Consider the following 72,089-nt stretch of genomic DNA (forward strand, 5'->3'; position numbering starts at 1 on the left):
TCCAAGAGCCAATGAAGATGTTGCCGGGCGGGGATCGCTAAACTCGAGGCCCCGGCGTCTCCAGGGTCAGGCAGGCCGCAGTCCCCTTCCGATGTCTCCAGGGCCCGAAGCAGAATCCAGCAGGGATTTCCCCCGTCGCGCCACCGGTTCCAGGCGGCCCCGGGTCCAGGCAAAGGGAAGCGCTCCTCAGGGCTCACGCCACCAGCAAAGTCTAGCCCACCGGGCAGTCGGGCCCCAGCTGTGAGCCACCCCTCCGGGCACCCCCTGCACTTGTCCAGCGGTCTCCGGGCACTGCAACTGCCCCACCAACACCAGGGGTGATCCGCGGCGACCCACCGCAACCCGGGCCCGGGCCAGCCCGGAGTCGCGAAACTCGAGGCCCCGGCTGCTCGGGGTCCGCACAGGCCGCAGCGCCGCAGTGCCGTCTTGGGGTCGCCTCGATGCACTAGGCCGCTCCACAGGGCCCCACAGTGGTTCCTCCAAGCTCCGGTGCCGCTGTCCCCGGCCAGGGAATCGCCCGACCGGCCCGACCACCGGCCGTCGGCCGCCGACCCCGAAAATCGAGGTCCCAGCTCCGCCCGCGGACTCCAGGCCCCACCTCACTGCGGATGATCTCGGTTCACCGGAGCGGCAGAGGGAGCGAGTCGGCACACCGGAGAGATCTGGGTGCCACCAGGAACACTCTCCACACAGGTAGGGCAGTTAGCGGGCTCGGGGGCCAGGATAAATAAACAGATTATGTCTGGGCTGGCGGGAGCTCCTCTAAGCTGCGACCGCCATCTTCGCCCTCCAAGCCACGCCCCCCACACCTTGGTATTTAAAAAAAAATATATAAAAGGTTTTATACTTTAACAATTGTATGCTTGAATCGAGCTCAGAAGATATATTAAATCCGGATGTGTTTGGATTTACTCCTTTTCACGTTTTGAAACTTCGCTGAATTAGACCGCTACTTCCAAATGGCGTACGTGACCAGATACTGTCACCGCGTACACGTCCTGAGACGCGCATGTGAAGTCATGTGACTTGAAAACAACACTTCCAATTGGTTCTTAGTAGTTTCTATTCTGCAATTTACACGGAGAACTCCACCCACTTCTCTCACTATCTTTTCTACTCTCAAAAGAGAACAACGTTCAACATCTTTCGAAAGACTTTCTTTTCACGCGATAATGTGAAATACTGAGATTGTTACAGGATTTTCTATCAGATATGTGTTCCCATTTCTGTTGAAGCACTAACACCGTGGAAAATTCCACCGATAGCAGTGATATTTTTAACGCCGAGCACCGGCGATTTTTATCACTTAGAAGCCTTCCTATTATGAAGGTTTATCTCCTAAGTCTCTGATTCTCAAACTGTGCAACGCGGCTCCCCTGTGTGCTGTAATGAAGTGCTAGGGGCGCCGCCCACACTCTAGTGTGACTAACCATCTATAAATTCCACAGACATCTCTACCCTGTTATCTGCAATTGTGAGCATCAAAAGGAGCTGCGCTACGCCCCTGTGAGAGGCCTCACTCCCACTGCTGCAACGGCTTGGCAGTCCTCCAGATGCACAGGAACAGCCCCTCCGATCCATTGAAGTTCTGTGTCGGTCTCAATACCACTTACAAAATGAAAATAAGCACTGAAGAATATTCAAGTATGTAGTACTCCTCCTGCTACAGCATACGAAATGCATTCTATTACCTATAAAAAAGTCAAACACCCACGCTACAATCATATAGAACACTTCCTATAAAGAAGCCTGTGAATAACTTTAAAACATCAGGTTAACCTTTTTTTACTCTCTCATCATTATTAAAGATAAGTATTTACAATGCTATATTAAACAATGCCATGGTTCTTGCTCTTTAATTTAAAAAATCTTGCAATCTTTCACAAACCCAATACTCATGGCTTCTTTTTCGTGACAAAAATCTTGCAATATTACATACCTAAATAGAATAACAGAAAAAACATAACACTACAAAGGCCGAACACTCTACTAAACGCAGATTTGTAACCTATGGGGCAGATTTATGTTAACTACTTCATACCCAGATATGCACCAGTTAATGTGCACCACAGTATGCTAGTGCTCCGTTACCCATGGTGTGCCACATTTGAAATGTGGCGCACCATGGTACAAAAACACCATACATGCGTAACACATCTGTGCTGAAAAAGTAATACATTACTAGAGTTGCATCGCAAGTGTGATGCAGCTCCAGCAAGGCTCACCAATGCACTATATTCACAATACTGCGTCAATACCTACGCCTGCTTCAAGCACATGCACAGTTTTGAAACAGCATGGGTCTGAAAGTCACTGAGTGAAATATCATGCATTACAGTCAGCCACTTTCAAGACGCATTCCTTCAGAGGAACACTTCTTTATGGTGCAGGGCTTTAGAATGTGACATATCTCCTAGATCCATAACGTTGTAAATATGGTACATTATTTCCACTGTCATTGTATTAAATAAACTCATGAAATTGTGGCGCAAAGAGACGCAACGTCAACATAAAGCTGCCACAATGTGTTTTAAAGTGCCCTTTAAATTACAACCAACACTCTCTTTGAAGAGACCCCTCAGGTTTTTTTAACACCTGTTAAGTCCTTCCATGCTCATGACAGAGCCGCTCCATCACGAGCATTGCCTCAGCTGTCGTCAGGATGGACCAGTTTTGTCATGGGCTTGCCGCTGTGCTTGCACAGCACTAATATTGCGCCTCCATGACACGTTCTATTGACTAAGCAGAGCCATGACAGAACCACTGTATCATGAACAGATCTCAACAGTGGCTCATGAAGGAGTAGCTCTATCATGAGCATAGAAGTACCACTCAGCCCCCCCGGCCCCCTAATGCTGTGGCAGAATTGCCACTGCAGCAAAGAACTTAAACTCCTGGAAAGAACAACATGTAACATTTAATATCATTTCCCACCAATGTTTTCATATATCAGTGTTCCTGAACTCACTCAGTGAAATGTCGCTCATTTCATTAAATTACTTTTAAAGCATGCCTTATAACAATGCACCCAATCCTATGTGGAAGTGCTTATATTAAACATGACATTGCTTTAAGCAGGATAGACAAAGAAATGACACAGTGATGTAAAAGTTTCTTTATTTTTTATACTTACCTAAAAAATAATAAAAAAGTAAAGTAAATTTCTTTTAAAAACGTAGTACCTGTGGAAGAAAAGTAAAAATAAGATTATAATGTACATTTCATAAAATAAAAAAAAGTAGGAGTCAATAAGAGAGAGGCAGAGAAAACTCTCGGATGTTATTAGTTGTACTTACCTTATAAATATAATATCTGTGGAAGACAGTAAAAAAATATGTTATAATACATATTTCTAAATTCAATGTAACAAAATAACTCAAACAACATATTAAATGGTTTATTTTTGCTGTCCTCAGAATACATTGATTTTCACTATAAACAGTGATTTCAATATTAATCATCATATAACAGCGGGGAAAAAAAAACACAATCAAAATGATTGTGTTTAAAAAACCCATCCAAAATCTCCATACATATTATAAATACCTGAAAAAAACATATCTTAAATGTTTTTCTCAAATTCGCAATTTCTTGAGTAAGCACACTACATCTTCCACAGTTACAAACTAATTAAACTATACGACCTATTTTTAAATATATCTCAAAAAAACACCGTGCAAGTATCTCCTATAAAAATCTATCTAAAGTATACATTTTCTTCTCTCATACCTTTCCGCATGGCCAAATTGTATAAGTTAACTCATTACCTTTTAAATACCTCTCCCAAAAACTTGCGTCCATATATGTTCTAAAATAATTATCTAAAGTACTCATTTTCTTCTCTCATATTTTTCCACATGGCCAAATACTATGAGTTAAGTAGTATTTTTCTGAAATTTCTTAATCTTAATCTTATCTATTCTTTTGTGAACCTTTACAGTAAAAATGTGTAACATGCTTTATACCACCAAACATTAACTAAATTTCTACCTGATGTTATCACTATACCAAACACAAATTTCATTTATAGATTTGTAGACCCTCAGTCACATGATATTTGTAAACAAGAAAGTTTCATATCTTTACAGTATTAATCTTCCTACAGCAAGTGATTCTACTGAAATTTGGGTTCCAAAAATAGCAGATAGGAGTTAGTTAAGGCAAAAGGCAAACGTTTCTTAAAAGTCAATTGGGTATCATTGCAAAGCGTCCAGCCACTTCCACACTTCAAATAAGCTGTATAATGTCCTGATGATGTGGAAGGCCCTTCATGAAAAATAATGGCTACAGTTACAAATGTTCGTCTAGAAATAGATACTTGAGTAGCCACAACATTTTTAATTAAAGTTGACAATTTACTCCCATCAGCTCTGCATCGTTGAAACATTAATATTACATATTGTCCATATCTATGGATAAATAAAGTTGATAACATTTCAGACTTACATTGAGAACAGACCATGTTCTGATGCGCATCTTTAACTAGTTTATTAAAAGACACTTCTTTACAGTCTGGTAATGTTAAATATATAAATCTTTCACTGTGTATATCAGTACTACTTGAAAATGAGCAATTATCACAGTTATGTTCCCATTTATAAGAAAGGCCAAAAAGATTATCAATATCTACACCTTCATCTTCCAAAACTGTAAACATATACATAATAAATTCCTGACAATCTTGCTGAATATTCTGTGAAAATTGATTTACTCCTGCACATATGTCTAAAACATTCCTTAGTTCTGAAACACTTCCTACTTCACTTTCACCACTACTACATTTTTCAAATATAGAATTTAAGGAATAGCCAAATGTTTGCTCCTGATTTTCTACAATCTGTTCCCTAACATTTTTTAGAAAAAAAACAACATTAACTACTACATTTGCATAACAGTTGACACCAGACCTGTTTTCAAACTTAAATCCAACAATCTCTTCAATACTAACCGTTTTCTTATGCCTACCAACAACAGCTACATCTTTTTTTCGTCGTTTCTCAACTACTTCAGCACATTTCTCCTCATTTTTCCTTTTCTGACCAACCATACGCCTTTCAATTAAAGGATATTGAGGTAAACTTGGAGCATATTCTCTTCTTAACCTATTATACTCCTTCACACAATTTAAATCTGCACTAATCTTTGTCTCATCATAATCAATTAAATAAAGTCCACATAAAGTTCTAACTCGCGATAAAGCAACATATGCCATACCCTCTTTGAATACAGTGCTTCCAATATTTACCAAAGCACAATCTACACTTAAACCTTGAGATTTGTGAATAGTCACTGCATATGCCAAACAAATTGGAAATTGCTTCCGACGGACATATAAGTCTTTCACAAGCAAAAAACGATTTGAACAGCGACTAATTTGCTGAACTTCCTCAATTCCATCAAATTTTATTCTTAAAAATTCAATCTCATCTCTATTTGTATAATTAACAAAACCAACAACATTACCCATTGCTCCATTTACCAATCCTCTTTCTACATGTAAATTTCTCCTTAAAATTATCGGACAATTTAAACATACATACAGATTTTTCTCTAAACCAGCAGTTTTAGATATACTTTTTTGAAGAGAATCCAATTTTAACTTCAACTTTTCAGACAAAACAATAGTACTACCTTCATGCTCTATTCTATCTTTAGCTTCCAGTTTCCTAATTTGTTGATTTTCTAAATTCAACATTTTCTCATTAAAAACTGAACATTCTTTCACAGTTGGCATCAAGCATATCACTGATTTATCTGCTACCTCTTTACTATATATTTTCTCAGGTACATTATCTTCATTAGGAAACAGCTTGGAAAGTAATCGTGTTCGTAGAGTGTGTTTCGCATCTTCAGTTAGTTTTCCAATCCTGATATCTTGAAGAATATTTCCATATTTTGTATCCTTTGCCTGTTGCATATTTTGAATCAGTTCAGTATATTTGAAATGTGACCATATATTAACATTTCCAATACTACCCAGGCACTTTCTAGTCTCCTCATGCGTAACAGTTTCAAATACAGGTTGTCCTTTCACTGGAGTTAGTTGGAGTAGATCTCCAAAAACTATGACATGTTTACCTCCAAATAACACATCATACTCTGTCTTAAGTATCTGTTGCATTCTTAAATGCACAAAAGCAAGCATTAAATTAGATACCATGCTTACTTCATCAATAATAAGAAGTTTCATTTTTTTAAGCACTCTAGAAACTTCAAAACAAGCTTCTCCAGATAGCTTGTGATATTGTAATTTATTTTCATGTTCAACTGGCAGCATCAGTAAACGATGTAAAGTAATACCTTTAATATTATGTGCTGCCAATCCAGTTGGAGCAGTAACAACACACGACAGTGTTGACTGAGTTCTTTGCTGTAAATATGTAGTAATTCCTTTAATTAGGAAACTTTTACCAGTTCCAGCTTCTCCACTTACATATAATCGAATAGGTTCAAATGACATACATGAGCAATCTTTTCTCTCATGACGAAAGCCATGCTCAATGTGCTCTGTCACTTCATCATATATCTGTCTTTGCTCAATATTAAATTGCTTCTTTAATTCTTCTAAGTTGATTACTTCCTCTTGACCTTGCTGCATTGCTCTTTCCACCTCATCCATGGCAGTGGCTGCTTCATTTTGGATAATTGGTTGTCCCAGTGGATCTTGACTTAATGAAGCCGAACTTTGACTATCTTGTGAACTATCTCTAGCAATCTCCGCTGCAATTGTCACTTCTTGCTCTATTTCATCATTCAACATTTGCAGATAATTACTAAAAACAGTACATTCAATACTACTTTTAGATGCGTTGAATAAATCTTCATAACTATCAAAGTCCCCAAGTAGTTCCTCTTCTCTACGCCATGGTTTAAAGAGTTGCAAAAGAGCAAAATAGTAAAATTCTCTTTTGTCAGCTGTTTCGCAACTCAGTTTCCGATGATTAATCAAGTGTCCTTTTCTTTGCTTCACCAGACATCCTTCTTGTCCAATTACAGCATATACACCTTTATCAATGTTCTCTGTAACATTCCTTTTAAAAGTGTAGTTTTGAAGTATTTCATACAGACAAATGTTTTCTAGAAGAGTACTTCTATTTGGATAGTATGTATCCAACATATTTGTTTTCAGAATGTCTGTACTGTTTGGTTCTTTCTGGGCTAAATATTAAATTTCTTGCACAGGTTTTAGAACACGGTTTCGTGTTTCTGCAAGACCCAAACTCACCCAGAGAATAGTCCTTGATTTAGCATAAAGACTTGCTGATGATAATCGGTCACAACATTCATATGCTCCAATTTCTCGATGAGACAACATCTTCAAACTGTACGTATACAATTTCTTGCTTAGGCTCTTTTCATGAGAAATGTCTTCCCACATCTCCTTAGGTTCCGTCTTTTCAGATTTTGTGATGTAAGACGTTATATATCGAGCCACAGCAATAGAGTTGTCTGCAACATATTGTATGTCCATGTTAGCATTCCACATGGACAAAATGACTGGGTTATAGTCATTTATATATTTGGATTCTTCACCTCTTCTTAAATTGTACGTATTTTTAGGTGACCTTCTTCTGATGTTATGTCGCAAAGATGACATCAAATTGTTGACTCTTCCTTTTGAAAGTACCGGTCGTGCAAATCCAAAACGACATTTGGTGTAGAATTTACTCTTTGATTTGAATTTTCGCCGACAATATTTTCCACAACGATGACTTTGAAAGCGTAACACTTTTCCTCTTAAGTCCTTATCAGTTGTACTATTAGGTATGTCACAAGTGGCATACTGTTCAATAAAAGACAGTACAGTCTCATCCGAGTCTCTTCCAAATTTAGGAGCATCCTTGATCCATAACAGCATATGAATATGAGGAGCACCTCTTGCTTGGTATTCTTTTCTCCAAAAGAAATCCAGTACTTCACCAAGAGGCGGATTTTTCTTGTTTGTAAGAAAAGACATCATAGCTTCAAATCTATGATTAAAATATCTGCAAACATTAACCGGATCTAACGAACACAGTTCTCCAGGTGTCTTGTAGTTTATATTTTCTATGTTTGCATTCGCCTCCTGAAGAAATTCAAGTAAATCTTCCCAAGCATACTCTGCACAGCTTAGAGTTAAAAACCATGTTGGTGCTCCTAAGTTTCTAAGCATGCACTTCAAATCTCCATGACGACGGTACCAATACTCATTAGTACCACGCTGACAAGCCATTAAATTAATTAGGTGTGAATCCAAAACACTATCTTTCTGTTGCACTTTATCCATAAATTCCTTTTCTGAAATATTATGCAGATGAACTCCACTTTTTAAGATATGATTTACTGCATAAGAGAGACCAGATAAGTCACTCTCAAACAGAAGATGAAACAAATATGGAATGCATTGGCGAAACCTCGGATCTTCTGCATATAATCTTGTTGTCCGGTATTCAGATGCAGGAATCTGTATAGGTCGATCATCATATCGTGTACCTTCACCTGTAGGGAATAACTGTGGGAAACAACGACCTTCCAAACTTTCTTCCCACACACTAATAGGATTTCCTTTCGCCTTTTTCATCTGAAATAATTCAATAGCATTCCCTATTGCTTCTTTGGAATGCAGTGGATGAACACTGTAATGTTCATAAATTTCTTCACTTCTGGATAGGTCAACTTTTTCAATTTGTCCAATAGACAAATCACTCTCCTCTTCTTCACTTACATCTTCTTCTTCTACGTATACATCTTTATAGTACTTATTGTTTTGAACTAAATACAACGTTGCCTTTTTGACTTTTCTAACATCCACTAAATCTTGCCAGATTTTCTTACTCTTTGTAGGTACACCATTAACTAGAATAACTAGAGGTTCCTCTTTTACATTTTCAACACCAATTGTTTTCATATTTTTTTTTTTAAATCAAGTGGCAAATATACAACTCTACCCTTTAATCCTCTTTGTAAATCTGAAGGATTTAATTTACCAGTCTTAGGCTCCATACGAACAATAGCCTGAAAAGGATGTACACATTGGATCAGAATAGTCTCATAAGTATTTAAATCCATCAATTCTGATGGAATATTTATCAACTCTAGATTATTATGAACAGCTCTAGCAGGCATTTTATTTTCATTTAATTTATTATAACAATATTTACAAATACGTTGCTCAAAACCCAAATCAAAATAGTTTTCCACCAACAAATAAGTTGCAAAATCTTTCCATTGACCATTACTTTCATCTTCACTTTTTAAATATAAATCAACTAACCTAGTTTGACTTTTGTAATGAATGCGTCGACAACAGACACAAGAAAAATTTGGTTTCTCACCTGCAATTACCTTAAACTTTATTATTTCCTGTTCAAAATTTTCAATATTAACATGTCCAACATTTTCTAACACATTTCCTTCTATAATTATATCAGTTTCTGCATTACCTTCCTCTGGACCAAAATAACTTACCTCAATTTCTGCACAAATCTTCTTAACATCTAATTCACATCCATACAAAAGAGCACTATTTAACTGTTTAAGTTTAAGTGCTGGACTTTTTGCATAATACAACTTTCTCACCAATTTTCTCATTTTAGTATGATGCACTGCGAACATCCTGAAGTGATGAAACACACTCTGGCATATTTTTTTAGAAAGACAAACCAGAGAATGACCTTGCAGACCTATTTTTTCTCGCACTCTTCAATGATCTAATTCTTGCAACATAACATTTTTTTTCTAAGACTTTCTTTAGTGTACTTACGTAAGAAATTGCGAAAGAAATCAATTGAATCCTGTCGTACACTACAAATGCTACTACAATTCCAACTGTAAACAGGAACATTAGCACGTCCCCCTGAAGCTTCCCCAGCCATCACCTCTTCTGCATTTCTAACCACAATTTTCTCTTTCTCAATTACACATCCCTCATTCACCTCGTATCCTCAACCACTGGTGTCAACTGCATGCAACAAATCGTTACTTTGAAAGTAACTCTCTTCATTAAAAAATGGTTCAGACGTTGAAGTATGCATCCACTTCCCAGAAAACACTTTACAAAAATTACTCCTATTTATGTGTCTCTTCCATTTACTTTTAGCTTTTAAAACTCGTATTGCCTTATTTAGCGTATTTATTCTATTAAGTACTAAAATAAATAATTTTCTTTTTGTCTCAAACGCGCGCTCAACAATACCCTCTATATATTGTTTCTTCTTAAGAAAAGCAGATCTTCTTTTAGAAACTTTCTCCTTTTGTAATAAATTCAAAACTACTCTGTTGTAAAACATACGCTTCCTGATTTGGCTAAATTGATTCATCCGAGTTTTACTGTACAGATTTTCCTGTCTCCTGATTCCAGAAACATTTTTATCTTTGGTTCCATGTCTCCTTCTCGATACTGGTATACTTTTTTCCTTGTGCACTTCAATACTAGCATTTTTCCTTCCACATATTGCTCTCAAAAACTTTTTGGTTTGCTTACCAGGAGCACTCTTCTTTTTATCCGTCCTATGTTCTTTTGATACTTCTTCAATTCCTTTCTTCTTCAAATTGTAAGTCCGTTTATAGAGCTTTCTTTTTTCAGTTCTGGTCGGCATCTTAATTTAAGATTTTGATGAAATTCTCAATCTGTAAAACACAAACATAACAAATATTATAGTTGACTACTAGCATATAACGTACAAATTTAAACCACCGATTCATTTTCTGAGTAGAATAAAGAAAATAACAGAAAGTCTCTGAACAGAGTAGGAAATCCTGTAGTGAATGTTGGTTCTTAATTTTATCACACTCCATATCTGTTTTAACATTATAGACAGTTTTTAATTCTAATTTTTAAAGCATACAAACAGTACACCAAAGGCAAGCCCGTCTGCGCCCGTCCGCGCCGGGACCGGGCCGAGGGCCTTACCCCCTGCCCGATTGACTTGTGCTGCAGACCTAGCCTACCCGCAAACAAAGCTGTTAGAACTCAGACCACCGGCTAATGCGCTCTGTCTACGACGTGATCCCGCTAACGGTAGACATGACCTTGGTGCAACTTGCCCACATTGCAGTTATTCTATCCCTCTACATATGGCCACTGAGTACTCCAAACCCTTGACCATTACTAAAGAGCAATCATTTCTAATAGCACTTATCAACGCCCGCTCACTATGTAAACATAGCCAAGAAATAGCCGACCTTATAACGGATAACAAACTTGACATTCTCTTTGTCACCGAAACCTGGACCAATGAGTCATCAGAGCCAGATTTAGTTACCGCGGTGCCCAGCGGTTATAAAGCCTATCGGCAGGATAGAGCCAGGAAAAAAGGAGGTGGTCTAGCGATTATAGCTAGAGACCGCCTTACTGTTACAATTACTCCCATTCCTTCTATCCATTGTGAAGCCCTACAGTTCAGAATAAAGCTCTGCTCACTATCCAGTTTTAAGGGATTATTGATTTATCGCCCCCCTGGGACAAAAACTGGCTTCCTTGCCAATCTCACTACAATGATGGAAACGTTAGCTATAGAACAAACGCTAACGGTCTTAGGAGACTTTAACTTTCATCTAGACCAGGCTGATCAGACAGATACAGCCTTTCTCATAGCGGACATGGCAACCTTGGGGTTGAAACAATTAGTTGCTAAGGCCACGCATGTAGCGGGTCATACTTTAGACGCCATATTTTCCAATCTGGACGACCTCCAAATAACGGAGATCTGCCCAATGCCGTGGACTGATCACTACGCCATTTTCGGTAAAATTACCACTAATTCCCTACAAAACAGGAACTCTGCCACAATAACCCATGCTCCTTTTAAAGACTGGAAGAATATTAATCCTACTGAACTGAAAATACAACTGGACAAAACCAGTCCAGTAATTTCCACCGACCCGAATGTGGCCGCACAACAATTTTACACATGGATTGCTCAGGCCACCGAGAATACAGCCCCCATTAAAACTGTGTCTAAGAATAGGTCAAAACAAACTGCCCCATGGTACTCCATTGAGCTAAGACAACAAAAACAAATTAATAGGAACTTGGAAAGATGCTGGAGAAAAACATATGATACAGCAAGCAAGAAAGTTTATAAAGATGCTCTAGGACTTTATAAAGACATGATCATTAAAGCAAAAAAGATATACTATACCAACCAAATTGAGCAAGCAAAAAACTCCAGTAGACGACTGTATGAAATCACCAAGACATTGGCAGGAAACGCCCCTGACATTATTCCCCCTCCTTCCCAAGCCCTCTGCGAGGACTTGGCAATTTTTTTTTTTACCAAGGTGGACGATATCTTTCAAGCCTTCACAACTAAATCATCTAGGACGAATGGCGCGCTATCAGGTCCACATCAGACTATCGCTTTCTCTAACTTTCAGGAATTGTCAGATGACCTTACAACGAGCATAGTCTCTACAATTAAATCAGGCTCTGCTTTGGACCCTTGCCCTCTGTCAGTGCTACCACCAGTCTGGGATTCGATTATACCAACGCTGACACAAGTTTGCAATGCCATCCTGTCCTCAGGGAACTACCCCAATTTATTAAAGAAAACTTTACTGAAGCCCCTATTAAAAAAAACTGGCCTCGACAAAAAGGAACTTAAAAACTACAGACCTATAGCGAGCCTACCGTTTCTGGCCAAACTGACCGAAAAGGCGATGAATACCCAACTCTCAGACTACATAGAGAAACATCGATTGCTGGATGACTCGCAATATGGTTTTAGGAGATTTCATGGGACAGAGACTGCCCTTATTAAGGCTGCTGACGACGTTAGAGCCATAAGGGATCAAGGTGGGACTGCGATCTTAGTCCTACTTGATCTGTCAGCAGCTTTTGACACGGTCGATCACAACACCTTGATCGATCGTGTCGGAAGGCTAGGCATCGGTCATTCTGCTAAAGACCTGCTTGCCTCTTTTCTTGTCGAGAGAACCCAAGCGGTCTCCCTCGGACCATTTCAGTCTGCTCAATTCACGCTGCCATGTGGTGTCCCCCAAGGCTCATCCCTTAGTCCGACACTATCGTGTCGGACCTTGCAAATGTCATCAGAGCATATGGGATGAGCCTAACATCATACGCGGATGACACGCAGCTGGTCCTGGCCATTAAAGGGGATGGAAGACAGGTAGCCCACAATTTCAAAAACGGAATGACGGAAATAAGTGCATGGATGGCCACAAATTGTTTAAAACTCAACTCGGAGAAGACCGAGGTAGTCATCTTCGGTCCCCTTCTCCCAGAATGGCCATCTTGCTGGTGGCCTCTGGACCTTGGATTACCCCCCATCCCAATTGCAAAGGTCAGGAATTTGGGAGTCATTTTTGACAATGGGCTCAGCTTTATGGACCATGCAAATAAAGTTGCGACAACGGCTCATTTTAAATTAAAAATGATAAGGAAGATCAGACCTTTCCTACCAGAAGCATTAATTAAAACACTGGTTTGTTCCTTGGTCCTGTCCTCATTGGACTATTGCAATGGACTCTTTCTTGACACCCAGGTTAGAGTCATAAACAAGCTTCAGTCCATACAGAATGCGGCGGCACGCCTGCTTTCTGGGACTGCTAAGTTTCACCCCATCGCAGAAACAATAAGGCGATATCACTGGCTCACCATTAAAAATCGAATAAAGTTCAAGTCCTTATGTATAGTCTACAAAACCCTTCACAACCAAGGACCCCATACCCTTAAGGATCAATTAAAACCTTACATTCCCCGTAGACATCTGCGATCATCGGAGCAGTATCAATTGGTTGTTCCACGTTCAAAGACGGTGTCATGGGGAGATCGTCGTTTTCTTGTAGCCGCACCCAAGCTATGGAATGCACTTCCTCATTACATTAAGATGAGTTCCTCTCTCCTCCAGTTTAGGAAACAAGTAAAGACATGGCTGTTCAACCAATGAAATTATCTGCACAACTAGGAAACAAATGAATGGTCTAGCGCCGAGACGCCTTAGGGTATTCGTCGCGCTCAATAAATGTCAAAAATAAAATAAATAAATACACTTTTTTCAAGAACTATGGGTCATCGTAGATGTTTTAATCTTTTTTACTACAATCTCTTTTACACTTCATGAGAACATGTCTTATCACTCTCCTAAAGCACATCAACGACGAATAGGACAAGAAAACTGTCTTCAAGAATGCTTTACTATCAATTTTTATTTTATTTATTTAAATCTTCATAATTTTGTAGAACTTCCACCATTATATCATCAGGGACTTCTTCAAGTCCAAAGTCCTCATCTCCTTCTACCATCTCTAAGTAAGCGGAGTCTAAAGACATGTCCATAAAATAATTTGTTTCATCTATTTCCTCTTCAAAGACTGCGTCTAAAATTTCCTCCATCACTTCGTTAATGATTTCAAAATGAATTTGTTTCTCTTCTGAGGAATTCTCCATAACTAGACTCAGTTTATTCTTCTGTATCCTTTTAAAAAAATATAGAGACTAAATTATATCTTTTTTCATAAATGTATAACTTAAAAGTACCTTTACTAATTTTTAAACTACATATATTTTTATAATTTCTAACTTATTAACTCTATATATTTTAAGATACCACATTCCTCTTGTTTTGAAAAGAAATTGGCAATATAACCCTAAACATTAACACTGATCTTTTTTTTCCATTAAATAATTACTGTTGTTAAAAGGCATTTTACTGTAAAATTTCTTTTTAGATTTTCTAGATATCACAAATATTGATAATCTGTAGAATTAATTTTTAGAGACCCATTTTTTCAGTTCACCAGTACAAAGAGCAATGTAAACTATATGCACTCTGAAGAGAAGGCTCACACTATACAAACCATAGCATTCACTTAACAGATTACTACTTCCCACAGAGACAGTTCCTTTTATGTTTCAACAGCATACTCACCATGTAAAAGTCATAGCATATACAAAATGTCATACTAAGCATGAAGAACAACCTCATAATAAACCTCTGCATGAATATGTAAAACAATGCCTATACATAGTATAATCACAGATATGCAGGAAAGATACCCATCACACCTAGAACCATATCATAATACCTCTTTGTAAATAAAGGAGAAAAACTGTCAAACATAATGCAACAAGATTTCAAAAATCATGAGCACTTCACAAGATTTAAGTAATGGAAACATGAAAGAATTATACTCCAATGATCCGTAAATCTGAACTCCATCAAAAAGAACACATGCACCAAGCCCATTAAAAGATAATTTCAACTGTCAGTGGAGAATATCTCAAAATACATATCTAGTATAAGCAGATACAACCCATGTGAATAATTCAAGATAAAATCATATTCCAAAATGAAATTTTACAAACATTTAAAAAAATCTTCTTCATTATTTTCATGTGCACCCAAAAAAATTGCCTATGCAAAAATACCAACTCACCTGAAAAAAAGAATATAATTCCTCAAATTCTGTAATTCAGAAGGCAGGTTGTTGCTTTTCAGCACCAAACACTGTAAAAAAGAAAATAATAAAATTTAATTAACTTACTACAGACTTATTTCTTACACAACATAGAGCCATTATAGCAAAGAACAAGCATAACAGATAAATTCCCCAAGATTCTCTATCATTACAATAAGATACAAAATGTCTCATTTATGAAACCATTGCGCCACAGATATATCACTTTTTTCCATGTTAAAACTCATGCACCAGCGACACAAGGCCTTCATAACTAAAAGCCCATGTGACGGAGAACAAGTGCATAGACAGAAAATACAGGGCCAACCATGGGCATATGCAAGCAGTACACCTGCACAGGACCACCAAACCCCAGGAGCCACCATATTAATATATATCCTTAATATAATAATCCTCTAAGGATGCATACATATTTGCGTAGCGGACCATGGCAGGAATTTGGCGTGCTCTGCCTCTGTTCCACTTCCAAACACCTTGATCCACCCCCCCTCTTCAGTGGGCTGCACGCTCCGCCCCGCCCAAACCCCCTGTTACAGAGCCCCCTACCTACGCTCCCTGCCCAGGGCTGCCATGACCCTATACCCGCCCCTGGAAAATGTATAAGACACAGCAACAGTAAAAATCAAAGAATAGGCAGCATGCAGAAAAACTGAACAGTAGATAAAGAAACGATGTTTAAGATAACCCCATTGAAAAACATGTAGTAATTTTTTTAATCTGCCATGCATCTAGCCCTCCACGACCGCTTTGGAAGCTCCTGCTCTAAACCTTTACATTTCATTTTTAAAACAAATGCACGTTTTTTTTCAAAGCTGCATATTAAACGCCTAAACATGTATTTAGTCGTCCACATGCAGGCATTTTCAATTACATGACTTATTTAAGTGGAATCCCTGTAATGTTGCATATCTTTCCAAAAATACACCAGTGCCTATTATTATAACGATTTTTTTTCATTCTTCATCAGTGATATTATTTTTTACATATAATGAAAATCACTATGACTTTTTAAACGACAAAGCTTACGCGGTAAAAATCACTCTGCATTTGCTTCCCTTTAAGAATGTAGTTTATCTACCCCACGCATGTGAACCTTGATATTTCCATCTGGCAGCAAATTCCGGCCTTGAATCACAAAACATGAACAACAGCCTTATTGTCACAAAAAGAAGTTCGCGTAGTATCTGTTTGCGAACATATCTTTCACTTAGCTAATATTCACAGACAACACCATTCCTTATAAAAGAGTGGCCTTCCTTTACAATGTACTGAGCTGACTCCCTTAATTTTAAACGCATCCTCCACTTCAAGACAGGCTATTTTTTTTATAACTACTAAGCAATGGTTTAGTGACCGGACTGCCAAAAATTATATCAAGTCATTCTGCTACTCTTCACTCCATGCTCTGCGAGCTATTTCTGTGGACTTCCTGTTGAACTGCCAGTGCTGCAACGTTTGTGTTCCCATCTCGTTTATTTCAAAATGGATGTCCCTCCTGTCTTCGCAAACAAGCCGGAACACTTAGAACTATTTCGCCAGAAGATGCTTGACTACTACGGCATCTTAGCACTCTCGACTCTGAATACTTCATATCGATTATCATTTCGATATTCCTATTTCACCTGTGTGCAGCCTGTATTTCATTGCCTGAGCTGTGATTTCATGTGGGCCCTGGACTTATGTCTCTGCAACTTGGTAACTCCTGAAGTGAATTACAATCATCTCATGAATCCGTTAATTGATCATGAACAGTTTTGTTGCAACAGAGGGATTATGGCCTTTGCAGCGATACAAGGAGTTCTGGGTCATTGGGATATATTCGCAGCGGCGCAAGATTTCCTGACAGACAGCTACATTGAAAACCCACCAAGCTGTCCTCTGATGGTACTAGAGGCTCCGGTAATAACAGATCATGAATGCTGCTTTCCTCTTTTCAATTGGATGGCTGACATGTTTTCGGATCATAACAGTGACTTCTTGTTAGAAGCAGTTGCTGCCTACTTTGCCTATACAATCCTGGGTTGACTGTTATGCAAGCCATTGACGTCCACATTTCGTTTTGCCTCCCTACCTTTTTCACGTTTTCTTGGATATTTTCTTAACATGAACAGACCTATTGGCTTTACTGACAGTGGACATTATGATTTCCTACTGGTTAAATTTTGATCTTTTATGTGGACTAAATTTTTTTTCTTCACCTACTCGATTTTGAACTTTATTTTTTATTAAAGTCTAATCTCAACAATTGTATTGTATATCTTATCTTATGTTATTTCAAACGTACTCGAACCAAAACTCGCTAATATATGCTATATGTGCCCTAATTAATGTGTAAATATAGAATGAGTTTTTTATAACTGTAAACGCAATTTCGCATTTGAACTGCTTAATTCCGCCTCAGACACCTCTGATCATTTAATTTTCCATAAACTAAAATATTTTGATTACATACATGCACCTCTCGCCATTTTGTCGGTTTTGGCGCGTTTTTTTTCCCTTACACAATAGCATAACAGAAACATGATAGTGCTTCGCATGCAGAGAGCTGATTGATAAAGACATAATGTCTAACCACTAGCATTTTCATGTATCGTTCCTAAACTGAAAGGCCAGAGACCTTCTTCTATTTATTAAAATATAATGAGCCTTATTTATGAAGGCCTTGCGCCGCCGGTGTGTCACTTTTTCCCATGTTAAAAGTGACGCACCGGCGGAGCAAGGCCTTCATAAATCTGCCCCAATATACTTCCTCATAAGAGTGTATATTTAATTTTGCTAAACCATATTCATTTTTCATCAACTATACCGTTTGTATTTTATGTACTAGTGACTATACCGATTACTTTGTTTTTTGCAATGTCTCTACTCGTATTAGATAAGAAACTTGCCTTGAAAACAGTGCATTTCTGAATAAACATTTCAAATATACACGTTCTCTCTTTTAACCCATAATCTCAACTAAAATGATTGTATACTGAAACAGTATTCATGTGTTCCACGTAACTTCAGCTGTACTAACTTAATATTTTCTTTTGTCGACCTGACTTACTCATACTAGAACCCGCAGGCCTATAACAGCCCGTGAACCCTTTCTTAGTAGGTCGCGCACCATGCAGACAGTTGTACCTCTGTAAAAAAATAATTTATTACTCTTACCAAGCACCGCCGCAGTTCCACTTCACTCAGTGTTAATCACTGCTCCCACGCTTCTACAGACCAGACGCTATGTCGTATTTCACTCCTTATCACGCTTTAATCTCCACAATAACAAACACTTCTCCGCCAGCCACCAGAGAACAGAGTGCAGATGCAGAGGCACTAAGTAGTGAAATACAACATACCCTCTGCTCTATGGAAACAACCGAGCGGTAATTGTGAAAGAAAACATTCACTAGCGCTTCAAAAAAGCATTTCAATTATATAAATAGTTTTTTGAAAACGTTCCAACTACTTTGATGAGACTATCTGTGTGTGCCTCCACAGCAAAGTTCCTCAGCCCGGACTGAAGGCAGACACAGACAGACACACACACAATAAGATAACGCAGGGAAACGGAGACGGAAAACAGAAGAGAGATGAAGATGCAGTCAAACAGCAGGAGTGAGAGAGATATTTTTATACTCCGTTTGGTACCTCAATTTACGAACACATTTGCTGCACAAATCTGTGTACAACCTCATGGTCAGAACTTTTCATTTTATTTTACTCGACCACCTCCCCCTCTCACCCCACCAGTGCAAGCCGCGGCCACAAACTACAATGTAATTTTGTCGTCTGTCAGAAAGTTTAAGAATTCATTAAGCATTACCACTTTTTCAAGACGGTATCACATGTAATGTACCAACTTTTAATTTTATTTTACTGGACCACCTGCCCTTCTCACCGTACGCCCACCATCGCAGGCCGCGGCCACAAACCACACTATAATTTTGTCGTCTTTCACAAACTTTAAGAATTCATTAAACATTACCACTTTTTCAACACGGTATCACATGTAATATACCAACTTTTCATTTTATTTCACTCAACCACCTGCCCCTCTCACCCTACACCCACCAATGCAGGCCGCGTCCAGAAACCGCACTCTAATTTTGTCGTGTGACAGAAAGTTTACGAATTCATTAACCATTAACATTTTTTCACGACGGTATCACATGTAATTTACCATTTCTCTCTCTATCTGCATTATCTGTCTCTCTGCTAATATCATTTTTTCACTTCATAAACAACTTCTCTCATTATATATAAAGGCTTCAAAATCACACAAATAATTACTCTTTATATTAAACATATTTTATACTTCATATTTCACATTTAAATTAAAAATAGTTTTAGAAATACAACACATTATGACAGCCAAAAATGAGTTTAGTGTCAAACTATGAGGAAAATCAATCATTGTTTGTGAGTAAACCATATTTTACGGTACATGACAAAACAAACAGTTACAGACTTACCTTTACCAATGCTTTGTACGATGTACAACAGTGACAGTCACAAAATAGATATTCGTTTGACGGAAGTCTCAATTATGCTGCTATCACTGCAACCAAAATTCAATGGCACAGATATCCAGTCAATACAGACTCAAATATGTCTCTTCAGCCAATCATATTTCCTCCCGCAAAATTTTGTATTCAAATTTACATTTCAATTGGTTGTCCCTCACAATATTTTCAATGTCACATAAAAGTCACCCATCACCCACTGCCATCTCTGACTGTTTCCATGGTAACACCTCATTCTGCACCTGGCTGAAGGCACAGGTCAAAAGTTCATATCTCAACGTTCTACAGCAAACTAACAACACTGTTTTCCCTCCAGAAACACCTGCCTATCCACAGCTCTGTTACATGTCATTTTTTTCACACCCAATACTACTTTTTCTTTTACATAACATTAACATGCAACGTAGTCTTCAATCTTCACGTATTAGAATCAACCAATCATTTTTCGTTTTTCAACCACACCAAGCTTCATCCATTTTTTTATCCTGACTTTCAGCTTCTAACTGCCATTCCACTTCCAGAACCCATCGGAGTACGAGTGCATCTGCCTTGAAAATGAAGGTTTGGCTTTTAGGACACAGCTATATTCACTGGAGTGGAAAATATGCAGCAAGCAGACGAATTTCCAACCTTGATTTACCAAATGTGCAGATAACGTGGATTGGGCAAAGAGGATTAAGATGTCACCAATTAATACCATTGGTGAAAACTTTTATGCATCTCCCAGAACCAGACCTTATAATTGTGCACTGTGGTGGGAACGATCTAGGCACATTGACTGGGGTAGGTCTGGAAATGCTTCTAAAAGACACCTTTCGTCAATTGATGACACTTTTTCCTCGAACTGCCTTGGTATATTCCAATATATGCCAAAGACAGAAATGGAATTGGTCCAATCAACATTGTGCACAAATTGAGAAAGCAAGGAGACATGTTAATAAATCTGTTTCTGCTTTCCTCAGAGATTATAGCATGGGTTCTATTTACCACAACAACTTGCGTTACCACATGCAAGACATCTATAGGACAGATGGTGTTTATTTCACGGATGAGGGAAACAGAATCTTCCTCTGCAACATCAGACTCTGCATCGGTGCTTACTTATAAATGCAGAAAAAACTCAATTAACACAAGGGCTCTTTTCAGAGCCACCTTATATCAAAGCACTCAAACTTCTGATTTATCTCAATTTTCACACTCTTGTAAATAGGTGTGCGCGCCCGAGTGCGCGCACCCCGCAACTTTAAAAAAAAAATATATATATATTTTCGCGTTTAAGGGCCTTACTGCACACCCTGAGAGAACCTATGCAGCAAAACAATCTCTACCTTCTCCCCTTTCCATGTTCCAACGCTTTGAAATGACAATATATTTACTCGCAGTGACAAAATGGCGGTCAACACTTCCTGATTTCCTTCGAATCGAACGTTAACAGACGTCACGCAGCAAAAAAAAATTCCGCTCGCGCGCAGCCGCTTGAGTGCGCGCACCCGTGCGCGCTTATAGATATATAATTGACTTTAACTTTAATTTTCTCAGCAACTACTGAACAGATTTACACCATTCCAAAAAAAAGCGTAATCTGCGAGCCGGACTCTACAGTTTTGCCAAATTTCTTATAAATCCATTCAGCCGTTCGACCTGTAGCCGTGTCTAAACGTCCTATGGAAAATAACATGGAGAAAACACGTTTTGGGACCCCCCTTTTATCTCAGCCCCCACTTCACCAATCCCCCCCAAACTTTCAGGGAAGGAGCGCAGCGGACCAAGCCATCTTCTTTGAGAAATTCACAAAGATTCATCCACCAGGGCCAAAGTTAATCCAAATAGAATGTTGAGGATTTCCTATGGAAACTAGGTCCTAACTATAACTACCTACTGGCGACCGCCAGTAGGTAATATACATATATATATATATATATATAGTCGCCAGTAGGTAGTTATAGTTAGGACCTATTTTCCTTAGGAAATCCGCAACATTCTATTCGCAATAACTTTGGCACCGGTTGCCGAATCTTCGCGAAATGTTCAGAACTTATGGCCATCTCCGGTCTGCTCCTATCTTAAAAATTTGGGGGTGATTTGTCAAGCGGGGGCCGAGACAAAAGGGGGGTCCCAAAACGCTTTTTCCCCATTGGAAATTTTAGACACGGCTACAGCCCGAACTGCTGAACGGAATTACACCAAATTTGGCAAAAAGGTACTGCTTGGCTCAGAAAGCGTCTTTTTAAAAAATGGTGTAAATCCAGGAATAAAGATAGTGATATCTGTTTCCATGGTGGATCCGCAGACCCTCCAGATCACAAGCTTTATGGTAATTGGCTGTCAACACTCCAAACCAGGAAGTGTTGGCAGCCATCTTGTGCCTCGGTAGAATTGAGGTACAAGAAATCAGTAAAACAAATGCGCAAAACACAAAAAGGGGGCAGGGTAGAAACACCCTGACCTCCAGGCCTGCTTAGGGGGTCCCACAAGGACCCCCAGGGGCCCTGAATAATGATGCAGAGAAAATAAAAAAACGAAGCACAGGCTCCTGCGCTTCGTTGCTATTTAGCCTCTGGGGGACAAGTCCCGGGGGCAATATTGTTAGGTAATGGGGACCCAGAGGGGCCCCCCAGCCCTGGGTACGCCACCCCTGGGCTTTAATATGATATGTGCGGGGGCTCACAGCCCCCCAAGCCCCGGGGACCGCCACCACGGGGCTTGAAACATAGATGGTTGGGGGGCTCAAAGGCCCCCCAAGCCCTGGGGCCCGCCAATCTAGGGGCTTAATTAGACTATTTGTGGGGGGCTCACAGGCTCAAAGGCCCCCCAAGCCCTGCCATAGCAAACTGCTTTGGTTTTTGGAAGAGAGAGCTGGAAACCTGCTCTCTCTTCCAAAAACCAAAGACGATTGCTTTTCCACACGGGGAGCTGCATTTAGCAGCTCCCCATGTGGAAAAGCAATGCCAGCTCCAGAGGAACGCGGGGAGCCGGTGGGACCGTGGGGGGATTGGGGACCCCACACGGTCCCCAACGGAGAGGGCCAGCCCCGGGGGATGGGGTCCCCGGGGCTACAAGTGGCCAAGGAGGGGGGCCACGCTGCCCCCTCCCCAAATAAAAAATATATATATATATATATATATATATATATATATATATAAAAACAAAGGACAATGGCCGGCCCCGGGGGTTGGGGTCCCCGCGGCTATAAGTGGCCTGAGGAGGGGGGCAATGCAGCCCCCCTCCAAAAGAATAAAGAAAATGATAATAAAAAATGAGGGGGCAGGCCCTTGGGGATGGGCTCCCCAGGGCCAATAAATTAGAAAAAGAAGGGGAGGCTACACAGCCCCCCTTCTTAAAAAAACAAAACAAAAAAAAGATTGGCATCGCGCTGGAGGCCATGCCCCCTCCTTGCAGCACTCTGCAAACGCACCCCCTGGCATGTTTGCAGATGGAGAACAAATTCCCCTTGAATACTGGAGGTCCTTGGGGGCCAACTCGCCCACCAGGAACCTCCAGTATGCGTCAGAGGCGTGGCCTCTGAACATCTCTCTGCAGCGCAGCTCCCTGGCTCATACTGGAGGGTACTTAATGGGCTAGTTGGCCCTCAGGGACACTCAGTATTGAAGAGGAATTAATTCCCCAACTTACAACTCCCCGGGGGCACGTTTGCACAATGGTGAAGGAAGGGGGCGGGCCTGAGGTGACATGTCTGCAAACATGCCCTGTGGCGCATTTTAAGTTGGAGAATTAATTTCTCCTCAATCCTGAGGGTCCCTGGGGCCAATTAGCCCACCAGGTACCTCCAGTATTCGCCAGAGAGATGTGTTGCAGAGAGGTGTTCTGAGACCAGGCCCCTTTTTACACCTCTCTGCAACGCAGCTCTGTGGCGCTTACTGGTGGCCTAGTTGGACCCCAGGAACCCTCATGATTGAAGGGGACTTAATCTCCCAAATTAAAACGGCCACAGGGTACGTTTACATAGTGGTGAAGGGAGGGGGCCTGAGATGACGTGTGCAAACACGCCCTGTGCCGCATTTTAAGTTGTGGAAATAATTCCCCTTCAATGCAGAGGGCCCCTGGGGGCCAACTAGCCCACCAGGTGCTTCCAGTAAGCGCCACTGCGCTGCGTTTCAGAGAGGTGGCCCAGGCCGTGCCCCTTTTTACTCCTCTCTGTAACGCAGCTCTGTGGCGCTAACTGGAGATACCTGGTGGGTTACTTGTACCCAAGGGACACTCAGGATTCAAGGGGACTTTATCACCCAAATTAACACGGCCACAGGGTGTGTTTGCACACATGTCCCCTCAGGCCCCCTAATCCCTTCACCAGTGTTCAAACGCGCCCTGTGGAGCATTTTAAGAGGTAGTTTTAATCCCCCTGCCCTATTATGTACTAGGAGCTTACAGAGCAGGCCATGGTAATCACAGGGGTACCCCGATGCATAGTGTTCCCTAGTGTATGTAGGTGTTTTAACTGTATTCTAATTGTCTTTTAGCATCAAACTGGCTTTAGGACTGGTTAGTCAGAGTCATTTACCACCAGTACCCATCTGAAAAAGTTACGGGTACAGGATGATTTTGCAACAAGGCCTCTTTCGCTCTTCTGTTTTTCTTTCTGCACGTCTTCCTTCTTCCTGCACTTTTCTTTGTTTTTGAGGACTTCTGTTGCTTCTTTCGGCATTTCTTTTGCTTCTTTCTGTGTTTTTTGTCTTCTTTCTTCACATGTCGTACCTCTGTAGGCATTGGTAGAAACTAGCCTTTACAAAACCTTAAAAATTCACTGAAAAAACCATAGGTTTCAGAGATATTATAGTTAGTAATTAGCATATAAAAAACCTTAGAAATTCACTGAAAAAACGACATTTCACTCGTACACAACCATGGAAATTCCTCTGTTATAGTTAGTTCTGCTAACTATAACTCGCGCACCCGCAATGCACTGCTGATGATGTCACATACATCATTCATCTCATCCACATCTCAATGGAGGGCTGAGAAAAATTGTCCATAATTAGCTGCAGCGGAGGTAACCCACTAGAGGGCGTTAATTGGCAAAATGAGACCTCAAATCCCAGCGAATGAACTGCCACCAAAGGAGGAGCACTGAAGCCCCCTATTACGGAAACACACAGGGGAGATGCGGCAGCCACAAATCACCTCCGCTGACACGGCCTCTGAGGAGATGCAATCAGCGGCATCGAAATGCGTCAGGCCATGGACTTCAAAGGGATGTTAAGCTGCCTGCTTGGTTTAAAAAGAGTTGTTACTCACCTGCAGTGCTGTGCGGCCTCAAGCTTCTGGGCGTTTTTGGATATACATATATATATATATATATATCAAAGAAATCCCGACCGCCGATGACTGCGGTCAAAGCCGGGCACGGACCTCCTTCTCCTCGTCAACTCCTCTCAGATTTATTGCAGAATAACAGAGCAAGTGCTCTCCCTGACGCGTTTCGCTCCGCGAACGGAGCTTGGTCACATGACGCGATAGGAGCAAATGGATACAATATATACAAAATAAAAGCCAATGCGCCTAAAGAAACAGGTCGCAAAGGTACACAACAATGTAGACCTAATATATACACAAAGGAAATGTTACTGCAGTAAGATACCACAACAGGGAAGAACAAAAAGTTGCAGCATAGTGCTCTAAGTAAACGGTAAACTTAGAATATAAGTTTATCACAATTACATATTATTGGCAAATTAATCATTTCAGTCAGACAAGTAGTATTTTTTCATACTAAGTGTGACTTAACACAAGGGGAGAGCATAATGCTCCACCATCATAACAATAGTAATGCTCAGTTGCAGAAAATATATAATATTAGATACCATAATATCATACTTGTGTAAATGCAAGTGCATTTAAAAAATGAGTACATGATTGCCAATAAATTGCGCATTCCATAGTCCCATATCTCCAATAATTAATTCAATATGACGGTCAAAGGTTGTGATCAATGTAAGTGCTGGCTTAAGTGCAACATAAAATAATGTTGACATAAAATTAAAAGATTAGTGTATTCTAATTAAAAAAAACAACAATCAACGGCAAAGAAGCCCAAAAAGAGAACCCAAATCAGAATCAGTTCATCACGAACATCTAATCTCATATATAATTTCATCATTGATATGTAGAACCTAGCTTATCAGTAATATTTATAAATAGAATCAGAAAAATTGAAGCTAGAACAAGAACATTCAAACACATCAGAAATATTCAGATATTTACAGAAAGTGATGCAATTCATCGAACGCATTCAACCCATTAGGGGATCTAGTATCAAGTAACATGATGAAGTAGGCCTCTTTTTGTCTAAGTGACCTTTCACGATCCCCATCTCTACCAGGGTTTGGTACAGAGCATAGCAAAGTAAATTTCAGATCTTTAAGTTTTTTATCGTGAACCGCTTTGAAGTGGCGTGCCACAGGGTAGTTCATGTCTGAATTCACTATGGCTCTTATATGTTGAAGGATGCGCTGATTGGCAGGTATATGTATATATATATATATATATATATATATATATATATATATATATATATATATATATGATCAAGAGCACGAGTTGCTCGAAACGCGTCGCCTGAGAGGTGAATAAAATCTCCCTTACTGCAGCCTGGGGTCCGTGTCTTCTTTTATGCAAGGATTGAAGATTTGGTGTTTATATATATATATATATATATATATATACTTACTACTGGCAGTTGCCAGTAGGTAGTTATAGTTAGGACCTAGTTTCCATGGGAAATCCACAACATTCTAATTGGAATAACTTTGGCGCTGGTGGACGAATCTTCGCAAATTTCTCCAAGAAAATGGCCTGCTCGGTTCCGCTCCTTCCCTCAAAGTTTGGGGGTGATTCGTCAAGTGGGTTCCGTGAAAAAGGGGGGTCCCAAAACGTGTTTTTCCCATGCAATTTTCCATAAGGACCTTTAGCCAGGGCTACAGCCCAAACGGCTGACCGGAATTACACCACATTTGGCAGAGAGGTAGAGTTCAGTTTGCAGATTGTGCCTTTTGTTAAATGGTGTAAATCCGTTCAGTAGTTCCCGGGAAAATTACAAGTAAAATCATAGCGATATCTAGAGACGGAGTTCTGCACGCGTACGGAAATCCGTTCAATTACGAGCACGAGCTGCATGCTGATTGGCTGTCAACTGTCTGTCAACACTCCAAAACCAGGAAGTGTTGGCAGCCATCTTGTTAGATGCTACAAAAAAACAGTAAAACAAAGTTGAGAAATACGGAAAGGGGGAAGGGTAGAAACACCCTGACCCTCTAGGCTTGCTCAGGGGGTCGTACATGGATTTTTAGGTTCAATTTTTATTTATTTTTTTAAATAAAAAATCGCGGCGTACGCGTATGTTACTCGTACGCGGTGGAAAAGGGAAAAAAAAACGAGAAGTCCGTTTTATTCATTAGGTCTCGAGGGGCAAATCCCGGGGGCAATTTTTAGAGCTATATTTCTATGATAATATGTAAAACTTTCCGGTTTTTTTTCTGCACCAGTTCCACTCTCTACTCATGCGCAGCCTTGTTTGCAAGTGCACATTTTTATTCTTTTTCTTCAAGTTCGTCAAGCAAACCTCTCCTCATTTCAGGTATTAAATTTGCCGCTTCCTTTTCCTGGGTCGTGTGTGTCATCCGCTGCTATACTTTTGTAATATATTAATAAACATATTGTATCTATATTTATTTGAAATGTAGTGTCAAGGCGTCAAACGTTGATTACATATTCCGTCCACCGCCATTTTAGTAGTTTTCCTGCGTAATTTTTTATTATACCTGTTACTTTCATTTTACCCTCCGCATATTTTCTCTGTGATCGATGAGATTTCGTGCCACAGACACCACGGTGTTTGTCCTTGGCCTTCGATCTTATCAGACTTGGTCACATGTATACATAGAAACTAATTTGAAGGATGTAAGCCACAGCCATTACAACCCGTGTTCGTCAACACAAAGACATTATTAAGATTATGCATTTATCATGCGTGGTAAATGCATACTAGTTGTAAAAGCATGTGTGGTAAAGCGATATTCGTGCTAATGGTTTCGTGGTGACGATCACGCGTGCTTATGAACTGGGTCTGGGCATGGTGGACTACAGGGCACCAGGCGGAGGGCCACGCAGCCCCTCTCATACAATATAGAAGTAATATAGGATTTTTGAAACTTAAAAAATAATCATTTAATAATTATCCTAGATAATGTCTTCTGTTAGTATGCTCATTAAATAAATGAATATGTTTTTAAACAATTAAAAACATTTGCGTCTTTTGAGTACGGGGCGCTGTACATGACGTCACACTGAAGCTTTGATGCGATGCGTAACGTGAAAGCGTATTTGTAGCGTATGCTGAGAATGATCAGCAGTACAAACTATGGTGCGATCACTCTCTCACTGTCAAATCAAAGCACAGGGCGCGCTATGAGAATGGTTAGAAGTGGTCACTCATTGGAGATCCGATTCAGCTGTGTGGCTTATCCCCGGTATCATAACGTTACTTTTTAACCTGTTTAAGTTTGAGGTTTGCATGAAATACTATGCTATAGGCAGATATAGATCTTTAGCCAGCGCTTATCTCCATGAAGCTTGGTTATTATCATTTACATATAGGTGCCTGAGGGAGGGAAAAGAAGTCTATATGAATGGCAAGGATTGCACAATAGCACCAGAACACTCCTTAATTTGTAGACACATACAATTGCCTGGCTCTTGTAATGAAGATACGCCTAATTTGGCCTGAGTTTTGAAAGGCACTCCGACACCTGCTATCATACCAACGTTCAGTTTACTGGAAACGAGAGTTATTTACTTTGAAATAATGCGGATTGTTGGGCGATGTTAACAGACATCGGTTACATGATTACGGTAACTGAGTGTGTGGTTTGCTATAAAAAGTTGTGTTTACTCCTCTGCATGGGAAGCTGGATGTTTCCATCTGGCCGTCGATTCCGACCTTGAAAGCAGAGTCAACCAAATGAGTCGTATAAGAGCGCTATTGTCTCAAAGAGAGGTCGCTCTTACATCTGCTAGAGAAACATTTGTCCTTCATGTAGCAAACACCCGCACAGAAGTGCATGCTTTATTAAATACAGACGTGCTTCTGAATTTTGAGGAGTTAATTTAGAGTATCTTTAATGCGTCCTTGACTACGGGGTTACCTTACTTTTTTAAAGTTAGAAGCAGTGGCCTTGTGACTTCTTTTCAAACTATATTTGGTGTCTTTTCGGCATTTTTTCATTTGATTTTTTCCAGCATCTTTGGTGGATGCCGCTTAATACTCGCATTAGTTGCCAGTGTATATTTATTAATTTTTTTTACTTAAATATGGATGCACATCCTGCAGCAGACGACAATATGTCCCGGCTGTTGCCGGTCCGCAACCAAATGCTTAGTTATTACGGAGCGCTGCCTCTGGCTACATTGAGTGCAGCTTATGGATTATCGTTTCGGTTCTCCTTTTTCACGTGCGTCCAGCCTGTCTTCCATTGCCTGAGCTTCGATTTTGACTGGGCCCTGGATTTGTGTCTCTGCAGTACGGTGTCTCCCAACGCGGATTATGACCAGCTGATGAGCCCCTTAGTGGTTCATGACTTGCTCTGTTCTGGCGGCAGAATTATGGCCTTAGCAGCAATACATGGAATATTGGGACGTTGGAATGTTTTTGCAGCCGCGCTTGAGTTCTTGGCACGCAGTTACATTGAAGATGACCTGAGTTTTCCTCCGATGGTGATAGAGGCACCGGTCATTGAGGAACATGTATGTTCATTCTCACTATTGAATTGGATGGCTGAAATGTTTTCAGATGAGAACAATGACTTCCTGTTGGAGGCTGTTGCTACATACTGTGCTTGCACGCTGTTGGATTAAGACTCTTTGATTTTTCTACCTATTCTTTATTACTTAGCTACTGTTTTCTATCAAACAGCAAATAATTTTTTTTGCAAATTTGAACTTGACTCTGCTTTTCAGGCTTGGACTCTGCATTCCTAGTTCGCCCACGTTTATATCACGTGCTTCGATTGAGGGAGGGTGTCGTGGGCTAAGCCTTGCACTCACACCGGGTTAAGTTAGCATGGGTTTATTAGAAGCTTAAACGCCATTTTCCTTTCCTTCTCTGCTTTGCACACGTCACGCACTTGCGATATTGGTTAGAGAAGGCTGAGTATTTTGATTCAAATGAGAATAATTTGTTATGCTAAATTTGTAGAGTGCCTCGCTATTTTAGTGTGTATAGTGAGAGCATTGAACATCAAGGTTATCTTGGAGACTGTGTCTGTTATTCGGAATGGTCCTCGCACATTCGACCCATAGCGCATATGCAGCTGTGGCCACCTCTTATACTGGCGCGTTTAATAATGCACTGTGCAGGCATGATTACACACAGTTGGAGAACATTCGTATCCTGACAGTTTGTGCAGAACTCAATGTGATTCACTACTGCTGAGTACCAGAGGTATGGGTTCGCCCATGTAATCCTATGAGACCTTCTGTAGTTATAAACTAACCTGCTAGGTAGGGAGTGTGAAATCTATGTATATTTCGAATCTCTTTCCCTTTAGCATTATAAGATGCTTTCCCTTTTTGTATTTTATGGAATAGTAACAATGCTGACAACCTTGTTTCTGATAATATGTTTGCTTATATTATCTAAGGTACTGTGTATGAGATTACGGCGTTAGAAATAAACGTTTCAAACTTGCACGTGTCTTTATTTACTGCTTGTTTTGGACTGGTGTAAGACCATAACGAAAGAGTGATCTTGTTATCCACCTTACTTGAGGTAATCTAAGTTGCATGTTCTGGGTTTACTAGTTATTGGTGTTTTTGCTATAGGTCGAAGAACCAATGAGTCACTGATTGCTAGTCTGTCAGGGGGTTTGGATACTTTGGGGTCGATTAGGATCGCGGATGGACTTTAGTCCGTCCGCGACCCCAGAGGAGGAGGGAACGTCCGCATGGGATGCGGCGTTCCCTCCGTGCAGATTAGGATGTGACCAACCAGTGTGGCGGTCACATCCTCTATCTTTAACATTGCGGCGGGTGCAGCTTCAAGCTGCACCCGCCGCAATGTTAAAAATGCATGTATCGCATTTGCGTGCACAAAGCGGCAGGCACCGCGCGGTGCCTGCTGCTTTGTGCATGCAAATGCAGGGGGGTACCATAGGTACCCCCCATGTGCACCCCCTAACCCCCCTTCACCAAGGGGGCCCGCAACGGGCCCCTGAAGTGAATGTCCATATGCTTTTCCACGGCAGACAAGCCGCCGTGGAAAAGCATCTGATTTCCTCCATCCTAATATGGCTGGTGGTGTCTGATAGACACCGCCAGCCATGTTAGAGCTTTTCCGCCGCGGTCGGAAGGTGACCACGGCGGAAAAGCTGCGGACGGATTTCAAGACCCACCGCCATCCTAATATGGCGGTGGATCTTTTGAGGCTCCGCAGCGGTTTTCCCGCATCCTCCGGGCCGGCAGTGGCTTCCGTTGGCCCGGAGGATGCGGGAAAACCGCTATCATAATCGGCCCCTAAGGTGGGTTTGGGCACCCTGTAATTCACTGAAAAAACCATAGGTTTCACATACGTTATAGTTAGAAATTAGCATTTTAAAAACCTTGCAAATTCACTGAAAAACCCATAGGTTTCAGCCACGTTATAGTTAGGAATTAGCATTTTAAAAAAACATGCAAATTCACTGAAAAAACCATAGGTTTCAGCCACGTTATAGTTAGGAATTAGTATTTAAAAAAACCTTAGAAATTCACTGAAAATACCGTAGGTTTCACATATGTTATAGTTAGCTAGACATTTCACTCATACAAAACCTTATGAAATTCCCCTGTTATAATTAGTTCAGCTAACTATAACTCGCGCGCCCGCAATGCACTGCTGATGACGGCACATATTACATCACTCATGACGTGGTCAGTGACATCACTGATGACATCTTAAATGATATCACTGATTTCACAGGTTTTGTATGAGTGAAATGTCCAGCTAACTATAACATGTGTGAAACCTATGTTTTTTTCAGTGAATTTGTAAGGTTTTTTAAATACTAATTCCTAACTATAACGTGTGTGAAACCTATGTTTTTTCTCAGTTAAAAAAAAAATATATATATATATATATACACATACATATATATGTATGTATATATCTTCATATATACATGTCTGTATATATATTCACTGAAAAAAATAAAGGTTACAGGGATGTTATAGTTAGTCTCAGATTTCACTCATATAAAACCAGTGAAATTCAGCAGTTATAATTACCTGAGCTTTATATATGTAAAATATTATATAGGTATGTAGATTTAGAGTTAAGAAAATAAATTCTATATAGTAGCCTATATATACTTACCTAAACAATACAGGTAGTTCATATTTTGAGAACAATATTTTGACATTATTTTTGTCTTCTGACAACCACAGCCTTACTACTAACTTTTATTCCATATGTTCACAGTTTCTTCAATGCTCTACATTGTGTTTGTTGCTTCCTATATCTTTTCACACCTCCTGTAAGGGCAATGTTATGGGTGGATAAATTGCACAAAGGAGAGCCAACTGAACCTTGAAGAGTCCTTGGCTTACCTTTTTTTTGATTTTCTCAGTTTCGATGTTCAATATGCTTTTGAAACGCTTAAATATTTTCCACTCCTATTTGAACAGTGAGACTCCCACAATCTTTGAAACATCCATATGCCCCTTAACATTTTTCCAGCTGTTTTTTTCACCTTTGATCGAGCGACTCATTTGTGTCCAAATGAGTAACTTTCATCCCTGAAAATTGACGTAATCTCAGCATGGTGCATCTCAATGGTATCATTGGTTTCATGGTGTCAGCTTCTACTTTATGAATATTTGAGTTTTTGTGATGAATGCACATTATAGTGCAAGTGACAGTGGTCAGCAGAAGGAGTGACTGGCCCATAAAATTGCAAATTTCACAGTCAAGCCAAACTTCCCTTTAGACTTACTCCTAGGACAGTCACTGCTGGCTTTGTTTCCTCAGTTTCCAAGCACAGCTGGAAGAAAGGTAGTAGTAAGAGTCTCATCTTTGAAGTTCACTTTTCTACCCTCCAGACAATCTTCAGGGCCATCCAAACCGTAGCATAGAGAAGCACTAACAGAGAGGTTGAGCTGATGTAACATGTGAGTTAAGATCCTTCCTTCAAGTCACCAGAGGGCAGGAGTACCAATGGTGTTATTGGTGCAGTAAAATCAGGTGTGTGTCAGTAAATAACCAGAAAGCAAGTACCTTCAAGAAACAGTAAGCTTCTACTTCCTCTTTAAGAGAAACCATTCTCTTATTTATAGCACAATATGGTGAGGACTTAAACAGAAGGGACTTCTTTGCCTCCGACCAATCATTGTAAAAGCCCTAAAGCATCCCTGAAACCACACTGGGGATTTGGAGATCGCTCTCAAATAAATCCAAGCTTTTCACAACAATTGTTACCACACACTTATTAATGGAGATATCCAGTTTCTGAGATATTGGTTCCTCAAAGGATCATTTCTATTATTAGTGGGGTGATGGCATTCCAATTATGGAGCAGTGCTGTAGAGTAATCTGCTTGGTCACAGAGGCCTGGTAGGTAAAGTTCAGTAGGGGGCACTATTGTCTCCAAGCAGGCTGCCAATTGACGAAACTCCCTCCCAGCAAAACAAAGAACAACTAACACCATCTGGCATTCAGAGGAATTGTTAAAAACTAGTTATTTACAACCTGATCATAATGGACACCCTGTTGCACCATCATCATAGAGACTAGCTATGTAACAAGACATTTATCTGTTTTGTCCACTGGCAGAATCTCACTCGAAATTGAACAAGTCGTATGATAAAATGCAATAACTTCTAGCAGTATACAGCCTTTTTACTTGATTTTAGTGCCTTCAAAATTACTTAATATAGCCCTTTCTCACATGCTAATAATGTTATCTCTCTCTACAGTTTTACACCTTCAGAATAAAACTATCCCAAAACACCTCCTTGCTGTATATTTCTAAAGCCCTACATTAAAACTGACGTTAACGTTAAACTTTCAATTGCTTACTCTTCTTTCTCTCTTTGAAATTACCCTTTCCTTACCTCCCCTCCTCTGCTTGCCTCCTGTCCGAGTACTGCCTACTCTAAGTTGAATGCCTTTCTACCTTAATTCTTTTTTATTCTATTACTGTAAATTTCCCACACCTCATTTTAAAGATCACAATCTCCCTTCTTTGAAAGCATAGCCCTGTAACCTAACAGTGATCACCTCTATTCTAGTCCATCCCACCATCTATTTGCAAGAACTCGCATAGCCCTGATTAACTAGTGATCACACCGAACTTCTATTAATCCAGCCATGGCCCGTCCTAATGGGCTGAGGGGCCATGCCTCCTCACCTTTTGGCAACTATAAAGGATGTCCGTCAAGCTGAGGAAAGGTCAGCCTGACAGACACTATTTATTTTCAGGTCAGGCAGCCAGGAACTAGACATGTGGTAATTGTGCAGGCTCCTGGCTACCTGAGCTGAACTTAGCCAGGCTGAAGAAGTCCCAGATCCTGTGGCTGTGACTTCTACAGCCTGGCAAATCCCCTCGAGGCCCACCCCAAGACGAGGGGGAGCGTCACTGATTTCCATGAACCTAGGCGCTTTAGTTCTAAACCCTGAAGTACAGAGGGCCAAGTGTCAATCATTGACACCTCGTAACAGAGTGAGTTGGGGTCTTTGAGGGAAGGCAGCAGTCCCAACCCTCCTGGGACATCTGAGGCTTGGGACTGTTGCCTTAAGATCAGCCAATGAGGGAAGGCAGCAGTCCATTCCTCCTGGGATCTCCGAGGCAGAGATGCACACGTAGGTCTGCTTTTATTTTTAATGTTTGGTGCGTGCGTGAATGTATGAATATATGGGAGTGAGTGTTGTGAATGGATGTGAGTGTGTGAGTGTGTGCATGTATGAATGCATGAGTATGAGTGTGTATGTGTGTGGTGCATGTGTGGCCCTGCCTCCTCTCTGTTGAAAGTACAGGTTTCTACTGTATTATTCTACCACAAAGAAACTGGAATAAATGCACTGAATGTGTTGCTGGAGAGCACAAGAGTAATCCGAATAACCAACAGTATCTACTTGATCAGCCACTATTTTTGGGTTCCTGAGTAGTGTGCTACTTGCTGTAAAGTAATTTAGGTCCTTGCCAAAGTAATAAGCACTTCCTCTCAAGGCCACCAGTTATTGCTTTTAGGCAAGGGAGTGATGGGGTTATGTGAGTATTATGGCATTGGTCCTAAAACTCACATTTAATGCTACTTACTTTTAGTAGAATTACTACATTCCTGTCTGTCACCAAATGCATCATATTGTAGTGGTTGGTTTTTCTTTTACAATAAAATGTAATAAAATGTAATAATGTAAAAATGTACTAAATGTAGTTTAATTGAAGCACACTGAGACTGAAATTCCTTCAAAGCATTAATTGTTAATTGAAATCTGAGTACTGGAAAAATATGTTAGTGAGAATATGGAGTTGTCTGTTATCTACTGAATAGTAGCAAAGGGTCGAACCCTCAGAAGAGGGATGACTGGTGTGTGTGAACTAACAGCGAAATCATTCACTGGGCACTCTCGATGTTTTAAAGAGTTCCCATCAGAATTCCGACCTGTACCGCCCTACATCATTTGGGAGTCTGACAGATTGCACACGGGGAGTGACCCACTGTACGATTTGGCAAAGTAATGCCCCTTCCGTCTTATGTGTCCCAATGTATCTAGATGTTCAATGGGTATCAGGTGGTATCTAACAAGCAGTGCTGAACAGTGAAAAACAAATTGTGTCAAAGAAAAGTGTTATAAAATTGGGTAAGGGAAGGAAATTAGTTTAATAGACACCTTCCATTCCCAACAATAAAACCAGTGCAAGAGGTAGTGTCAACAAATAACTACCCTGACATTCGTAATGGCCATGGTCGACATGTTTCTGCAGTTTTACCTAGGGCCCATAGGTCACCTACTGCTTCATCAGGACCTTCTATGCTACTGCTAAGTTTAGTGAGTCAACAAAAAGGGGAAAGTGAAATAATAATTATCACCTGCAATTCTCCTGGTTGCGAGATCCCCGGATATCACAGTGCAACGCACACACCAATATGTAAAAAAAGGAAAAGAACTAATGAGTTTTTTTCTCACATGTAGCATAAGTGATAAATTGTATCATCATATGGCTGCTAATTTAATTAAATCAATCAGAAGTCTGTAGTGCAGTACATCATGTTCCCTGGGTAAGAGTAACATGAGAGCGGAGTTACCTTTAGTAAAATACACTCACCCAATGATCTGGAGAATGTCACCCCACCTCACCCGGCATCAGCGCAGCTATGACGGAGCCCCGCTCTGTGTAGGCAGAACATAAGCAAAGGGGGGTCAGGGGAAGCACTATCGGGCTAAGAAAAACAAAGCGCCACTAAGTCACTCGGCGCAGGCGGCCCTGCATTTTACTGCATTAGTTCTTTTCCTTTTTTTACATATTGGTGTGTGCGTTGCACTGTGATATCCGGGGATCTCGCAACCAGGAGAATTGCAGGTGATAATTATTATTTCACTTTCCCCTTTTTGTTGACTCACTAAACTTAGCAGTAGCATAGAAGGTCCTGATGAAGCAGTAGGTGACCTATGGGCCCTAGGTAAAACTGCAGAAACATGTTGACCATGACCATTACGAATGTCAGGGTAGTTATTTGTTGACACTACCTCTTGCACTGGTTTTATTGTTGGGAATGGAAGGTGTCTATTAAACTAATTTCCTTCCCTTACCCAATTTTATAACACTTTTCTTTGACACAATTTGTTTTTCACTATTCAGCACTGCTTGTTAGATACCACCTGATACCCATTGAACATCTAGATACATTGGGACACATAAGACGGAAGGGGCATTACTTTGCCAAATCGTACATTGGGTCACTCCCCGTGTGCAATCTGTCAGACTCCCAAATGATGTAGGGCGGTACAGGTCGGAATTCTGATGGGAACTCTTTAAAAACGTCGAGAGTGCCCAGTGAATGATTTCGCTGTTAGTTCACACACACCAGTCATCCCGCTTCTGAGGGTTCGACCCTTTGCTACTATTCAGTTGGTATTTCTGTAGTTCTAAGGGCTGTAGCACTGTTGGTCGTTAAATATTCCCTCGGACCCCATATTTGCGTTAATATTGTTGTCTGTTATCTCTCATCACTGCTCATGGTAAATAGTTACTGGGAGGGGATGATGCAAACATTGTAAAAGTATAACCAAAAGGTAAATGCCCTTTCTCAAAAGAAAGAGTAGGACATGATACAGGACATAGACTGTAATATATTCTGCGATTAATTTAAACATTTGTTTTCAGAATTAAAAGAATGTGCTCAGCCAGGGGAGAGAGGAGGACAATCTAAAGAAACTTCCCAATTCCCCGTTGCAAGGAATTATCAGGCCAGTGATGGAATCTACATTACTGCTCTCACTCCTTACATTGACAATGCTACATCTCACAGGTATGGATTAAGGTTTTCTTTATTAGGAGTATGTGGTTTGATGGGCAGAAACATATATACATATTTTAGTTTCCTCACTCAATGAAATTATGTGATTTTGGACTCATTTGATTTATTTCTCTCTGCTTTGTAGCTAATCTCTAATGTACTACCTACAAATTACACTGCTAAGAGTTACTTGCTGAACATTTATACTGTTGATGAGGCATATCATTTTATGTCACTACAATGTAGGGGTTTGGTCTCATGATTTTAAAGTGGAAAACATCTTAGTTTGTGACTTTTAATAATAAATATACTCTTCACTGCTAAACATATGGTTTGGTGGAAGATCAATTTCTGAGACAATATTCTTCTCCTCCAACATTGTGCTAGGGAAACATGCAAAATACATACTTGTGGGAGAATAGTTCTACATAAAGTGTAGTCTTATGTTCCAAGTAGCATAAATCTCATTACACAGGTCAATAATGTGCTTTCGATGGTTAGTGTTACAATGGTAAATGCATGAAAATCCTGTTGACTTTACTAAGGTTGAGGAAAATAGGGAATATTGTGAAGACAACCCTCTGTAGGTGAAAATATTGGTGGTACAAATTGACACGGGTAGACTGGGAGCAAAAACCAGCCCAGGCAAAAAGTTCAAATCAGCGCCTGTAAAATTGTTCATATTAGTCCCATTACCTTTTCCTTTTCTCTTTCGTTCCATTCTCTCTCTCTTTGTTTCTTTTTATCTCTTTTTGACTGCTGTGCCTGCTGCCATAAACCCTGAGCTGGTGAAAGAGGCAGCGACTCTAGATCATCAAAAACCATCCTCCAATTACTCAATCCCCCAAGGAAATACCCAATGGAATAAATGGTCAATCTCATCCTGCTCAGATGACTACCAGTAAAGAACAAGTACAGCACTTTACTGATGGAATGTATATTTGTCTACTGAACTTTATTGAGATATTAATAAGATAGCAATGGAAAAATGGGAAGATTCACACAATTTTTGCTGGTACAGTGAAAACAGCACTTTATTTTTTCTGCACCAGTCTGTAAGTACTCTTCTTATTTCAACAATGGATAGCTACTGAACAATAGCACGAGTGATGGCGGGTCGAAAGAGAAATTATCCTCTCTCCCCAGGAAGTCCGTCATGAACACTGTGACGGTTCTCATTCAGTTAGTCTGTTTTCATTCCATGCCTGCTGACAACATTTCTCTATCTCTATCACAAAGTGTGAAGATCATAGAGCACACACAAAATTGCTGATATCATCATGGCCGACCTGTCTGGAGGCAGACGTGTTTTTTGTTTAAATGAATGGGCGCAACCAATATAAATTGGCCCCTTACAGTGTAAGCTTAATGTTTACATAGAGGTTCAGGCTAAATGTCTGCATGTGGATAGATTATTAACATTGATATAATGTTATAGAGCACTCAATTTCCCAAAGGTTTTTTGATGTTAGTGTCTACCTATAGATGTCAGTAAAAAAAGCCAGTGAAATTTATGAAAAGGGGCAAAGAATAAAAAAAGGCCAGGTTTTAAGCTGTTTTTGGAATTACAGTAGAGTTGGTTAGGCTTTGAGGTACAAAGGCAGCTTGTTCCACAGTTTAGAAGTTGCAAAAATTAGATTTATATCACCCCAGGAAGCTTTCCTGATTTTGGCCATTACCATTTATTTGGTGGAAGAAGATTGAAGAGTTCTTCTGGGGGTATACCAAAGGAATTTATTTCTCAAATAGTTAGAACTGGTATCGAAAGTGCTTTCTGCGCCAGGCAGAGTGCCTTAAAGGCTACTCCCTTTCTTACTGGTAGCCAGTGAAGCTCCTCAACGGTTTGAGAAACCGATGTGTATTTTGGGATTTTTATGGGAAAGCGGGTTGCCACATTTTGGCGTTCCTGCAATTTATTTAACAGCCTTTGTAGGATGCCCATAAATAGTGTATTACAGTAGTCGATCCTAGAAAGAACTAGGTAGGTGATTATTGTTTTTAGAAGATCAAATAGAATGAAAGGGAGGATCTTTTTCAGTGTTCTAAGTAAGAAAAAGGTGGAAGATGTAACTTGATTAATCTGATCTGAGAAAGAGGGATTTCTATCACCGATTACCTTCAGATTCCTGACTTTGCTGACTGTGGGAGGAAGTGGGCCAAGCTCTTGAGGCCACCATGTTAGATTCCAGAATGAGGTATTGTTTCCAAAAAAAAGAACTAATGTATTTTGTGCCATGTTCATTTAGTCTGCAATTAGTTTTAGTGTCTGCAAGCCCTGATTTATTTTGAAAAATATGAGATAAAATCAGTGGTCAAACAGTATAGTAACTCCAAGGTTTTAAAATTGATGGTGAGAGGCCTTTGCTGCTAGAATTACCACACAAAGTCATGCCAATTTGCTGAGCCGTCCACTGTCAGTCAGAGAGTTCATTCTAGAAGCTGTGTAGAAGGTGTAGTTCACCAAGAGAACATACTGTTGCTTTCTGGGCAGAGCTCTGATAAACGATAGCTGAAGCCAGCTATTTAAAATTTAGAGTTATACTATAAGATCCATCCTAAGAAACTGTTGATAGGCAAGTTTTCTATTTAATGCTCTAGCTAAGGATTTAGCATAGCACTAATAATTAGCTTTGGAGTGTTAAGATACCAGAAACTTGCTAACAATGTTTAATATGTTTATCTTGTATTTGCTTGTATACATCTTCTACATCTCTGTGATCTCATGTCAGGGCCGCAATAGGTAACTAACACAGGTGGTGAACCTAGAAGAAAGTGTGCCAACAGACACCGCCCCCCCACCGGGATCCAAATTATAGTGACTTAAGTACAGCGTTCTGGGTGAGAAGTGTCACTCTTTCAGCCCAGAAACAGAGATGATATCTCCACTTTTTTTGCACACTTTAGCACGTGTGCATTCACACCTCCAAGGGCCCAACCCTTCGTTATGGCCCATCACAGTTGGTCCTGAAGAAAGCCTTTCTAATCCAATTAAATTAGCTGACACTTGTAGACCTATTTTAGGATGTTCGAGACCAATAATATCTCCCTCAAATATGCAGTTCATTTTTAATCCTGCCCCTGAAACCCATCATTAAAATTCTCTTGTCTCATAGGAGGATCCTGGAGACAGTTTTATCTCACCTTCTCTCCCAAATTGTCACAATAAAATCCTGGTCCGCTATAATCAGGCGTCAAAGCACACCTAGGGTGCACTCGGCACCCTGGGTGGGAACCCAATGATGAAGCATGCCACCAACTAGGTTGGTGGGTGAGGGTTCTTTTAAACAAAACTAACATTTTCTTCTCACATGTTTGATGTTGGATGCAATTTTAATTTCTTGAACCCGTCCTTATTGTTGAAGTTGGTTATTTAAGGGAGAAGGATGAGAGTTTTTGATCCTCTCTCTCTCTGTGTTTTTTTAAATATATCTTGTATTTCCTGGCCATAACTGGCTTACCTGCTTATATTTGTGGATTCTGTGTTGTCACCATTCTTCTTTTATGCACTACACTGAACATTCCAAAATATTTTAAACTACATCTCTCCATTTCTTAGTACTATCTGTGTGTGTGCTATTCATAAATGAAAGATTGTTTGGATGGCTACGGTGTTCCTGAACTCTAGAAGGACTACTATTAGCCTGAAAACATGACTTGCGCTGGATTGAACAGTGGGCTCATGCTAGAGTTGCAGCCCAATTAGCATTTTAATTCAATGTTGGTGCATTGAACTGAGATCTTGCATCAGAGAGTCAGAAATCCTACCCCTGTGGCTCTGGGAAAACCCCAGATTTTGCATCAAGGTCTGTGTGTCAGGTCCCCATTAGGATGGGCCACCTTCTACCAGGAACAGTTTATGAGGGCTCCTTCTGCTTTCTGCAGTGAGGAGTACACCCTACGGGTCAGCAGGAGACAGTGATCTTCCCCTTCTTGGATAAAAGCAAAAGTGCCGGGCCATTACTTCACACAACCATAGGGCTGTTGCTTGGTGCAAAAAGACAAGCGTGGTGGTCTGCCCTTGGGGCAGAGGGTAGGGGTTCCCACAGTGCAAAATATCTATAGCCAAATCAAAGGAATCAGCAACACCCTTTCCCCATTAGCCCTGAACAAGGGAAGAACCAAATTTGCATATTCACGACTGGTGATCCGTAAGGGTCTGGGGCAACCACACAATTTGCGGATGTTGTCTGAGAGCCACGTAGAGCAGCCACTCATTCCTATTAGTTCTCTGTGCAGAGACAAAACTACTAATCCTAAATCTTCCAGGAAGGAGATGTGAGTGCCCAGGAAGGGTAAGAGACTGACAGTTAGAAGTCTCTGGGGCCTTTGGGATAGCCACTTTTTGCTATGGGGTCAGGATCAGTTGCTAGGCAATGCTTGAGACAGCAGGAAGGTGTTCCTTCAATACACTTTCAGTACGCTGATACCTCTATAGCAGGAGCACCTGGGAAAGGGCTCTTTGAACTGCTAATTGCTTCCTTACACTGCGCCAGCATGATATTATTGTTCAGAATATTTGCTCACCTTCGCTTGTTTTTAAAACAGAATTACATGTTTTTAAACAATATACTTTAGTCAAAAGTCACTTTTAAAAGTGGACTCACTCTCCCTTCGCCGTATTTTAGTGTCACTTAGAGGGGTACTTCCCCGGTCCACCACAGATTGTTCCGTTTGAGTGGAGGGAGTGTAGCACATCCCGGAAGTGTCGCGTAACTCTCTGGTCAGCAGTTCAGCTGCCTGAAACTACAAAAACATATGTCAAGGCCAACGTGCAGCGGACACACGCAGCGGGTGCGCCAAAAGCGCGCCTAAGGCAAGCCCGTCTTCGCCTGTCCGTGCCTGGTCGTCGCCAGGAGCCAGAAACTCTGCCGGTTTTCATAGGAATCAGGTAACTAGCCCAGGGACCCCCCTTAATTATACCAGACAGGAACTACTAAATATTAGAGGGTACCAACGCTTGCCCGCCTTGAAAGAAACTGAATCATGTGTTCACATCTTCCCAACAGTAGTGGAGGGCCCACTCGCGTGCAAAACAGTTAGATACCAGAGTATGCTGATCAGACAACCTAGAAATAATGATTAGAATGCAAACTCAGGCATTATAGACTCACATGGCTCCCAAACGCAAATACACCTCCAGAAACGAGTAGAGAAAACAGCTAACTGGGACTGCTTTTTAGCAAACATTCGCTCACTCCCCAAGCATGCCATCAACATATGGGACATGCTCTCCTCTTCTCTTCCCCACATTGGGTTCTTAACAGAAACATGGATTAAATCAACCTCCACCCCTGCAATTGCTCTAGCACTACCGAGGGCTATCGTTTCCAAAAAATGGATCGACCATGTAGGACCGGGGGAGGGGTAGCCATCATCTACAAAGACCCGATATAAGTTGCTGTATTAGATCAACTCATGAGTGAAAAAATCGAAATCCTAGTGTTCAGAATTGACCTTCACGCGCAGCTCAGCTGGAAAGAAGCCCTAGTATACTGCCCCCCAGGACCTCTCCTCTATTCCATTACATTTCTTATGGACCTAATCTCCCCTCATGTGATCTCATCCAATACATTTTTGCTTCTGGAAGATCGAAACGTGCACAGTGAGAACCCTGGCAATCCAGAAGCCACTGCTCTCCTGACAGAGCTATCCACACTTGAACTAACCAAAATTAATGATGCGCCCACGCGTGTAGAAGGACACACCCTAGATATAATCCTCTCTAATTCACCTCACAATATCTACAAAACAACCTGCCCCCTGATATGGTCAGATCACTCCAAAATTGAATTCTGCTTAGTATGCTCCAGAGAGCATAAGCCCCAGAAGGCACACACTACCAGAAACTACAGACAGTGGCATAAACTAACAACCACTCTCTTCAAATGCACCTTCACACCTCCCCTTAGTTCAGCTTCCGACACAGTAGAAAAATGCTTAACAGATTTTCATAACAACATAAAGCCCACATTAGACGCTTGGATACCCCTGAAAGGGTCCCTGGCAATCCCCAAACACCCCCAGAGCCCTTGGTACACCACTGACCCCCGGGTGGAAAAGAGCCAGTGCAAGAAACTAGAGCGACAATGGCGACAACCCATGACCCCCGTGACAAAGAAGGTTTCAAATCTGCCCATACCAAATACCATAGAAATTTGAAATTCGCCCGTACGAAACATATCACCGACCAACTCGAGCAGGCAGACAACCCACCCAAAGCCCTATTCCAGGTACTCAACACTTTAGGATTCCGTGTTAATCCTAAAGCCTGTACCATGGAAGAAGCACCAAATCAGATTCTATGTAACAGTATAGCAGGATACCTCAAACAAAAAAATTGAGAACATATACAATAAAATAACTGCAACCTCCAGCTTTCATTCAAACCCCAGTTTCGAATGCCCCTCTGTCTCATTCACCGTTAACAAACTAGAGGTATTCCCTTAGGCCACCACCGAGGACACGGAATCCCTGCTGAAAAAGACTAAGGGGCAGATTTACAAGCCCTGTATGCCACATTTGTGCCACCGTTGCATAACTTTTGTGACGCAGTGGCGGCGCAAAGCCAGCACCATGCTGCGGGGTATTTACAACGTGACGCATCTGGGAGATGCATCACGTTGTAAAGCCCTGCGCCACATGTGGGTGTTTCGGCACAAGGGGGTCGTTCTGGAACAGGACTGCCTCCTAAAAGTGGCTGAATGAAATCTACAAGATTTCACTCAGTCACTTTTAAGGCCATGCTGCATAAAAACCCTGTTCCTGCTTGAAGCAGGCGCAAGGATTGACGCAGCATGTTAGGCATAGGGTCACCCTGAGCCTTGCTGAAGCTGCGTTGCGGTTGCGACACGACTCCAGCAATGAGTCACCTTTACGGCAGCAGATGCGTCACACATCTGCCTATTCTTGCCCCACAGTGCGGTGCATTGTAAATGCGGCGCATCCATGGTGGCGCAAGAGATGTCTGCTGTGACACACAATAACTGGCGCATCCCTGCTGATTTGCAGGGATGCGTCAGTTATTGTAAATCTGGCCCAAGATCTGGATCCCCTACTAACCTTATCCCAGCCAAAATCTCCAGATTACTCCCCACTCAGCTTGCTGCCCCCATCTGTGCAATTCTAAACAGTTCCTTAAAGGAAGGCAAGCTCCCTAAAGAGTGGAAGGCTGCACAGGTCCTGCCCATCAGGAAAAATACTGAATTGTCTCCTGACTTTATTACTAGCTACCGTCCCATCTTACTGCTCCATCTCCAAAGAAAACTACTTGAGAAACACATCAATACACACTTGTCCTCATTTATTGAATCCTCCGACAGCCTCCACCACTCACAGTCTGGCTTCCACCCTAGACATAGCACGGAATCGGCCCTGGTAACAGTCACAGACAACATCCGAATGCTTGCGGACGGCTACCGAGCAGTGATTCTCATACTGCTGGACCTGTCCATAGCATTCGACACCATCTCACACCAGATCCTGCTGGAGCGACTAAGGGCCATAGGCATTCAGGACAACTCACTAAAATGGATGACTGATTTTCTGAAGGCGAGAACCCAAACAGACAACCTAGGTCCTTTCAAATCTCAGAACACCACGATTTCCAAGGGAGTACCCAAGGGCTCATGCTTAAGCCCCACCTTATTTAACATTTATGTCACCCCACTCTCGTCACTTCTGAGAAACAATGGGGCAGATTTATGATGGTAATGCGCCACGTTTACGTCACGCAACTGCAGCGTAAACGGGGTGCATCCCTACGACCCATTTACAACGTGACGCATCTAGGCAGATGCGTCACGTTGTAAAGCCATGCACCACTTGTGGGCATTCCGGCGCAGGGTGGGCGTTCCGGGGCAGGTGCGCCTCGCAAAAGTGGCTGAGTGAAATCTATGAGATTTCACTCAGTCACTTTCAGGCCAATGCTGCGTCAAAACCCTGCGCCTGCTTGAAGCAGGCGTAGGTCTTGACGCAGCATTGGTCAGATAGGGCCTTGCTGGAGCTGCGTCGCGCTTGCGACGCAACTCCAGCAATGCGCCACCTTTACGGCACAGATGCGTCACGCATCTGGCCGTTTTTGCCCCATTGTGCGCCGCATTGTAAATGCGGCGCACCATGTGTGGCGGAGCAGCGGCGCAATATGACTGGCGCATCCCTGGGGATGCGCCAGTCATCATAAATCTGCCCCCTAGGGTTCATACCAATATCCTACTCTAACGACACACAACTACTCCTCTCCTTCGACAAAAGTAACGCAAACATCAAGGCCACCTTCTTGGATGGCATGAAAACCATCACTGAATGGATGAGCAACAACTTACTTCAGTTGAATGCAGAAAAGACTGAAATTATGTTATTCAAAGATTCAGTAGCTAGATAGTCAACCAACTGGTGGCCCCCTGAACTGGGCCAAGCCCTGTCCCCAAAACAAGTGGTTAAGAACCTAGGGGTCCAAAATGACCACAACCTTAGCCTCAAGGAGCATGCTACTGCAACCACTAGGGCCTGCTTCCATGTATTAAGACTGCTTCGCAGCGTGTTCCCCCTTCTCCCATCTTCCACACGGTAAACCCTGGTACAAGCACTGGTCCTGAGCTGCCTGGACTAATGTAATGCCCTGCTGATCTCAGCCAAGGAAACCTCCCTGAACAGACTGCAAGTAGTCTAGAATACAGCTGCCCTCTTAGTGACAGGTGGCCCCCCAGAACAGGTTTACCACCCCCTACTCCGCAAACTACACTGGCTGCCCATACGCAAAAGAATCAAATTCAAGGTTTGGTCAGATGCACCCCGAACCCTCCGGTCAGGGTTCAAATATCTCCTAGTCATACCACGCATAAAACATACCAGATTAGGAGGCAAGTCCTTCACTTACCTAGCGCCGCAACTCTGGAACCAACTACCCAGGGACATCCGTCTCTGTACCAACTACCTGTCATTCAGAAAAATGCTAAAAACTTCACTATTCTGATCCACCTATTCTGCTGTTCCCAAGGGCTGCTACAGCGTGGAGATAAGCCGACTGGGGTGATTCATGTGCTTTATAAATTATATAAATAAATAAATTAAATAAATAAACCAAATAAATAAATGCAAAATATTTATGTTAAAAGCTTTGAGTATTACTCTACATAAGTGGAAAGTTTATGTTGAAGCTGATAAGCATGGCTGGCTCATTGCGAAAGGCAAATTTTTCATCTGGCTTAGATTATTTAAAATAAAACCTGCATTGCCAAAGTCTGTTGGTGTATTGGATGGGTTGGGAAATACGTGTCAACACCAGTAAGATTACCTGAACAACTATTTTAAGCTGCATTGAGCATCTGTCAGGGGAGATATCGAAGAGAAAAACAGCAATGCTCTCGCACCCAAAACATTTAAGGTTCGCAGAAGGCGAACAATTGTAGTTGAAAGCACCACAACAATATCATAAAAGGAACAGATGCATCTGTTCCTTTTATGATATTGTTGTGGTGCTTTCAACTACAACTGTTCGCCTTCTGCGAACCTTAAATGTTTTGGGTGCGAGAGCATTGCTGTTTTTCTAGACTTGTGAAATTCATGTGATTTTCATTTTGAGTGGTTACGGGCTTCTCCGCTCGCTCTGTACGCGCCTTACTACTACTTAGCTTTCCATATACATAGACGTATACATCAGGTAGAGCGCCTCACTCTTACTGAGTTTTTCTTAAAAAACCCTTTTCGCTGCAGAGATATCGAAGAGCTCCTGCTCAGGACCCATCCATTGAGCTGTTATTATAATTCTTTTTACAAATGTTATCACTCATCACTTTCTAAAATGTATGCAAGACCCAGCCTTTAGGAGTGTCCATCTAGAGAATACAAAGGAAACAACTCCTTGTATGGGCAGGACCGCAAAGCCCCTTTGGCTCCACCCATTAATTCTCTCATTGGAGCTAGATGTTTGTTGAACATTGTGGGAAAGTGCCTTATTTTGCTTGTCAGCCCAATTTTCTGTGGCCCGATACTGTTTTTTTTTAACTGTGTGCACTTGGGTACTGGAGCCCAGTCTTGGGTTTATGTGCTCTGATCCATGAAACATGGTAAAATTAGTTAATCCTCTAATGCCATATTTACTTTTCCAGTAAGGTCATATTATCTGGTGTAAGAAAATACAGCAGTAGCATAAAAAGTTTAATGTCACCAGTGGACTGCAGCACCTATGGTGCCATTCACTTGACTGACAAGGAAAACATTGCTTCATGACTACATATGTATCCAGACAGCTTTTAAACCTGTAGGCAGACCTGTCAAAATATACCTTTTATCAGGAGGGAACCCATACTTTTTAATATCAATTAAGATAACTCTAAGTAGGCCTTGTCGCCCATAATGTAGACTGCCTGGTATTTAAAAGTGGAGCATGTAAGAATGCAATGTTCACACGTTCCTACTGTGACTTGACCTCAAAACTATTTCCTCTGTTAGGGCTGTAGCTGGTTTTAGGAAAAAAAGCTAAAGTAGAGTTAATATATTAATTCTGTATACTGGATTTAGAATAAGCTGCAGAGACAATTATGACACTGCTTTTAATATTGATTAAAATCCAATTTAATTATGAAGTTAGGTTTTTGATAGATATGCAGGTAAAGAAACATTAAAAAAGTAATACTTTTCCCGCATTAAGCTCCTGCCAGCTAATTAGCATTGGCCTGCCTGTAGCTGGTGTTTCAGTGCTGCTTTGATGAGGTGTGAAATGCTGTTCTCTGGTAGCCACAATTGCTAGGGCCCAGCAGGATGAACGGGGAGGAATGTGATCCAGAGTATCTTAGCAGGGCAGTTTAGGAGTGTCCAGGAATGGCACTAAATTAAAAGGGACTGGGAGCGACCTGTACTTTTATAATTTAGTGATAAGGGAAGCCTGGAGGAGATGTGTCTTTTGATCCTTCAAGGCGCAGAAAGATTTTGCCATGTCGGATTTTACTGAAAATAGTGCTTTGCGGAATAGTTTTCAGTAAGGCAAATAGGCTGTTCATCAAAAGTGGGAAGGTTTGCTCTTGGGAACTGTTTGTTCATTGGTTAGGGATTGTCCAGTGGTCAACTCCACCCACTGGCTAATGAATTGAAAAAAGTAGCACCTCACCCCCAGCTCTCAGAGGTCTTTTTGGACCTGTGAAGAGGACTTAACCTGCTGTCTCTAACCTGTGAGGCAACCTGAAGAGCAGTACCTGCACCTACTTGTACCCATAACTAAGAAGTGGACTCCAAGGGTTAAGTGGCCAACCTCCTGTGTGGCTACAGTGACATAAACTGCAAGAGGCCTTTTTCCTGAGTGATCAGTTACTACTTTATCTAGAATGGACCTCCCTGGACGCCTCTGCTGGAGTGTGATCTATCTCCTAAATTCTGTCCTTTATGTCTTGGGAGTCGTGGAAGTGACTAAGAGGAACTTCCCCAGAAAGTCTGAAAACGTCCAAATGTAGAAATTATGACTGGGTGAAGATGTGAAAAGTATCTGCCTAATAAGAGGACTGTGGCAGCCATGAAATGTATATTTACCCCCACTCTGAGTTTTTAATGTGGAAACCAACAACTTCAGAGTACCCTTTTCCATAGGCTATCGGCTTTGAATGGCAGATACAGTCTTGAACCATACCCCGCTGGAAAATTTCCACTTCCTTCAAAGTAAGTTAGAAAATAGAAACTTTGACTGGGATGATCTGCTAGGTGTATCCTATCTGGGCTTCATCGCGGCCGGCTTAAAATTGTGCTTAGGTCCCAGGCAACCATGTACAGTGATGTCTGGTTGTTTCTTTGCTTTTCCTTGGCACCTTTTGCCTTAAAACTTAAAAAATTCATATATCCATTTCCGGTTATTGGATTTTGTCATTTTGGTGCCAGTTTTCCTATAAAATTTTCCTTAATTTTTAGAAACTGGTTGTGGGACTCTTTAGTTGAGTTGTGTTTTGACTTTTTGACAGCTTTAGTGTTGCTAAATACTTTGCACATTTTTCCAAGTTAAGCCAGTTTTCTGTGTGCAATAACTACCAGGAGTTGAGCCCAAGTATAAATTATTGAAACTGTCTGTTTGACCTTACAGGATTTTGGGACTTATTACTTTCATAAGACTCCTATCCTCCCCAACTAATACCCCATTTTCTTATATTCATCTCCAGACAGTCACTCAAATGTGTAGTTTAGCTAACTTCTTAGGCCCTGCGCCACCGCACTGCAGAAGGTTGCCGCTGCCCGCCAGCATACAACTTTTAGGTAGTCTGGCAGGCAGGCGGCATGGCGGTCCCATGGTGGTGCCTTTATTAAATGTTGCGAGGCCTTTGAAAAAAGGACCACAATGTGACCGCGCTACAAGTTTCCTGCGTGGCATGGACTCAAAAGTTTATGTTGTGCAGGAACCTAGGACTGGGCGAAGATGTGAAAAGTATCTGCGTAATAAGAGGAGCATTTGTTCTGCCCCCCTGTTTGCATCCACATGCTGTAGATGCACAAGGGGCCCTGTAGGTCCCCCTTTGTTGCCTCTCCTCCAAGGTTTACATGGAGGAAGAACCTCAATGTAAAGCCTGGAGGAGAGAAAACTTGTAATGTGCTTGGCAGGACTGTTGCGGTTCTGGCAAGCATATTCCAGCCTCTGACCGCCTCTCCAACGCCAGGAAACGGTTCCCGGGTGGAGCAGGCGATCGCCGGGCATCTAATGACCTAACTTCTAATGGGATAGTTGGACCACCAGTGCAGCGGTGACTGAATCCACCACTGCCGGGCTACCACGAGTCTGGCGGTCCTCGGACTACCAGACTCCTAATTGGGCCCTAAGTGTCCTACTGGGAAAATGTATTGTTGGCCCCACGCTGTATTCCCACAATACCAATCTGTGGGTCCCCTATCTCCGCTGGGCCAACCCTAGTATATTGTATGTGTGAAGATCGGATGTATGACATCACAACACATGCTTTTACTCCGCATGCCATTACAACGCAGTTTTTACAACGCAAGTCGTTACAGCGACTTGCGTTGGGGGCGCTGGATAGTAGAATAGTTTAATTTTCTATTCCAACTCCAGTCCCCGTGGATAGTAGGGAAGGTGTTGGATAGAAAATGAAACTATTCCCTATCCCACAGCGCCCTCCAGCGCAAGTCGTTGTAATGACTTGGGTTGTAATAGCTGCATCGTAATGGTAGTGCATAGGGAAAGTTGCATTGTAAAGGATGTTCCCCGTGAAGATCTACATCAATCGGAGAATGGAAAACTAATGGCTGCAAACCATGATCTCTGAGAACTCTGATAAAACCATTGCTTTCAGTTGATTATAAACACATGTTCAAAGATAATCCTTCATTTCCCAAAAGTGTAAACTCTTGAAATAAACAAACATTAACTTCAGCAGCTCAACTGCCTCTTGAATGCCTCACTTTGGGTGACCTCATCATGTGGTCAGTGCACAGCAGCAGTGAGCAGTGTGATCCTCAGCTTCCACAAGATTGACAGCTTGTTAAATCATATCTTTGCTCAACCTGCCCTTTGCCATTAAATGGTGATGGCAACTGAGGTATTGAAATTCTGAACCTTGTTATAAAAGTCGTCGTATCATGACGATTTTGGTATCAGCAGACCAAATATGGCGAGTGCAAGATGTGTGAGTATTTTCGTCCTATTCGAGTGACGAGATCACCATGAAATCAGGGAGTCCATTCTGAACCCTCGGGTTCCATCTTGCGTACGGCAGCCCTTTTGTGGTTGCCCTCACATAGGCCGGTGACAGTGGCCGAACGAGTCTCCAAACACACGTACACTTTAGCTGTCTTCTGAATGACCTGAGCGAGCGACCCTCTTGCCTGAAGCCAAACTTGTTAAACCAGTTCCTTCCCCGGCAGCTGATCAAGATTTCGGAAAGAGACACAAAACACCATCAAACCTTTTATTGCGCATAACTATGTCTTATCTTGCTCACACCTGTCTCTACTCTTTTCTTTATGATCCGTTTACGATGGAGATGTGCCCGTTTTTATGGTGGGTTCGATCGACCTGTCTGATGAAGAATGTTGAGTTTGACCAATAATTGATTATGGGCTGGACAAACTGAAAAATGGGCTTGTCATCATGAGCCTGCCTTTTCTTTCTGTGAAAACATGTGAGTGGTCAACTGTAATTTAGGGATATTTGCCTGAAGCATAATATTTGGTATGAAAAGGGATGACTGGTTTTTGTAAGCGAGCAGTCGCCTGAGAACATATACCGTGTTGTACTTCTAGGATCTCTGTTACAGGCTGCAGCTAAAAAAATTGATCTTTGACGTCACCAAGAATCACCCGTGTCTCTGTACTCTAAGACAGGTGGACCAGAGACTAGGGCGTTTCCCCTGGCGCCGCTGGGTCTTAAATAACCCAGTTCTTCATTTGGCACCCAACGTAGGGCGACTTCAGCAGTACCGGTCCAAGCCTGAAGATCGTGAGGAGCTTCGTGTGAAAATTCTGGAGGAAGGCCAACCACTTCATCGACCCCTGTATGTCGTCGTGGTCCGAAAGCCTTTGCTGCGAGGTTCCCCGCTTTCCGACAGCTACGAAGGACTGCTGCCCTGACTGTCGCCCTGTCTTGGAGCCTTCGATGATTTGTAAAGCGAGACGATAGACGGGTCTCCTGGTGCCGACATCGATACCTCAGTTAAGTATGAGTGGAGCGTCTCCCAGTCCTTAGTTTTGTTTTTTGGGTATCCCTTGGGATCTTTGATTTGGAACTCGTGATCTTTGATTTGGGACTTGCAAGTACCAAAGCCGAGGGACTTGTGTATTCACGAGACTATCGTATTCGATATTCCCTTGAAGTTTGAAGCTAGACTATTGAGCGAAGATGCCTGGTCTTAGCAGACTTGGAAGAATATTTTGTTGTGGTCGTAATAGGGATTCCCGATTGGAGGATTCGTGTCCGGTTCCTCTGATTGGAACTCAAACCTATGAGCTCTATGTGAAATATGGCGTGGGCCCCATCACGTATAATGAAGTGTGGGTTAGGTACACAAGAAAGGACGGTGTCCTTAAATGGCCCCAATATGGTAGTTTTGACACAGAAGTTCTAGAAATCTAGAAGTTAAACTTTTTAAGAAGAAAGCCCGGCGGGCGATGTTTTACTCTTTCCGCCTATGGCGAAAGGAAGCCAAACAGAAAGAAATTAAATTAGCAAAGAAAAATAAAAGAGAAAAGGGTATCTCAATAATGCAAGCTGCTATACAGTTTAAAGATAATGAAGAAGAACAAACGAGTGAGCAGTTGCACAGGCAACGTAAAATGGCGGTAGATAAATGCTATCCAGTTTTGCCGCCTCTTCAGCAAGATGCGACGAAGGATCTTGTGAAAGATCCTTTGATGTCGCATTTGTTGAATTCGCCACCCCCTTATGCTCAAAATGCTACAGCACCTCTGCAACCCTTAATTGCGCAACCTCCGGGTGTTTTGCCACTTGCTGTTGCACAACAGCCAGCTCCTCTTCAGTTGGCTCCTACTCCTCTGGCGCAGCCTTCTCAAGGGCTGCCGGCTTTGCTACCTGCTCCGTCTCTAATTCCTATGACTTTCTCACCTGTTCTCGCTGCCTCTTCTGCTACTGCTCCTACATTGGCTTTTTCTCAGTCCGCTCTATCTCCTGTCCTGTCAACTTCTCCTTCTGTCCGACAAAGAATGACGGATACTGTTTCCTGTCTTTTGTCTCCGTTCTTTGGGTACGACCCCCGTTTCAGAGCGTAAGCAGTTGCGTAGCCAAATGCCTGGTCCCACGGAGAGGACGGTATTAGATCATTTAGCGCGTAAATGGGTTACTGATTCTACTAGATATGAGTTAGAGTCTGTTATGGATGTCTTCCGTCAATGGGAAGCACCGAAGCAGAGGTATGTGTTTGATGAAATGTGTACTTTCCTTCGTGAAGAATGGGAAGATGGTGATTTGGGACAGACTCCATCCGAGTTGCTCCATGTACAGTCCGAGTTTGCGAAAGGAACTATAGTGGGTCTCGACGTTGAGAGAGCAGTTGCGACATTGTTGTCGTTTAGGGGTGATGAGGGGAGAACGGAAGCCCTCTAGGGTGTGGTCACGAGTCACAAACCACCCTGCCGTGGTCATGAGCCGTGGTCACAGGTCATCGATGCAACACTTCACTGAGGAACAAGGAACAATGATATGAGATAACAAAGATCACTTTTGAAGTGGCATTTTATTTGTTAAGTCTTAAGTACATCAGAAAATGCATTTATTACCCATGCAAGTTTAATATTCTAAAGAGATCCAAGGTGCAAAAGGACTGGGATCTTTTAAAAAGGCACAATTGAAATTAGTTAGGGAAAGCAGAACACTCTATAAAGTCTAGTGCCTAGAAGCACCTTAGCTATGGAGACTATCCCTGCAGGCCCTAATAGCTTAAGGGAACCTAAGAATGCAAGGAATTGGGTGTGAATGGAAAATACAGAGCATGGACAGACATTTAAAAAGACAAAAGTATTATCTGGCTTAGGAAGTCCACCACCTGAGAGAGAGGATCTGACGTCCCAAGTCAGACAATCAGCTAGCCGGAGAGCTTGCATGCAAAAGACACATCAGCAGAGCTCTGGCTTCAGATTTGACGGGCTGAATCTAATATACCCGAAAAATACAGAACTAACACTGTTCTGACGCCTTTTCTGACGCACTTTCTGATGCAGATGGTTTGACCACATGTGTTCTAGGACACCGGAAGGACATCTTTAAAGAACATTTTGTACATTTCTGACAAAGGAACATTTTGTTACGTACATTTTAAAAGAGAACATTTTGTACATTTCTGACAAAAGAACATTTTGTTACGTACATTTCTAAAAGTATATGTGAGAGCGGAACTTACGACAGGTGCTGAGGTGCTGTGGCTTTTATTTCATGCACGTTATCTTTCAAAACAATATTTCTGCAAGAGTCCAACATGTGCCAACTTTGTACTGGCTGGGTCTGTGTACGTGTGTGGGTGGGGTGTCTTGCAATGGGGCTTGTGAAAGGCTACTGTACTTTCCAGGTTTGCTCAATTGCCTCGCTGTGTTTAGTACATCAGAAATGCACGTTTAAAACTTATTTAGGCCCAGTGGATTTTGTTAACATAAGGCGGTGGCCTTTGGCCTTTGGCTTGGGCCTACAAACCCGGTATTCAGGGAATACGTGGGATTTCATTTGCTCATTTTATATGGTGAAAATTGGCCATTTTAGCAGATTTTCAGATTTTGTCAAGTAGGGCTCACATCAGACCTTCATCCTACCAAGGTCGATAAAAATGCCCTTTCTGTGTTTAAATGGTAGAATACGACCCTCTATCAGCTCCCTCCTCTTGATCATTCAATGATAAAAAATGTTCAACTCAGTATCTCTGTGGCCTTTCAGCCAGTGGCGGTATCCAGGGAATGTGATTAACATAACACTCAAAGCTACCTTTTTGTTTATCTACTTTGTTAACTTTGTCTTCAATTGGCCTAATGCGTATTTTTGCATACTCTGCCTCTTGCTCATTAAGCAGGCGTTCATATTGGGCTGCTGTTGGGCTCTTACTCAGACACTCTCTACCTGGGAGAAGTGGAGGAGCTGCCTGTATTCCACAGTGGGTGCTATGTGTTGCTAACTCGTTCATCTCCATTTGTATTCCAGTCCCATCCCAATGAAGACCATCTTTGTCCTCATACTCAGCTAACTGTAAATCCCTATGCTAGTGTAACTTGTCCCTACTATCTTAGTGCTAACTTACTTTTTTTACAATGGCACTCATCTGCGGGAGGCAACACAAAAAGAAACAGCAAAAAATAAAAACTTTTTAGAACTGCCACAAACGTATCCAGTCAAAGTTCAACAAATCAGTGGCTATCTCCTATGACACCTCCTCCAGCATTCCATTTCTTTTCTATCCTGTTCAAGTTGTTGATGGCATTGGTAAGTTGAGCCATTTTCTTCGTTGTTGGAAATGTACAGCTCACTCCTTATCCAAAGGCATACTCTCCTCTCCGTATTCCGAAGCCAGAGTCCTTCTGTCTTGGTCTGGAGCATCACAATGATTGTAAAGGAAAAAGAACTGGACTCTGCTCAACCAGCAAACCTCCTTTGGTGGGACTTTGAACACTGTCCACCCTTAGAACTGAGCACACTGCTCTTGTCCGTGGTGCCAGATAACAAAGCCAGAGATGGGCATCGATGTTGGAGATATTTGCTGTTGGAACCATCATGGTGACTTTGTGCAATGTTCTAGTGAGCTCAGGCTGCTCCTTCGTAAGGGCTGTTGGATATTGATCCATTCTCTGCAGGCCCAGTAAAATTCAATTTGGATAGGGTGTCATATTTATTGTCCGGAAAAAAAACAGTGCTGTTTGCTGTGTGCCGTCCCACTGGTAATATGCCATTCTAGAAAACAGAGAAGACATGTCTTTTAGTTTGAAATCATTTCATACTTTTGCACATTTCTATTTTATAAACCCTAAGTAGACAATCTGTCTATCTTATCTTTTAATCCTAGTCTACCCTATGTTGCCCTAATAGCTCTTCTTTATACCTTAGCTAACCTCGGGCACTCAATTTTGCCATGGGTGTAACTTCGTGCGAATAACAACACCACCGTTCTAATCTGTTATGGGCAATGGAGAGTGTGGGGGATGAAGCAATGATAGTATAACAGAGAACCTGCTTATCATAAACCCATTGATGCTGCAAAAAACTACACTATGTGCCATATCATGAACAGTCATCTAAAATAGCCTTGTTGCCTTCACTTCTATTCTGCATGTGTCAGTGATGACCTCATGCATCATTGGGGTGGAGGGGTGGTCCCTTCGTGTTCTATGTATAAACACTTTAGAGACAGTGGCCTCAACAATCTGACATTCCTTTGTGTATCCTGCAGGATGTGTTCTATAGTCTGTGGTCGTATCTGCCTAGGTGAGAAAATCTATCTGTTCTCCCTGCATGGGGAATGTATGAGTCATGTAATAGTGCGTCTTAGTCTTCTGTCTACCTATTGTTGTCATCTGACTGTATCTCATACTGTGTAGAGAATCGTGAGCAGGATGCTGTCTAGCTGCTTGGGCACTATTTCTTATTATTGCATTAGTACTTCCATCAGTGGAGGGCGATGAAGACACATGTTACAATTATTCTGGGGTGCCAACTGTGCAGGTAGAGGGACTGTTCAACCTTTCTGCATTCTTGCAAGGGCCATTTACTCCATGTGCTAACAGATATATTGGAGGTGACTTTGTTGCTATTGGCAACTTCAAAAAATGTGAGCAATACAAGTCTTCCTATTAACACAATGAGACAAAACCAATTCAATCTACCTAATGCCACTTCTGCCAGTATTGCAAAAGATTATAATACAAAATACATAACTTTAGAAAAAACACTTCTGTGCGGCAGGTGTTGTTGCTACGTCTGAATCCATAAACGACCAAGCTGTCACCGGCTTCTTCCTCTTGGACAGTCAAATGGAAACAAGTTAATCTTCCCTAATTTGCAGTGTTGACCATGAAGCATGTTCTTTTATTTCCTTCCTCTTGGCAATGGGGACAGCTGCTCGTTAGTAGTCTATTATTTCCAAAAGTCTTTGGGCCAATATCTGTGTTCCATTATTGATATGTCAAAGGCCAGAACTGATGTGGCCCCACTTCCTGGAAACCTGACTTTGAAAGAAACCTCGTAGTGCATGTTAGTGTATACAAATATTTGTCATTATTTCAGAAACCTTTTCACTTGTGTTAATGCATAAATAATAATGTTGTGAAACATTGGAACCTCCATTAACTTTAAAAAAATGCACTATGCACCAAAAACATGATACTGTCATAATTCCAATGGTATCTAAACTTTTAAAGCAGGTAAAAAATATACACAACCATCTGAAGTCTGCAACTGTACTTCAACCCGCCTGGCAATAGTAGTGCTTATTTACTGCTGTATGCTGTATGTTGGCTAGCTTGGGCATGGAGGGGACTCTCAATGAAGGAAAGAATCTGGGAATTATATTGCCTTTTCTATAAGATACTTTAAGGAAAAAAATCCATTATCTAAAAAAAGGAATTTAAAATATGTTGGGCTATAGTTTGTCTCAACGTCAAACATATTTGAAAATCTCTGTCACAGTGGAACCTGTTCACAACCTGCCCCAGGCTCATAAAACGAAATGCTAAAACATTTCACTAAACTACTCCAATCAGGTACGTACCATTTCTTTGCAACATAAAAATAAACAAGCCTTGCCGAATCCAGTAGGCCTCAAATATTTTGTTAACCTTTTGGCTTTGTCAATGCACACACAGTATTGTAGTCCCTGGCTTATGTACTGCTTAAAAAAGCATTTTAGCACAGTCGCCTTACAGTATGAGTACACATTATTTCCTGCAATTTTGAAGAACCCACAAATAACAATTATTAATATACCCACATATTTACTTCTGTTATGCACATATATATATACTTCTATATATACATATGTGTATATTTCTCATTCTGTTCGATCTTGCGATCGGTGTTCCAACTGCCTAAAAACTCTCGTTACAACCCACAGGAAATGTATTTCCTGCCTGGCTCAATGCCCAGAATCTGTGGTTGGCTACTTCCTAACGGCAGCCCGAGAGAGAACCTGTTAACTCTTCTGTTACCTTGTAACATCTAAAAACATGTGTAGTTTAGTTATATGCTATGCTGACCAGAATATTTAATATCACATCAAACACATTCTAATCTTGTGTACCAAAGGGCCTATACATGCTGGTGTATTCCATTCCACTACATTATCCCCCTATTCTCTCACTATTTCTGTACATAAGAAATTGTTGCAGATTCTTTTACTTTATTATTATGTGCTCCGACATCTACGTTGCTCTAAGGCCAGTGGCATCATTCAACTTGAACGTGAGCCAAAATTTCAAAAACCCTATTTTGTAATGGCGAACATCAACTGTCAGTGCTCTCTTCCGACACCCTCCCAGATTAGTGCTGCATTCGGGCCATAAGCCTGCACCTGCCTTAGCTGCTGCTAAATTCAGACGAAGGTAGGAATGAATTATTCTGTACTTAGTATCTTAGAGCTGCAGTATTTTGTGTCTATCTTCAATAAGGAAGAAGATATTTTGTATTTTACCAGCAAGGCACTTTACTCATTTTTACAATCTTTGTTTATTGCTCTCTTGTTGTCAATCGAGATGATGGGCCAAGTCTAGGGGGCAGTAGCAACCAGAAAACGTAAAAAATGTTGCTGTGTGATGTGATCAAGTAATGCCTTCAAAATACTTCCTCCCCCTCTTCCTACCATTTGACTCAATATTCAAGTGGGAGGATCCTTTATCAAGTGGTCAAGCACGCCAGAAATATTTGGGTGAGAAGCGTGGGGTGTGGCAGTCAAGGAACAGAATGAACTTCAATCAGGGTGTAATTTGTCAAAACAGGGGAGCCTATTTAAAACCGTGCTCAAAAGACGTAATTAAGAGCCTTGAAGGCAGCCACTTGGTAGCCAGACACAGTATATACTCAGTTACAGTGGGTGTGCTTGGCACGTCCCCAGATGTTCCTGCTGATCACTTCTCACTGCAGTGCATAAGAGAGATGTAAACCCATATATAAGATCTCGCTACACAGGAGTGAAAGCCTGTGGTGTCACTGTGAGCGAGAGAGCCGAGAAGGGCCCATAAAGCAAGGCAAGAGAGGTAGAGAGACGCTACATGTAAACCGAGGGAAAGAGTGGTAACTGCTGAAAAAGGAGAAGAGCAGAGGGTACTTTCTACAATGTGGAGAGAGTAATCGAAAGGCCCGAGAGAGGAAACCACAAAGTGACGTGATGAAGGGGAAATATGGTGACTTTAGTTATCCGACTGACAGGTGCAGCTAACATGGCAACTTATTATTTTAGAATGACTATTTAAAGGTACAATAGAAATCAGTCAGAAATTCCCAAATGCGCAAATTTTAACCATGCACGAATTTACAACTTCAAAGTACATTTAGATGCACGGAAAGGGTGACATTTCACAGTCCTGGGAGCTCTCCAGTATGTAGCTCAATTTATGAAATTAAAACCTATTTAGTACTTTGTTGAATTAATGTATGTATATCAGAATTGAAAAGCATATAATAGATATAAAAAATGGGTATATTCTGAACGCGTGATGTTATTTTGGAAGAAACAACTTCTGAATTTGCCAATATTTGTAAAGCTTATTTTAGAGTAATAAATCATGCAGCATTGGGAGTCTTATTCCTCATATTATTTCCTTGGTGCTAAGGTCATTGAAGCCTTAGCTGCTATTTATTGCCCACCTGGAAGCATTCCATGTTAAACCCCCCCCCCCCCAGTTAAATGTATAAATGCAAGATAATCTTTCAATGGGGTGTTTCTGGTGTGAACCACACTCTGCCTGTGCTCTTCTTTCTTAGTGGCTGTAATTGAGATCTGGTATAGGTCCCTCTCCTATACCCTTAATGACACAGAGGTATACACCGTCTTGTAATCCTTGATCCTGTGCAGCAACCAGGGTGGAACTGGCCACCACAACTGGCATAGGCAATCTTAGACTGAAGTGGGTATTTTGTTCAAAAGCTGGACAAAATTAGCAGTCTTTCCCAACTTTCGATTTTTAAGATAAAATATATGTGAAAGGCAGTATGTATTCTTATATATAATAGAACTCAGTATCCTATTCATAGGGACACTAGTATCTATGTTGATCACTGTGAGCCTGTGAGGAGAAATGCTATTTTCTTGCTCGGGTGTGCCCTGCTTATGTATCTTTACCTTAAATGTTGGGAAAGTTGGGGAATCGATCTAGTGTTTTGTTTCTCAAGCACAGCCTGAATCTTCTGCATGGGGCTTTTTGTCTTGGTAGTGACGAATGAGTGTACTTACAACAGACTGCGTAGAATCTGATTATTCTGCGACTTCCCCATCAGAGATGACAATGGAATTTGAGCCGTCTGAGAGACCGGAATGGATCGAATGAGTGGACTGAGACGTGGATAGGGCGTCAGAGCTAGACGAGTTGCAGAATAATACATGTGTGCAGGCAAATACGTCAGTCACGGAAATGGTAGAGATGTTAACCTGGGTGTTGGGAGTGAAGATGAACCCCAGAATGTCCCAAGCCTTAGCTAGGCGCTTTCGGCTCTTGTTATCAAGGTATGTTATTGTGTTAAAAGTGGTGTTATGGACTGAGACAGGGACGTCATGCACCAGATGGATAGAGCAATTTATAGTACGTGGGGTGGTGTTGGACATCACGAATATAGAGGATGTGATGAGGACGTCAAGGTGTTCGGAGGGATACTTGAATACTTATCCCCTCTTTTGGCTATCAGTTGCTTGACTAATGATAGACAAAAAAAACACTTGGCATATCAGAGGCAAGGAGAAGCAACGTCAGCACGTGTCTGTAAATGGCTAGCCACCTACCTAGCAGGGCTGCAATAAGGAAAGGGAGATACAACCCAGACAGCAATGGGAAAGAGAAGGCCGTGTAGAGCACCTGGCGGCTGTGGGAGATGGTGCAACTAGGACTGAGGCCCTATGTCACTGGACGCACAGAGAAGCAACTTCAAAGCACATCTACTAGCAAGGCAATGGACAAATGACATGGAACAAAATAAATATTAACCATTACAATAATTTCAAAGACAAATCAAAAACATATGAAAAGATGCATCATAAAAACTGAAAGTACAGTAAAAAGGACCTAGATATTAAATCTCACTGAACACAGCGGAGCACCAAGCTGCGCAAAAATGGGCGAAAAAGGAGGGGGGAATCCGAAAATACCACAAGTCACTTCCTGTTTCTGTGCGCGCAGAGAGCCAGCCGTCAAACCCTTACCGTCAAGCCAACTCAGAAGTGGCAGCCCAAAGAACACAATAACACCTACTTTTTGCTGAAATATATCATGAAGACGAGCAAGGAAAAGAGTGAAGGGCAGAAGGGCAGTCCTCACCAGTGAAGTCGCAGGTGCTAGACGCACAGAGGAGCAAAATGCAGAGCACAAAGACCACGAAATGTAATTTCAAGGCACAATTCAAATCACGATGAAAACAATAAATGACATGAATGGTCAATCTGAAACCATAGTATAAGGCACAGTGTGAGCAAACTCAACCAAAAAGGATGTAAAACCTATATTCTGTCAAGGAATGCAACCTTGACCCCACGCAAACTCTGAAGTACCGAGGGAGTATGAATCTAGAATCAGTCGGAAATCCAAGCCTCGACCTCGCGCATGCTGAGAGACCCAGACCCTAGACATTGTCGGAAAGTGAAACGCCGACCCCATATACTTATCAGGAATGCTTGAGGGAGCGGAAACCAAGTGTGAACCATCCCTTCCGTCTTTACAACCGGCAAGGGCAAATCAGAAATGCCACAAAAATCACTACACGTGAAACCACAAGAAGCACAAGTCAAAAATCAAGAGGCGAAGGCTCGTTGCATGAAAGAAGGACGAGCAAAATCGTGACCACAAAGAGAGAGACTTTGGGTTCAAATCATGACCAGAGATAGTGCCGCAGGGACAGGCGACAGCCAGAGACAGGCCAAAGAGAGTCGCTCGTACCCCAGGCAGCATAGACCAAGGAAGTTCAAGGAAAAAAAAAAAAAAACCTTGTCCTTACCGTGGTCCTAGCCGCAAAGGAGCGACGGCGGGGCTCTCAGGAACCTGTCGGGGGTGTGCACCAAATCCACTGCAGACGTATGTAGTATGATTTACACGTTGGGTGCCAGCTGATGAGGGGAGAACGGAAGCCCTCTAGGGTGTGGTCACGAGTCACAAACCACCCTGCCGTGGTCATGAGCCGTGGTCACAGGTCATCGACGCAACACTTCACTGAGGAACAAGGAACAATGATATGAGATAACAAAGATCACTTTTGAAGTGGCATTTTATTCGTTAAGTCTTAAGTACATCAGAAAATGCATGTATTACCCATGCAAGTTTAACATTCCAAAGAGATCCAAGGTGCAAAAGGACTGGGATCTTTTAAAAAGGCACAATTGAAATTAGTTAGGGAAAGCAGAACACTCTATAAAGTCTAGTGCCTAGAAGCACCTTAGCTATGGAGACTATCCCAGCAGGCCCTAATAGCTTAAGGGAACCTAAGAATGCAAGGAATTGGGTGTGAATGGAAAATACAGAGCATGGACAGACATTTAAAAAGACAAAAGTATTATCTGGCTTAGGAAGTCCACCACCTGAGAGAGAGGATCTGATGTCCCAAGTCAGACAATCAGCTAGCCGGAGAGCTTGCATGCAAAAGACACATCAGCAGAGCTCTGGCTTCAGATTTGACGGGCTGAATCTAATATACCCGAAAAATGCAGAACTAACACTGTTCTGACGCCTTTTCTGACGCACTTTCTGATGCAGGTGGTTTGACCACATGTGTTCTAGGACACCAGAAGGACATCTTTAAAGAACATTTTGTACATTTCTGACAAAGGAACATTTTGTTACGTACATTTTAAAAGAGAACATTTTGTACATTTCTGACAAAAGAACATTTTGTTACGTACATTTCTAAAAGTATATGTGAGAGCGGAACTTACGACAGGTGCTGAGGTGCTGTGGCTTTTATTACATGCACGCTATCTTTCAAAACAATATTTCTGCAAGAGTCCAAGATGTGCCAACTTTGTACTGGCTGGGTCTGTGTAGGTGTGTGGGTGGGGTGTCTTGCAATGGGGCTTGTGAAAGGCTACTGTACTTTCCAGGTTTGCTCAATTGCCTCGCTGTGTTTAGTACATCAGAAATGCACGTTTAAAACGTATTTAGGCCCAGTGGATTTTGTTAACATAAGGCGGTGGCCTTTGGCCTTTGGCTTGGGCCTACACACCCGGGATTCAGGGAATCCGTGGGATTTCATTTGCTCATTTTATATGGTGAAAATTGGTCATTTTAGCATATTTTCAGATTTTGTCAAGTAGGGCTCACATCAGACCTTCATCCTACCAAGGTCGATAAAAATGCCCTTTCTGTGTTTAAATGGTAGAATACGACCCTCTATCAGGAGTCAGTCTCCTTCTCAGTCCTTGTTTGAGCCTGATCCTTCTGTTAGGAGAAAAGTGCGACAATATCCAATGAGAGAGGTTCCTCCGGTATGAAAGGAAGAAGTACCTGCTGGTGCAAATAATAACCCCCCAGCTGTGCCAGCACATTTTCAATGTGTTTGGGTACATGTTCCGTGGAAGTGAGTTGAAGTTTTGGCTCTTAAGCAGACTTTGCCTGACCCCCGTAAAAATCCCGCAGGGTATTATAAGGCATTATCACAGACTGCAGACTCGTGCGTTATGAATCTAGCTGATATAGACATGTTGTTTGGAAATGTGGTTCCACAACCTTTATGGGGTTTGATTCGGCACACGGACCATGCGCAGGAGTTAGGTGATACCTGGGTCAATATTAGTGCTGCGGATGCGCGACACGTTGGTGGTGCTAAACCGGAGCCTGTAGTTGCAGAACTTCCTGGTAGGATCATTACTTACGTGAAGACTTTAATGCCTGCTATGCGAGTAAACTGGGATAAATTGTCTGCATGTAAGCAAAAGAAAGATGAAACTGTGTCCGATTTCTTCACTAGGTTTGAAGGAACATTTATTGACCACAGTGGTCAAGACATGAGTACTGAAGGTGGTCAACGGTTGTTTGTTGATAGGTTTGTGCATAATTTGCTTCCCGAGTTATGTACCAAGTTGAAGGATTCCGAGAGTTTGTGGGCTGTTTCCTCATCGGCACAGATATTGGCTACTGCACAATACTATGAAAATAGGGATAAGGATGAGAAGGATAGGGCAGACAAAAAGACTAAAGAGCTAAAGACGAAGGTTCTTTTACAGCAAGCGTATCCGTCCCGTAGTAACCAGCGTGACTATCAGCAGCCTCCGCAGTTTCAGCGAAACTCGCAAAAGTTCGAGCCTTCTCAGCCGCGTTTTCCTGTAGGCCCTAATCATTGTGCATATTGCAAAGAAGAGGGTCATTTTAAGAGTAGTTTCCCTGTTTTGTCGCAGCGTATGAATGGTGTTACTAGCGTAAGAGGTCGGAATGTTCCACAAGCTCCTAGAGGTAGAGGACGTGGAGGGTTCCCCCAGAACGCACGTCCCTTTCCTCCACAAAATTCAATGAATAGTTTTGATCAGCAGAATCACACATCTGGTAGGACGACTCAGTACTATGCTGACGACTACTATGTCGAAGGTGGGAATATGGAAGGTAATGATTGCTAGGACAGCCATAGACAAAGAGAGGGAGTTGTTTCAGTTCCAGTAGATCAGAGTGGACCTTATGTTGAGGAGATTACATCAGGTGTGTCAGAGCCTTTTCTGTTGGATACTGGTGCTACAAAGAGTTCTATTATGCACTCTAAACTCCCTGGTGCACCTTTGTCTGGCGAGACAAATGTTTCAGTAGGTTTTTCTGGCGCCCCGGTTAGGAACCCGATTTCTAGTCCTATATCTCTTTCTGTTGGACCTTGTGAATTCTAAGCACCCCTTATTCTGACAACAGGTTGTGGCGAAAACTTGTTGGGATTGGATCTGTTGAAAAGATTGTATGCGACATTGTATTGTTCTCCTTCGGGAGTACAACTTACATTGGGTAAGAAAGTGGTCTCTCCGACATATTTGTCGAGGGATCAACTTCCGACAGAATTGTCTTCTCTTCCTGATGTTCTTTGGGCTACTGGTCCTAATGATGTGGGTCTGTTGGAGATACCGCCATATGTTGTGACGTTGAAAGCAAATGTTAAAATGCCACGTATTCCCCAATACAAGATCTCTAGTGAAGGTGAAAGAGCGTTGCTAGCGATCATTCATGACCTGATTGAGAAAGATGTCATTGAAGAAACGTGAGGTAATGTGTGCCATAGTCCGGTTTTGCCTGTTCTAAAAAGGACTGATTCCTCACAACCAACTGTATATAGGTTCGTGATCGATCTTTGCGAGGTGAATAAGATTGTAGTTCCACAATTTCCTGTTGTTCCAGATATCACTGCCTTATTGACCACGATTCCAGCTTCGGCCACGTGGTTTTCGGTGATTGATTTGAAGAATGCTTTCTTCAGCATCCCAATTGCCGAGGAGAGTAGGGATATCTTTGGCTTCTCTTTAGGAGGCCGAAGCTTCCGGTTTAAGAGAGCTCCTCAAGGCTATTCCGAAAGCCCTTCCATCTATAGTCAGCCATTAAAAACACAGCTTGATACGATTGCTTTACCTGATGGCGCTGCTCTTCTCCAGTACGCTGACGATTTATTAGTCGCTGCCGATACTGAGGAGATTTGTAAGGAAGCTACCTTGCTGTTGTTGCGTTATTTGTCTGATTTCCATCACAAAGTGTCTCTTTCGAAGTTGCAGTATTGTCGACAAGAAGTGACCTACTTAGGTCATCTCTTATCGAAGGAGGGAAGAAGATTGACCCCAGAACGAATTCAAGCAATTGCGAAAATGAGTGTGCCGATTACACAGAGAGATGTGCGTGCTTTCTTGGGTATTACGTCATATTGCAGACAATGAATACCGAATTTTTCTTTACTGGCCAAACCTCTGGTGGCATTGACTTGTAAAGATACACCGAATCCCCTCCCGTGGTCTGACGACTGTCAGAAAAGTTTTTCTGAATTACGCGATGCATTGTGTTCGGCTCCTGTGTTGGGTACTCCTGACTACAGTAAGCCTTTTACGCTTTATGTCCACGAGAGAGAGGAATGCGCGTTGTCAGTGTTGATGCAATCTTTTGGGGACAAGCAACGTCCATGCGCGTATTTTTCGTCGACCTTGGATCCGGTAGCTAGAGCGTTGCCGAGTTGCTTGAGAGCCACAGCGGCAGCAGCTGTTTCTATTCAACAGTCTGCTGGCTTGGTGATGAATAATACGTTGATTGTAATGGTGCCACATGCAGTGGATACTCTGTTAAACAGGACTAAGACACAGCACTTAACTAGTGCTCGATTGTCAGGTTATGAGTTGACACTCTTAGCGAGTCATGTGTACATAAAGAGATGCAATACGTTGAATCCAGCTACGTTGTTGCCGATTGTAGCAGAGACAGATGTTTCTGAACAGCATGATTGCTTTCTCAGGACAGAGGAGGAAACGAAAGGGAGAGTGGATCTTAGGGACACTCCTCTTGAGAAGTGTGATGGTACCTTATGGGTGGATGGTTCATGCTTCAAGCTTCCAAATGGTGATACGACTGCGGCATATGCTGTCACGACTTTACAGACGGTTGTTGAAGCTGCACGTATCCCACATAATTCAGCTCAAGCAGCCGAGTTTATTGCACTTACGAGAGCGTGCGTGTTATCGAAAGGAAAGAGAGTGACCATATATACCAACAGCCAGTATGCGTTTGGTGTGGCTCATAGCTTTGGACGCTTGTGGAAGGAACGTGGGTTCCTCACGTCTCATGGAACGAAGATTCAGAATGGTCAGTTGGTGAATGAGCTTCTTGAATCACTTACCTTGCCGTTGCAAGTTGCGATTGTGAAATGCAGTGCACATAAGAAGGTTACTGACGACGTTGGTCGCGGTAATGCGTTTGCTGACGAAGTTGCGAAAGAAACAGCGAGGGATGTGATGAGTTGAATGTATGTTGCGGGCCCTGCAAAATGGATTGGTGACGTTGGAATGTGTGAAGATACAATAGAGAGTGTGAAGTCTATCCAAGCTGAAGCTACAGAGAAAGAGTTGAGTGTGTGGAGAGAGAGTACGGGTAAATTAGACACGAATGGTTGTTGGGTTGAGTTGTCAGAGCATCAGCGATGGTTGTTACCCGATGTGTACGTGCTTGCAGTGGTTACAATGGTGCATGGAATGACTCATATCAGTACGAAAGGGATTTGTAAGTTGTTGGCTCCAGTATGGCAAAATGCTGGAATTCCTAAGTGTGCAGAGAATTTGGTCAAGAACTGTATGGTGTGTTTGATGTACAATCCTGGTAAGGGAACTCCAACTCCAGCTGGTCATTTTGTGCCTCCGACGTATCCGTTCGAGGTTTTGCAGCTAGATTTCATCCACATGGAGAGATGCAACAACCTAAAATACGTACTTGTGGTTGTTTGTGCCTTCTCAAGATGGGTAGAAGCATACCCCCTAAAAGATAATACTGCCTTGTCCACAGCCAAAGAACTTGTCAAGGAGTTTTTCCCTAGGTATGGTTTGCCGAGAATGGTCTGGAGTGATAATGGGAGTGAATTTGTGGGTCAAGTGATGAAGAGAGTGTTTGAAGGGTTAGGAATCCGCCAAAAATTCAACGCTGCAAATCACCCCCAATCAGCTGGTCTAGTGGAGTGCTATAATGGCACCCTCAAATTGAAGCTGGCCAAGATACAAGTGAGCTCTGGTCTTAATGGCCTGATGCTTTGCCATTAGCACTCTTGTCGACTAGGATGACTGTGCATTCACGAGCGGGACTTAGTCCTTATGAAATAATTTTTGGTCGCCCGGCAAACATATGGGGAGTACCGAGGCCGACGAAATTTAGCGAGATTGAACACCCTGTATTGCTTGACTATCTGCATGATTTGACGGCTAAATTGCGCGTCTTACACCAACAGGTTCATGATACACTGCCTCAGGCTTCTGAAGATCCAGGGCATGCAATCGATCCCGGATCGTGGGTGCTGATCAAGAACTTTCAACGGACAAAGAACGATCAGCCCCGCTGGACCGGTCCATACTTGGTGCTTTTGTCTACGAGAACTTCAATACGAGTGCAAGGGAAGAAAAACTGGATCCACGGCGTACATTGTAAGAGGGTTCGTCTGCCTCTACCGTACGACCGGTGTGTCAGGAGGGCATTCCTGAATCTGAGACCGAAACTGTGCCACGTTTACTGCCTTTTAGCGATGCACGTTTAATTGGGACGAGATCTGAGCGAGAAAGTGAGGATCTTTTGCAAGAAGCCGTGCCACCTTCGGTGCGGCTGGACACTACGGAACCTGAACTCTTATTCTGCGACCACACAACGCCCGGCAAAAAACGTTATAATTTGCGACCAAGAGTCATGGGACTAATAAAATAAAAATCCTTTTCTTTACTATTTTTGAAAGATCAGCTCTCCCATCTGAGAAACTGTTTTGACCGATTTTTGTTTTTCGAACCGCCATCCGGGTTCAGCTGTAGGGTCGCGGCGCCAAGTCTTTGGAGTGCAAGCCGAAGACACAAGGTCGACGGTTCTGGTTGGTCCTAGGGCGTTCCCTGGACTGACAGACGCATTCCTTAGCATGGAACACCCTACCTCCGCGAGCAGCAAGGTTAGAGGATGGAGTTTTTCGAGATGGAGAGACCTGTTGAAGAAACAAACTTTAGAGCCAAAATATGTGAAATAATGAGTGGAAAATGTTTTTTAATATTGTGCGTTTTCATGTTGCTTAGCTTAATGATGTTTTTAATGGGATATATTGTATTCTCTTTTCAAGTGACGTTTGCACCCACTACACAACCCATACCTTCTTTTACTGTTTCTTCGCATTCTTTTCATCCTCTGCCTTAACATGAGACCGTTAGAAGATTGGAGTTCGTTAATAACTCTTTCGTTCAGCTTCTGCACCAACACCAATTAGTAGTGAACACGACTATTGGGTGTGTGGTCTTATGCCTCATACTACTGATGAAGGTATTCCTTATCTAGTCCTGCCATTTAGCTACAATGGTTCTGTATGGGCGTACCGAACGATGTTCATCTACGCTCGCGAAGTCCACCCACTACGTTCTGGGAAGGATAATCCAAAGAATAGTGCTCTAGTTAAGGGAGTAGTCGATATGATTAAAGGAGCTAGTTCCTATGAGACTATCCCGAGAGATGAGACACTAGCGTATATTGGATGGAACGTGACCAGATATGGAGCTACTGAGTAAGAACCAGCAAGCTAAAAGATCCTCTCCGATTTGGATTGTACCCCATCAGGGTCATCTTTGTCTGCAAGGTAATGGCAAGAATCCGAGAGCTCAGTTAGGGAGTAGTATCTGCACTGAGACGTATGTTTTTTCGTCCCAGACTTCCCCATCGTTCCTAGCAGCTAAGGGTACCTATTTCATCTGTTATGATAGAGCATACACATGGCCGCCCCCTGATTTCTCGGGCACATGTTTTGTCTCGTTCCTGTTGCCTCCCACCTACACAGCCGCGGCAGATTACCACAAGACAAGAGTAGTCAGAGGAGTCTTCAGTAAGGAAGATACTGCAGGACAAGAATTCGGAGATTTCGTGAAGGGTTTTCTGACGTTTTGGGGACCTATGGTGAATAGCAGGAACATACGACAACTGACGAGAGTGGTTGAGTCCACCGTAATTGAAACTGCCGGTGCCCTTAGTAACTTGACTGCTGAGCTCCAGTCGGATCGTCTTATGACTCTCCAGAACAGAGTTGCGCTAGATGTCATACTCGCAGATCGAGGTGGGGTATGTAAAGTGATCCAATCAAGTTGCTGTGTTTTCATTCCAGACAATGCTCCAACAGTGTACCAGGCCATTTCCAAACTGCATAAAATCTCCGATTCTATACACGTGGATGAAGGAGATTGGTCGTTGATGGGATGGTTTTGGGAACTGTTATCCACGTGGGGATGGAAGACTCTGATGGTAATTGGGGTGATCTTAGCCATCTTTTTCCTGCTCTGTCTTTGTGTACAGTGCACTCCTGCTATGTGTGGTCTCTGTGCTACATTGTGTGTAAGGAAACCCCTATCAAGAGACGTGCTAAGTAATAGGATGATGCTACAGCAACATCTTGATGATCTGATGAGTATAGACCTGGACTCAGACTGACATGGGTTTAGGTTATTGCCTATGTAAGGGCAAAAGGAGGGTCTGAGGTATTGAAATTCTGAACCTTGTTATAAAAGTCGTCGTATCATGACGATTTTGGTATCAGCAGACCGAATATGGCGAGTGCAAGATGTGTGAGTATTTTTGTCCTATTCGAGTGACGAGATCACCATGAAATCAGGGAGTCCGTTCTGAACCCTCGGGTTCCATCTTGCGTACGGCAGCCATTTTGTGGTTGCCCTCACATAGGCCGGTGACAGTGGCCGAACGAGTCTCCAAACACACGTACACTTTAGCTGTCTTCTGAATGACCTGAGCGAGCGACCCTCTTGCCTGAAGCCAAACTTGTTAAACCAGTCCCTTTCCCGGTAGCTGATCAAGATTACGGATCGAGACACAAAACACCATCAAACCTTTTATTGCGCATAACTATGTCTTATCTTGCTCACACCTGTCTCTACTCTTTTCTTTATGATCCGTTTATGATGGGGATGTGCCCGTTTTTATGATGGGTTCGATCGACCTGTCTGATGAAGAATGTTGGAATTGACCAATAATTGATTATGGGCTGGACAAACTGAAAAATGGGCTTGTCATCATGATCCTGCCTTTTCTTTCTGTGAAAACATGTGAGCGGTCAACTGTAATTTAGGGATATTTGCCTGAAGCATAATATTTGGTATAAAAAGGGATGACTGGTTTTTGTAAGCGAGCAGTCTCCTGAGAACATACACCGTGTTGTACTTCCAGGATCTCTGTTACAGGCTGCAGCTAATTAAATTGATCTTTGACGTCACCAAGAATCACCGTGTCTCTGTACTCTAAGACAGGTGGACCTGGAGACTAGGGCGTTTCCCCTGGCGCCGCTGGGTCTTAAATAACCCGGTTCTTCACAACCTGTTCTCTTCTATAACATGTACGGTAGATTGTGGTCTAGACTGAGAAATATAGAATTTGGAGATGGTACAAATCAAAAAATTACCTCTGTGCACTGGCTCCCCCAACCAGCAGCTACACTCCCTATGGAGTGGAGCAGCAGTAAAAATATACTGTAACCTAGGTCTGGGCAGTGAACTCCGCTCTGCTCGCTGAGTTTGCAGAGTTTTCGTGACCGCTTGCATTGTGAAACTGCCCGCTGGCGTTGAGAAGCTGCTGCTCAAGTAAAGATCTACTTGAGCTGCAGAAAAGAAATAGCGCCTGCTTGCGCTTTGCATGATGCCGTTAACAATGATTGCACAGTGCAGACAAGCACCTGGCACTGACACTCACTGCAAACTGCATTTATGTAAAGAAACTCTGCCGCTCGCGGAGCGCTGCGTAGCGGGGCAGAGTTTTTATGCACTTTGTACTCCGCCCAGGGTTACTCTAACCCCAGTTTTAAAAATGCAAACAATTGGGAAACTAATCGTACGTAAACTGATAACCGTGTATTTACCACACATTTATGTATTCAGATTAAAAATTTACTTATTCATGAAAAACCATAGGAAGTTAAATATTCATCATTTCAGGTCTGCAGTCATAGATGTACTCAGCACTGCACTGTAACAGTGTGTCAACAGATGCTAAAAGATGCTACAATACAATTCAAGGTAAAAGTGCTAAAATCTGCACAGGTCAGAGGAGGGCAGACGTCTGTGTTCCTACCTGTGATGCATGTGATGCCTGGAAGTGTCCCTCCCTGAATGCTCCTAAGGCCCAGGATCTAGAAGTAGTAAACACCCCACGACTGCCTTGTGAACTTTTCAAAGGCTATACCCTAAGACACTCAGGAATACTATCTTCTTAAGTCTGCAAAACAAGCCACAGCCGATTGAAGGAATCTAAACATAAATCACTCCATGGCTTTACCAAGAAGCAACCAATTGAAAACAGTCCTTACACAAACAACGACCACATGAGCCAATCCCT

Source organism: Lissotriton helveticus, chromosome 6 (assembly GCF_964261635.1).
Source record: "Lissotriton helveticus chromosome 6, aLisHel1.1, whole genome shotgun sequence".
Taxonomy (NCBI): Eukaryota; Metazoa; Chordata; class Amphibia; order Caudata; family Salamandridae; genus Lissotriton; species Lissotriton helveticus.